The 64,716-nt window shown below is 43.5% G+C and overlaps 2 protein-coding genes across 4 annotated transcripts; one reads left to right on the forward strand and one right to left on the reverse strand.

Moving 5' to 3' along the window:
* Positions 1 to 27,906: 27,906 nt before the first annotated feature.
* LOC138358021 (integumentary mucin C.1-like) lies at positions 27,907 to 28,764 on the reverse strand. Its single transcript, XM_069315491.1, has one exon. It carries the CDS (start codon positions 28,762 to 28,764, stop codon positions 27,907 to 27,909), a length of 858 nt encoding a protein of 285 aa, XP_069171592.1.
* A 2,011-nt stretch (positions 28,765 to 30,775) lies between these two features.
* LOC138357384 (sulfotransferase 1A1-like) lies at positions 30,776 to 55,266 on the forward strand. 3 transcript variants are annotated; one of them, XM_069314104.1, is made up of 8 exons: positions 30,776 to 30,900; positions 32,408 to 32,595; positions 32,757 to 32,903; positions 35,095 to 35,302; positions 41,410 to 41,536; positions 44,890 to 45,056; positions 49,016 to 49,121; positions 54,571 to 55,266. In XM_069314104.1, the coding sequence occupies exons 2-8, from the start codon at positions 32,570 to 32,572 to the stop codon at positions 54,666 to 54,668; spliced, it is 879 nt and encodes a 292-aa protein (XP_069170205.1). In that variant the 5' UTR covers positions 30,776 to 30,900; positions 32,408 to 32,569; the 3' UTR covers positions 54,669 to 55,266. The 3 variants fall into 3 exon arrangements, with proteins under 3 accessions (XP_069170205.1, XP_069170216.1, XP_069170208.1); XM_069314107.1 differs by having other exon boundaries at positions 30,788 to 30,900; positions 32,418 to 32,595; XM_069314115.1 differs by lacking the exon at positions 49,016 to 49,121.
* Positions 55,267 to 64,716: the final 9,450 nt, after the last annotated feature.

Genomic DNA, 64,716 nt, shown 5'->3' on the forward strand with positions numbered 1-64,716 from the left:
TTTATGGAGTAGATTTGAGCAGAGGTTCAGTGATGGACAGTTGGAGATGTGCTGTAATGTCATCAGAGTCGTGAGTAAACATGAATTCATAAATGGTTTGGCTGTTGGATTAAGAAGCATTTGACCTTTGATGACAACGCCAGTGTGATAAATAGGAGAAAATGGAATTCTGTTAGTTTGAACGCTGTTCAAACGGAACCCTTTTTCTTCAAATGCTCGAAACGTGCAGCTATTAATGCCTTTCCGTGTATTAATAAAAGCCTGAACGCCTAATTTACCATTTACCAAACTATACACAATCCCAATAAAATGAAACTTTGAATGAATAGTATAAAATTGATCGATGCATCTTGGAGTTTGCTGCAGCTTGAGAGTAATGCTGGTGGATGGTTGGCCCCGTGTTGCTACTTGCTTAGACTCGCAGGCTGGCTTGTGGCGACCATGACTTGTGGCCCCCCTCCCCTGATTACCTATAGATTATTGAGGTTTAACGGCCCTGTCTCTCACAAGACATCATGGTTGTCGGTCTGGTCAACCAGGCTGTTTGATGAGGCTGCTTGTAACCTGGCTGATCAGGTATACTTTGCAAGAGTTTCAAAAGTTTACTTTTCAGCGCACTATGGGGAAGTTTACCTCCTACATGTTCCCCTAAATTACTTTCCAGTAAAATGAATTCTATCGGCTTAGTGAATGTATAAAATTATGCGAAATTAACCGAAATATTTATTTAAATAGACTGCAAATTAGAAGATTACTTAGGACGACCAACAAAAATTCACAACAGACCAATTAGTGCACACTTAAGTCATTTGCCGCTTGGGAGGGGTCACCTGGAAGGTCAATTGGCTGAGCTTGTCTACCTGCCGAGAGGTCCACATCTATAATTTATAGTAAATTGAGGAATGTAATTATAACAGTGAAATCACTAGTTTGTATCAGCGCATGAATCTCTGAATCTCAAGATCAGAGAATTAGCGTAATCTAATAAATCTAATATTATAAATTTAATGCATCTCACTACAGTAATTGTTCCACTTATTTATATGAATAGAAATCACTGTTCAGGATAAATTTACTTACTTGCTTTGGTGTAAGACCCCACTTAGTAACCAGGCTCTGGAATTAACATTTAATCACAATACTTGGTACATTTTTTTTGCAGGGATATTCCTGCGCAGGCCCTAAGCCTACTTGGTACAGGATCCCAGGTGCTCATGTCAGGGTCTTTTGTCGACCTTATATCTTCTGGTTGGCTGTTGCATGTGGCATTCACCTAGTTAGTACCGTTTACAGTAATGTTTGTGTGTAGAGTGGTTCTAGCACTTTGTTCGGTTATAAATTCTCTCTTGAACTGAATAAAGATTTTCATATTGAATGAATAACACCTGAAAATTAAGGCACATGGTATTAAAACTGGGAGGTAGGCTCGTGGTGCATCTTGTTGCAGGTTCCCCCTCCATATCTACCCCATTGTTACTGTGAGGGGGTTTGGTGGGCCGCTACCGGACGGACTGAAGCTCCATGGGACAATCCTCTGTCCTTTTGTAGCTTTATGCTCCTTCTGCTGTCTTCTCGAATTGTACCGGATCACTTTCCTTTTCCTTATGTTTCGTTTTTCTTCCCCCCCTCTTCTCCATTCTCATTGTCGTTTCCCGCTGACCTTTTGCCAGGCTTTTGGCATTCTTCTGTTTTGACGCCCGGGTGTTTGAGGTGGCATACACTCTCACCCATAGAACTGTGGTACCCGACGTCGCAAGCGAACGGACGCTTTTTATTGTCAATCCTTCTTTCATTACTGAACCCGATCTCGACGGACTGACGGTTCTTAAGGTAGCGTTTGTGGGGAGTATACTCACGACACACCCCTGGGGGGGCCCCCATCAACACTGGCAACATGTCTCTTGTTGGGTGTCCTATCCTCTAATTGTGGCTCCGTGATGAATGTGGTACACTTTAGTGAATGAAAGGCTTTCCTCTCGTTTTTTTGTTGACTAATGTTCCTTTTGTACCTTCTCGAGCTTGTGGGGTAGGCAACCAAACCCCTGAGTTAGACTGTGTTGGAAGACTGGACTCTGTATCTCCTGCTACATTGAGCCCAGACCTTGCTCCTCCTTTGACCCTCCTGACTACTCCCCTCGGCTTCTCTCCCACCTCTGTGGTTGGGTTGAGCCACAAGCCTCCAGTGGTGACTACCTCGACCCCTGGCCCGGCTCAGTATCTCATTGTGACTATTGAGCTTTTTAACCTCTCTCTCTGGGGGTTCTCTACGCCGTCCCCACCACGGCCACATTCACACGATCCCTTCCCATACTAATGTGTACCATGCCTTGTTGGTTCCTGCTTTGTGGGCTAAATACTTGGATCTCCTCCCTCTGGATTCTACACCTCCTGACGATTTCTCCCTCCATAGGCACATTGTTGATTCTGTAATGCCTCTGTTACTTTCAACCCCACCAGTCTCGGTACACATGCCGTAGCAGCTGCTTCTCAGGATACAGCCACCCACTTGGCCACTTTATCCTGCCCTAGCAAGACCCGTGTTCGGGTTTCCAAGAAAGCTCGGATAAATGCCAGTGTTGGCACTGTTGTCCCACAACATGTTGCAACCGGTTTTAGGAATCTACAGGACTGCCACAAAGATATTCAGCATATCCTCGAAGCCCAGGGCCATTCTGTCCTCCAGGTGGACACGTTTACTCGTCTCCCTCGTGGTCGTCGCCGTCAGCCCCTTTGGGTTGTGAAGATTACCTTTGATGGTAGGACCCTTCCGCCCTCTGTCATTCTTGGTGGTGCCAGGTGCTCTGTCCAGAAGTACATTCCCTCTCCTCTGCTCTGTAATAAGTGCTGGAAATTTGGGCATGGTGCCCTCCGATGCTCCAGTACTGTCTCTCTATGCCCCATGTGGGGGGGGGGGCGATGACCACTCTAAGACAGATTGCTCATCTCCCCAGGCTCCCTGCCTCAATTGTTACAGGGAGCCACAATTGAGGCAGGGAGCCCACCCTACCTTCTCCCACACGTGTATCGATTACAAGCTTGAGGAAGCAGTCCTCAACTTGAAACATCGGGATCGTTTGGCTTTTCTTGAAACGAGACGCCAATTCCGCTGTCTCCATCCTTTCACTGGCGTATCTTATGCACGCGTGTTGCGTTCTACCTCTCCTCGTCCTTCCCTCCTTCCTCAGTCCCACAACCGTTTCCAGGCCTTGGACCAGGACTTGCCCACTGCCTCCTCCCCTGTTCCCTTACGTTCTCTCCTGGAAGATCTTCCTTCTGATTTTCCTTCTGGAATTTTCCCCCTTCCTACCCTGTCTGCCATGTCTCCTGTGTCTTCTTTTCGTTCTCCCCCAATCCTTCTTCCCGACCCACCCCTACAATCTCTTGGCCCTCCACGCCGCCTGTCTGTCCAGGCTGATGTCCATCATCCTCCCAGCAATCTTCATGTTGTTCACTCCCGTTCTTCTTCTCCTGCAGAGACCATTGAGTCTGTCGCCCAGTACGTTGTTGCTGGAACACCTGTCTTTTTGAGTCAGAAACGTCAGCATGGCTCCTCTCCGTCCTTCTCCCCAGTGGGTAAGAAGGCTTCGCTTTCTTCCTCGCCCTCCACCTCTCACTCTATCGCTACATTCCCTCCCATTTCGCCGGTCTGACCCCCCTGTCCCAGCCATGGAGATTTCTTTCGCCCCCGATTCCCTCTTGGTTGCTGCCATTGCTGAGGTGCGCTTCCCGGTTTCTGCCCCACCCGTGTTGGAAATAATCAACAATTTTCATACATCCTTTGTATTTTATACAACATCTTTGCATTAACCACAGACAGTTACTAAAATTACTAACTTGTAGAATTAACCAGAATAATAGTTCATGCTACGCAGTATTCTAATCTACCCTAGTCTCAATGATGCCGTGATGGCACCAGCCAGCCACAGGAAAGATCTCCACATATGTTGAATCTAAACAGAGTCCAGTCAATTATTTTCCTTTACTAAGGATAATCGCTTATTAATAAGTTTATTTACATAACACGTTACTGCTTACTGGAACTCGCTTATTTAGTTAAAATTCATCTCTCCAGTCGAAATTATTAAAAGGTAAAATAATTCCATTTTATATTCCTTTCATTTATTTAAGAAGCGTTAATAAAACAACTTACGCTGCGAGAGGTTATATTATAACTTGATACATTTAATTGTGACACAGATATATGTCACAATCTCTTCCTTCCCAAACTAACCTCGAAATACATAAATTCATTTACGCTCGAGGTACCTACCGAAAGTCGCGCATGCGCAATCGGGGGAACGAGGAGGGAGAGAGACACCATTAACAGCATGGTCGCCAAGAGAAGAGCGTGGGCATCCATCCTGCCTGAGTTACTGTGTTGCAGAGCTCCCACTTAACGACTCATAGTTACGTCATCCTTGCAACAGCGGGTGCAAGAGTTCATTGAAGTCTACATCTGCATTCAACACAAGTTCCGGCGAGCATAATTCCTTTGGTTTCCTACTGATATTTGTTAAAAAGTGCACTTATTTAAAAATTTTGTGCAGATTGCTCGTCATCACGCTGCAAGACAACATCATAACTCATGTAAGTTTCAATTAAGTCTAGGCTCCCACTTTTCTTCAGAAATAGTGGTACATTAATTCTAGTCTAGTACAGCTAACATTCGAACAGCTAAGCTAACTTCATGTTACTAGTAGTGTAGTATTAGAGATATACTAACATTTAGTCACATGAACGATTTTTATCAAAATTGCCATTTTCTTATGAGTGATATCCATTATTTACTAACTCCATTTTATATTTGATTCTATGTGTATGAACTATAACATGAATTTGCATTTACATTTCCTTCCAACGGATGAACCAGCGTTAGACTATTGGTGCTAGGACAATCGTTTGGCGTTAGTACCCCCCAATTTGTGAAAGTTAATTTGACTCCTATTTCACTATAAAATACAGTCCCATTAAGATCCATAGAACACTAGTTCTCTGTATCAATAATAATCCACTTGCTCATCCTTTGTTTTCCACTTTTTCTCAAAAAGTGGTGGTCTTTCCACCACTATTGAAAACTATTGAAGTTTTCATTAATTAATTTAAATATTGGAGTCAGATTTTCCCACACAAATTTTGGTCCTTCGAATCTAGATAGCTGAGAATTAAGCTATCCTTCACGTTAACATAATTAATCATCTACTAACACTAATTATCCTCTGTTACCATTATTAGGCTATACATATATTTCATTTATGGCTGTCAGCAGACTAGCTCATTTTATAGCCTAATCCACATTAAATTCTATGATTACTGATTCACCTAAGTCAGTAAATTCATTAACATTTAAAGACCAGCATATTAACCCAAATTGCTGCTCCTATATAATTAATAAACACCAACTATTGAGTGATATTATTATTAGGCTATACACCAGTATATTTCATTATTTGCGGCTGTCAGCAGACTGCCCATATTACAGCCTAAAACTCATTAATTATTATCAACATTTCTGCTAATTCTTCATGTATAAAGTAGCATTAGTGGGACATAGCCAATTGCCCACAACCCTTAGCCATATACCTCACACCGAGGTGAGAATTTTTAGGTCACCAGGAGCGACTGCTCACAATTTTTATAACAATCCAGCATTAACACTTGCATTAGACTGGCCTCACCATCTAACCATTATTAATTTAGGTGGTAACGATATACATCCTACTCGCCAACCAGCTGAAATAATTAATCACTGAAAACTATTAGCAGTTCATTCAAACTAATTAGCAACTCTGTAGTATTCACATTGGTGGAACCTCATCATCTAAAAAGTGATAACCGATGAGGAGTGAGTCCCGAATATTGCCAGCGTTCTGCTAAATACATAAACTTTTGGCTGAGAAAGAGTGAGATTGGAAGCCACTTATATTCATTTTACAGCCAAACCACATCAACAGAGCTTGGCCTCAAATGGTGTGCATCTGTCAGGAGAGTCCATGACCCATGTGGTCAATATATTAGTCAATACTACCAACCATCATAAACTGTTGTGGCTAGCAAGTCAAACTTAGTGTATATACTTATAATTTTTCACTTGTGTTTTTAAGTGCACATATTATATATCACTTATATATCAAAAACAAATCCCAAAAATATAGCACTATATATCCATATTGCTACACTATTGCTTACATATGCCAACTTCTAAAAGGGGTAGGATATTTTTAGACTGTAATTGTACTGAAGTATGTACAAGTGCAGCCTAATCTATCTTCTCTTTTCCTAGGTAGGAATTACTTAATGAGTACTGTACTAGACAGTGCTGATACATATATACTTTATTCAAATTTGTGCTGACCCAACAGTGGGATCCATAAACATTTATTGTGTATTTACCATATTAATTCGTGTATTTTTTAGTGCTACTGAATGTTCACTATCCCATCGAATGGTGATATTGAAGAGCTAACCAAACGGATTCCAATAGTGACATTCAAGTACTACTCAAATATTAGCTATTCATTGTTAGGTAGGTAAAACAATATCCAAATGAGGTAGTGTAGCCTAGACAATATATTACACTATTATATTGATATTGAGCTCCATCAAATGAGCCAATATCCCAATTACATTATAACAACTATTTACTATCAGATCAGCCTTTAACCACCTAGATGGAAGCGGCTGTCAAAATCGGTCACAACAGTCACCTGTTGACTATATTGAGCTAGAAAGCTACCTTCAAGTTGCCGAAAGTAAATTCGAGCATATTAAGCAACATATGAATCTATACTTGTCAGAACTTTACAAAACCTCAATAGGTGAAACTGAACTTGATGATATTGCAAATAATTTAACCCAGTAAAAGGATGATGTAAAAATTAAACCTCAGTGTTAAAATCAGAATTCAGGAGCTGAATGCTAAGCTTGCAATTAGGGTAGCTAGAGATCCCCATTACAATGATATTGCTAAGAAAAAACTGAGCTCTGTGCTTCTTTCAGGGGAAAACAGGAGAAGCAAAAAATGGCATCACAGATAAGTCTGCTACCTTGAAGAGCTTCACCTGCTTGAGCAAGCCTGTGAGCTCCTGCCTGTAGAGAGGTTACCTCCCTGGGAGGATGACTCATGCAAGATCATCATCAATGTAATGGCAATGAAAAAATCCAACATGTTACCACAAGAAATGAGGCACAAGTATCTCGAGGAAATTTATAAAGAAGCCGGAGATGAACTAGATGAAATCTACACTGACGGGTCATCTAAGCCTGTCAATGGCAGGGCTGGTGTAGCATACACGGTAATCAAGGATAATACTTTCCAATGCAGAAATGAATGAAAAAGCACGTATTGAGAACTATGCCTCTTCAACGCAAGCAGAGCTAACTGCCATTGTTATGGCGTTAAGGTTTCTTGAACGGAACACTAATGGTGCAGTGATTTGCACCGATTCAAAAGCAGCACTGCAAAGCCTAAATAAAAATAGGGCAGAAAATCTTGCAATAGTCGCTGAAATTAAGAGAGCTGTGAGAGTACTTATCAATCAGGGAAGAGTCATAAAGTTTCTGTGGATCCCCTCCCATGTTGGAATATGTGGGGATGAACGAGCAGATGTGCTGGCTGCTGAAGGCGCTGAAGGAGACCATATTGAATACTTCATACCCAAGACTCTACTACAAATTAGAGGTATTGTCAGGCAACATCACCATGACAAGGTAACTGAGGAAAGGAGGATAGAAGCACAAACCAGTGAATCTATACGATGGTACAACATGGTTCCAGCTGGCAATCCCAATCATTATGGCCGAAGAGGAGGAGGACAAGGGAGAGAATCAGTAATAGCGAGAATCCGTCTTGGATACAAATATCCATGGAGATATGGAATGGAAACAACAGTTGATCAGCGAAGTTGCAGAATCTGTGGTGAGAGTGATGGACACCGCCTTGACCACTATCTACGTGAATGTGAACACCAGAAAGAAATCAGAAGTATGTGTAAAATAATAAACTCCACATTGTTTGAGTTAGGAAACACTATTGGTCAAATATTGATACTGTTCTTAAAGGATTTCCCCATTTTGCACCCGCAAGATAACGTAAGCTTTTAAGGGTTGATAGATGTTAATCTTCTTGTTTGAGGAGCTGTTCACTTGAGACAGTCGAGCAAGTCCCAGCTGTGTCTGGGTACAAGTGACAGGATGAACAACCTACCGGGTTTTCTTCCTATTGGAGAGTGTTGTACATGCTGCTATGGCGGTGTGTCCACTCACAAGATGAGTGGCGCTGCCCAATAAACTCGCCCCTCGTGGCAAAATTTAATAATTTAAAATTAAACCTCAACCCTTTAAGAAACTAAGTGCAAAAAATAATTAACCACAGCTTCTTCAGCATTTCCAGAGCCTGAAGTCAAATTACCCCATATAAGTCTACCTGCATTCTCTGGTAGTGAGAATGAAAGTTGGGATGACTTCTGGAAGAAATTTCTGGATGCAGTAGACTCCAAAACTAACATTCCTAAAACAACCAAGTTCACTTATTTGCAAGGTTTATTATGAGATGAAGCTTTGAAAGTAATATCAAACATAACCCTGACTAGTGATGGTTACGACCTAGCTGTTCAATTGCTTTAGAGGAACTTTGGTAACAAAGAAAGGACTATTACTATTTTAATCCAAAATTTACTGGATCTACCAGCTGCTAACAACTCTACAGATTCTCTTCAATCCTTCAGACTAGAACTACAGTCTCTACTCAAGGCATTAAGCCTCAAAGTACAAATTTAAACAGCTGAATGGATGACAGGAGTAGTTATAAGGCATAAATTACCAAGGGAAACCTTAGACAAATTGTGTACTTTGTACAATAAAGCCTTTTTGACCATGAACGAGATCACAGAAGGTTTACGCTCCCTAGTCGAAAGACAAAGAGCCAATCAAGATGGGCAACTACTGCAGTAAAACCAAATTCCAACAAACCTCCTAAATGGAAATCTGGAAATGTAGGTATATACACCGTGAACCCATCAACCCAGTAGTGAGTGCCACTCTTACCACTTCTCTTGCAATGAATAAGTGTTTGTCCTGCATTAATGAACATTTTACTTACAAGTGTAGTATTTACCCAGACTGTAATTCCAGTGCGCATCGTTTGCAAGAATTACACCGATGCACAAAGTGCATGGCTCCTCATGACCCTAATAGCTATACTATCTCCTTACGTATGTGTAACAAGTGCAACATGGGTAGACACCATTACTCCATGTGTGGTAATGATCAATCAAGATCAACTAATCCTCATAAGAACCCTAGAAAATTTACATCTGTACAGTATTGCAAGGTACATCAAGACATAAGTGTACTTGCAACAGAGTCATGTAACACAACTACATTACCAACTGCTCAATTAAAACTAATCACCAAAGGATCTAGGATTTCCACTCGTGGAAATCGACTTGAGAATGGTCCAGGACGAACCGAAACGTCGTCGTCCCTTCACTTTCTAGTGTGTGGTCTTGTCAACATGGTCAACTCATGGTCTCTTTGACCAAGGTTCATAGAAAACCTTTATTTCTCAACAGTTAGTTGATCAGTTGAAACTGAAGCCTACTATTCAAGTGAATATAAATATTTCTGGATTACTAACCAACAGTGGACCTCGTAACTACCAAGTTGTTAAAGTGTTGGTACGTTTAAGAGGCTGCACCAGCTCAATACAAGCCATAGTCGTCGTTGACAAGATTCCCTCTGATCTACATTTTACCGATCTTGCTCACATAGTCAAATTTCTTAAATGCAGCGGTAGAGGCTAGCTGACCTTAAAATAAATACAGACTGCCTCAACAACGTAGGTATAATTATTGAAGCTGACTACTTCTGTAGATTTATTAATGGATGTACCAGGCAACGAGGTGTAAACTTGTTGCCGTCAGCTGGGGGTAAACTACTCACAGGACTGGTGTTGATCCAACAAAAATCTAAATCTATTAATAATCAACAAAATAATTCAATAGTAGCATGACTAGGCCTAGAGCAGTCAACACTACACGTCAGCGACGAAACTGAGGATGATGAGTCTAATTCCCCTGTATATAAATTATGGGATTTGAACACCTTGGGCATAGTCCCAGATCAACCTAGTCCAGATGACTTATGGACTGGCCAACAATATCTTAATACTGTTATTTTCAAGATAATCAATATTGGATGAGAGACCCGTGGAAGCTGAACCACCCACAGCTTCCAGTAAATTATTTCATGGCCTCAAACCAATTAAATTCATAGTTAACTAGGCTATGGAAACAACCAGATAAATTAAGCTGTATCATGACATAATACAGCAACAACTTACTAATAAGTTTATAGAAGTTGTTGAACAAGACAACAATAAATCAGGCCATTACTTGCCACATCATGCTGTCATGAAAGTTTCAGTTATGACACCAATCAGGATTGTATTCAACTGCAGTGCCAAATTAAAGGCAGACAGCATGTCATTAAATGATTGTCTACAAACTAGCCCTAGTCTAACTCAATTACTACAGGATGTCTTGTTATGATTTCGTTCCGGCATATTTCGCCTATACGGCCGACATTGGTAAGGCCTTTTTAAGTGTAGGCTTGCAAGAGATGGATCGTGATTTTACTAAATTTCTATGGGTGAAAGATCCACACGATTTCAATATCAACGTCATTACTTATAGGTTTGCCTCAGTACTGTTCGGAGCAACATCTTCACTAATCTTACTCCAGGCTACTCTGGATACACATCTTAAGAAGTCTAATAGCTCTTATAGGGCTGAGATTAGCAACAATTTATATGTCGACAATTTTCAAGGAGCCACTAATGTTGAAAATAAACTAGTGGAAATTTGTGGGATATCTGGGGCTTGACTCAATTATTTAATTATTTAATTAATCAAATTAATAACGAAGGACCACCCACTTTTGAGAAAAGAGGGAAACTAATAAAAAGTGATCATTAGAAACTCAAGGAAGAACCAGTGTCTATGGATAAATATTAGAAAGAATAATCACTTAAATAAATAATGGACTGTATGGTTAATTAACTAAAATCAGAACCTCAAACACCTACATTGGGGGGTTATTGCCAGAACTTCATATACGTCTAGGAACTAGTGTGGTTCGTGCACCAGTTCATTGTTGAATAAAGAATATTGTGACCAAAATATTATAGAATCAATAGGTAAATACAAATAGAGAATATTAATGATTATTAGAATTAGAGAGCAATCATCTAAATAAACACATTTTATCTCCAGTTCACATGACAAGCATTCAATATGATAATATCAGGTACATGTAGAATAAATCGGAGTAATTAAATGTGTACAAAAGGTCTTAGCGTCAAGACGATTTCTATGACATCGTTCGCGCCTCGTCCTCGTGATCTCAGGATCTCCACATAGAAGCCCTTAGAGGTGAATAACACGAATGTAGTTAACGGCTCGTTGACTCCTCACATACGAGCTGTAATTTAAAGGATATTACGTAGCATTGAACTAGGCTACTTAAATCTCAATATTCATGAAATAGAAAATAAAGATTAGTGCGGTACTAACGTTGGATTTTTAGTCGTCATTCGATGTAACGACAGACTGCCCACGAAATATACAATCTCTAATGATGCATTAAGAAAGAGATATATACTTATCGACGAGTGCAATGTATGCTGAAGTCTGCCGGTATCGCGTCTCAGTCTCAAACTTCCACAATGTTGTACACGTGGTTGAGAGTTTGGCTTGAATATCGACGCGTTATTATTTGATCGAGCGCTGTTGGTCACGTAGAAGAATAATTATACATTCTATGTTAAGTACCAGTGTAATTCTTGCTGATAATCCCAACGTCACGTGTCTCAGACTCTGACGCCACGACTTCCCGTTGCTCACTCCGTAACACGAGCTCGCCACACCCCACACACAATGGCGTCTCTCCTCCCTCAACCCGCGTCCCCGCATTCACCACCGAAATTATTTATCACGAATAATACTATTTCGCGCAATTGGGGTTGAAATACTTTAATAAAGACTGGGTTATGATTCTAGGGATTTAAATATTATTGCTCTCTCGTCTTACGGTGGTAACCGAGAAATGGAGATTTTAGTTTTCTCCATGGCATTCACGCGTGACAGAAAAACTATTACTTGATAACAATTGTAACTAAAAACTCTCGGTTTAGAATTATTTGGGAGTTATGTTATCCATAAATAATTATCACATGGAATACTGATGATTTTAGAGAATCACATTCAATTCTCTAGCACACTGGTTATAAATGTGTTTAACTAGATATAATCTGACGCAATACTGGTGCTTGGTTTCGTAAGAATTCCAGCATCCTTATGCAGATATAATGGTTAGTTTATGTGAACACTACTGTTAGTAAGTTTTAGTGACTACTGTAGTTAGTATCTAATAATACTGATTTATTATAATACAATAGTATTGTATTATTGTTGAAAATTTCCAACATAACTCCGGGGGGAGATTTCTCGGGTCGCAGTGCAATGTTGAGTACTGACATACCTATCCTGAAGTTAGTATTAATGTTAATATGTTAGTATGTTAGTACACACATAACGGATGTCCCGTAATAGTCAAGGACATACAAGAAATTTAAGTCTTGCAAAGAATTTCATGTTAAATGGAACATGTTATTGTGAATCATCTAAAGTTAATGACTAATAAAGCCTACAATAAAGTCTGGGACTGGTGTCGCTATGACATGTAATGTTTACGTTACTAAGTCTTAAAGTCTTGTAAACTTTCAGATACTCTAGATGAAATAATGTTATTATTAATAGCCTATACAACAAATTAAGAATTAATTCATAAAATTTAAAGTAACTAAGAATCCACTGTGATGAGAATGTTCTGGGTCATTGTGACTTGTAACGATTTGTTACTTGACATCACAGCACAGTATCATTATGATTACTCAAATTGGATGGGAAATTATTTGCTCTTGGTCAGAGCTATAATAGGCTTGTAGTTTCCGTTTGTATTGTTGAGCAACTGCTCTAGTGGAAACATGTATTAAATATTGAAATATTAAATGATTAAGTTATCTGCAATCAGGAACCCTCTAAAGCTTACAATAAACTCAACAACTAGGGTCGCAGTGACATGTAATGGTGTATTACGTAGTTGCTGAATTGTAGGTAAACCCAGAAAAAGTTCCTAAGAACTGATAACATTATTGTAAAAATTGTATTCTACATTATTATACAGTAAATTATTATTGGGTCATTCAAGATCAAGGAGACCTTGACACTACAGTAAGGTCGCTGTGACTTGTAACTATTGAGTTACTAGACAATAACATCACGCAGCATCATGATCACCCAAAATCAAATGAGGAAATATAATTTAATGTGCACTGCCGTGCAGTAGTCATTCTGACTGATGGTACAACTAATTTGCTAACTAGCTAAAATAGTGGAAAATTAGAGAACTGAAAAGGTTTGTTCATTAAAATCAAGGAAGATTCTGAGTCGACAGTGAGATTAGCAGCCTAGTCATTCTGACTTATGAGCTAATTGAATTGCATCTCATAGGCTTGACACTGTAAACTCATTAATACATCCTCAACTTTTAAATGAAAATTGAGTTTATTAAATCAGTCTCTATAAGTATAGTCAACTGTAATTAATGGTGAGTACAGACTAGGCCAGTACTCAGTTGACACTAACTAAAGTCCCTAAACCTACCTAAATAAATGGTTTAAATTTCTAACCTACGTAAGTAAGGGACTAAGCTAATTGTGAGCAAAAATGTACTCAAATTAACATTGGGAGCTGTATTGAGCTCGTGAACAGGTTGAGCTATATTGAGCTCATTAACAGTTAACAGAGTGAGCTATATTTAGCTCGTTAACAGGGCGAGCTATATTGAGCTCGTGAGCATGGTGAGCTATATTGAGCTCGTTAACAGAGTTAACAGGGTGAGCTATATTAAGCTCGTTAACATGGGGAGCTATATTGATCTCATTAAGCATGTTAACAGGATGAGTTATATTGAACTCATTAACAGAGTTAACAGGGTGAGCTATATTGAGCTCGTTAACATGGGGAGCTATATTGAGCTCATTAAGCATGTTAACAGGATGAGTTATATTGAACTCGTTAACAGAGTTAACAGGGTGATCTATATTGAGCTCGTTAACATGGGGAGCTATATTGAGCTCATTAAGCATGTTAACAGGGTGAGTTATATTGAACTCGAATTAACTGAGGTGGAGCATAGTATCGTTCAATTATCATGGCGAGCAGTGCTCGTATTAGCATGGGGAACATTAAAGCGCTCAATTGTTACGTTAACTCAGGGTGAGTTATATTGAACTCGAATTAACGAGGTGGAGCATTAGAGCGTTCAATTATCATGGCGAGCAATATTGAGCTCGTATTCGCATGGGGAACAATAAGCACTCAATTATTACGTTAATTCAAAGGTGAGCTATATTGAGCTCATTAAGCATGTTAATTAACAATGCTGATGTTTAATGATAATGCATTAAACAAAGGGAAACCTAAGATTGCTGGAAATTAAATTACTGCTACAATTAATCCTATTCAAGATAATTTGTAACATTTTCCCAACCTAAACATTTCACGGGTTATTAGTTCTCTAGACTCACTTACGTATTGGTAAGTTTGCAAGTTTGTTCGTGCTGTGCTCCTACAATAATTAAGCAGAAACAAAAGAAAACAACTCAAACAAAAATTGATGCAAGTATTTTCACTAACTCTTAGTGCAGAAAACATTGTATTAATAAGGTTTTCTTGGCAAACCTTAAGCGCAAGTATTTTGGACTTTGGTCCCAATGAATTTATAATTATAGAAGTTGCTTGATGACTTCATAGTATTGCTAAATTCAGGAAATGCTAGATGCATTGAGTGCTAGATTCTCTAGCCTAATATTATTAATTACTTAGGGAGTGCTAGATTCTCTAGCCTAATATTATCAATTACCTTGGGAGACTGAGTGTGGTCAATTATTACTTGTCGAGAATAATTCTACCTCTGTAGTGGATTCAATGGCTTGGTCACTGTGACTTGTATTTGTTTAGGTACGGACCACTGGTTTTCCACTGAGAGCTATGAAACATCTCGACGAATACTAATTGCACTACATTCAATCTGAGTTTATTACTCAGCTGTGTTTCTCATTTTAGCTTGCTGCTGGAGAATTGATTTACTGCTGACTAATTTATTATTGTTGGCAGGCTTAGGCTTGTTCACATTCAGAACTTTACCAGTAAGTAGCCACCTGCTGATCAGAGCATATTCATGCCCAATCGTTTAACATATCCAGTTATAAACTGGTAATAGTAGTCTGCTCCTACTAATACATTTACATTGTTAAGGCGGTCAGACGTTAACTTGTTGTCAGCCAAATTGATTTCACGTTCCTGCAGGAAGTGGGCTGTGTACCCCAGATCCATAATATTTAGGTCAAAAGGTATTTGATCTACAACAATGGCTTGGACAGCCTTGGTATGACTACGTAGTCGTACAAGCGGTTGAAATACTGAGTATTCATGGGTTCCTCGATTTATCATGAACCCTGACAGGTTTAATTTTACCTGTCTGATTGGTTGTAAATTGAGTGCCTCTGCCGCTTTCTGAGTTATGAAAGTTCTCTGGGAACCTTGATCAAATAGTCCACGAGTGGTGATCTTGGCTCCTTTGTTCTTTACTTGAAGTTGGGCAGTGGGCAAAGCAGCATCCACTTGAGATGCTTGTGAAATTACGCTGTACACATCTCGCACCTTGCAGCACTGTACTGGTGTAGATTCTCTACCTCCTATTCTAGGATTGACATAATTTGTCCTAATTTGCACAGTGCAGCATGATGCTTGCCCCTTCTACACCTATTGCAGGTGTTCAGTGGGGTGTTACAGCTATTAACATTATGTGATTTGAGACACCTAGTACATTTGTGTAACTGTTTGAGTCGTCTGACTCTTGTGTCTCTATTAGGGTAATTGGTGTATTTGTACAGAGAATGTTTTTGATTGCAAAACAAGCATATTCCCCATCCTACAGCTCGTTTAGGGGTTACCGGTTTAGGTAAAACAGTAACTGTAGGTTGTGATGGTTTTGCTGCTTGCGTTTGCTTGTTATTGATTCTCTTGTGAGTACTTGGTGTACTCTGGGGAGCCATTACTGGGCTCTAGGGAGTGCTCTTTGGACTATTAGGTCTCTTAGGAACACCTGTGGGGCTCTTGGGCCTTACTGATGAATCAGTGTTTGACTTATTGTTATTACATTGATTATTAGTACCCTTATTACCTGGTGACAGTGTCACTTTAGGAGGTTCAGGTAAGGAAATTGATGTGGGTACAGTTTCGGTGCATTCAGAAGAGGCATTAAGTGCCTGGTTTGCTGTATGATTGCTCATATTGCGCAAACCTGTAAATATATCCTGCCTTGACAGGACATTACCATTCTGGTATACATATAATTGATTGAGTGTGTCACCAGACAATTTTCTTTGGATGATAATTTTAGTCATCCACTCCGCAGTTGGGTGATCCACCTCTTTACTGAAGGAATTTAACAGTGACTCAAGCTGAAAACTAAAGGTTTGTAAAGAGTCAACTGATTGTTCTGGTGGAGATAAATCTAGTAATTGGTGTACAAGGTTTATAACAGTCTTCTCATTGTTAGCACTTACTCTAGAAGGCTGGTGTGAGTAATTGTGACCATTACTTGTATTGCTTAAGGCTTCTTGCTTAGTTTCAGCTTTAATTACAGCTTCGGCTGCTGCTGCAGCTTTAGCTTTATCATTTTCTGGTTCAGATTCACTGATTATTGCAGCTCCACTAAGAGTTTCATCTGCAGCTTCACTTGTTTCTCTGGGTTCCTGTGAGAAGCTAGTTAATTCAGTAGCCTCATGCATTGAATTTATAGAATCCAGGGAACATTGAGAAGAGCTGTCTGAAAATTGATCAGACTCTGTAAATAAATCATTACGTGAAGTTGTATTAGATGAGATGTTAGAAAATGAAGGTTGTACTTCAGTTGTTGATCCTGTGCAGTGATCAGTATTGATTAGAGGATTCTCCTCATTTTGAGGTAGCTCGTGTATTTCATCTAAGCTGGGTGCTTGCTCGGGTGTAGGTCTACTACAAAAATGTTCTATCCACTCAGGAACATTTTGTGTCGCAAGCACTTTGTTATACTGATCTAACTTGTTTTGAATTGTAATTTCATAGTTGGCAAGATCAGATTCTATCAGACGTAATTCGTTTGGATCAGTATTAATGCTAAGGAGTATGTTCCTATAAGACTCGATTGTATCCTTCACCTGGACATATTTCTGGCTAGCCACCTTAGTGGAAATATTTAGGTCGAAGAAGTCAACTGAGTTGGTTTCTAAACAGTTGTCACATTTGTCAAGTAGTCTTGATAGGTGATTTTGAAGACCTCTCAGGATAATACAGACTCTCCCTAATATTGCAGGAGTAGCCATTCTGGCTGTAAATTTGAGCCTTATAGGGCTCATATAGCTACTCGTACAGCTATGGTACTTGCTCCTTTATGTAGAGCAGGTATAATTATTGACAGCTTGATATTTTCTTGAACCTGATTGTAATTTACCTCATTTAGAGGTTAGTTACCTACCTAATAATACGCAACTAAGATTTGAGTGGTACCTTGGTCTCACTACAGGTGTTCCTCAGCTTAGCTCTTCAAAATCAGCCTTGGATGGGTAGTGAACTTACAGTAACACTCAAAGATGTACATAGAAATATGCAATAAAATATAATTACACAATAAATGGTTAATCCCACCCATTTGGGTCAGAACTAGAATAAATAATATATGTACTACTAACTAGCTCAAGCCTCGTCGTGAGAATTTCTACCTAAGAAACTACAAATTTATTTAGTCTGTGTTTGTGCCAATTTCAGCACAATCACAGCCTAAATTCCTACCTAATAAAGGTTGGCAAAGATTTTATTGTGGTGCAGTAATGTGAAAATTTAGTTGTGCTGTATTTTTGGGTTTTTTGGATTTTATAATTTTATATAATATATACACTGGTAGAAATTATGTGTATAAGAAATTAAATGAACACAAGAGAATTAATTGTGTTTGGCAAGTATTCTACAGCCGTAAATAATATTTAACTCCTGAATGTATATCCTAATTGTGGAATAAAATGTTATCAGGGTTAGTAATGATTAATTAGTATGGGATCAGCAATTTGTATTAGTATACTGGATCCTAAAATGTTAATGAATCCACTGACTTGAGTGAATCAGTAATTATGGATTGAATTTAGGCTATAATGGACAGTCTGCTGACAGCCATAAATTGAAATATTTGTATAGCCCAAATGGTTAACACATAATTGGTGTTAGTGAGGAATTATTATAGAAGTTATGAGCTGTTGCTCCTGGTGACCTAAAGATTCTTACTTCAGTATGAGGTATAGGTCTAAGTGTTGTGGGTAATTGACTGTGTCCCACGAATGCTACCTTATACATGAGGTATAAGTAGCAATGAATTGGTGTGAATTAGGCTAACCTATGTGTTATGCTGCCGGTAGACACAATTAACAGATGTGGTTAGTCTAAACTACTTCACACGGTGATTAGTTATTACTAATTAGTATGTTTATATTTATATTTATCCGGTTTGAAGGACCATAATGTGGGATATCCGGGGCTTGACTCAATTATTTAATTAATCAAATTAATAACGAAGGACCACCCACTTTTGAGAAAAGAGGGAAACTAATAAAAAGTGATCATTAGAAACACAAGGAAAAACCAGTGTCTATGGATAAATATTAGAAAGAATAATCACTTAAATAAATAATGGACTGTATGGTTAATTAACTGAAGTCAGAGCCTCAAACACCTACATTGGGGGGTTATTGCTAGAACTTCATATACGTCTAGGAACTAGTGTGGTTCGTGCACCAGTTGATTGTTGAATAAAGAATATTGTGACCAAAATATTATAGAATCAATAGGTAAATACAAATAGAGAATATTAATGATTATTAGAATTAGAGAGCAATCATCTAAATAAACACATTCTATCTCCAGTTCACATGACAAGCATACAATATGATAATATCAGGAACATGTAGAATAAATCGGAGTAATTAAATGAGTACAAAAGGTCTTAGCTTTAAGACGATTTCTATGACATCGTTCGCGCCTCGTCCTCGTGATCTCAGGATATTCACATAGAAGCCCTTAGAGGTGAATAACACGAATGTAGTTAACGGCTCGTTGACTCCTCACATACGAGCTGTAATTTAAAGGATATTACGTAGCATTGAACTAAGCTACTTAAATCTCAATATTCATGAAATAGAAAATAAAGATTAGTGCGGTACTAACGTTGGATTTTTAGTCGTCATTCGATGTAACGACAGACTGCCCACGAAATATACAATCTCTAATGATGCATCAAGAAAGAGATATATACTTATCGACGGGTGCAATGTATGCTGAAGTCTGCCGGTATCGCGTCTCAGTCTCAAACTTCTACAATGTGGTACACGTGGTTGAGAGTTTGGCTTGAATATCGACGCGTTATTATTTGACCGAGCGCTGTAGGTCACGTAGAAGAAGAATTATTCATTCTATGTTGAGTACCAGTGTAATTCTTGCTGATAATCCCAACGTCACGTGTCTCAGACTCTGACGCCACGACTTCCCTGTTGCTCACTCCGTAACACGAGCTCGCCACACCCCACACACAATGGCGTCTCTCCTCCCTCAACCCGCGTCCCCGCATTCACCACCGAAATTATTTATCACGAATAATACTATTTCGCGCAATTGGGGTTGAAATACTTTAATAATGACTGGGTTGTGATTCTAGGGATTTAAATATTATTGCTTGCTCGTCTTATGGTGGTAAACGAGAAATGGAGAAGATTTTAGTTTTCTCCATGGCATTCACGCGTGACAGAAAAACTATTACTTGATAACAATTGTAACTAAAAACTCTCGGTTTAGAATTATTTGGGAGTTATGTTATCCATAAATAATTATCACACGGAATACTGATGATTTTAGAGAATCACATTCAATTCTCTAGCACACTGGTTATACATGTGTTTGACTAGATATAATCTGACGCAATACTGGTGCTTGGTTTCGTAAGAATTCCAGCATCCTTATGCAGATATAATGGTTAGTTTATGTGAACACTACTGTTAGTAAGTTTTAGTGACTACTGTAGTTAGTATCTAATAATACTGACTTATTATAATACAATAGTATTGTATAAGTGTTGGAAATTTTCAACAGATATTTACCATGAGGCTAGCCGTGAACTGTTAGGAGCTTATATGCCCTTACAGTTGTAGGCCTCAAGTAACAAACTGAACTAGATAATCGAGGAAGAATTCTCTGATTATAAGGTGCCTCACAAATTGAAAGTATTAGGCTTGGAGTAGAATACTTCCACAGACAAATTAAATGTCAAGTCGGTGGAAATCAACAATTCACCCCAAACTATGAGAAAACTTCTTTTCCTTGTCAGCAAACCATTTGACCTTCTAGGCCTACTCAGTCCTATTCTAATTAAGGGAAAACACCTCATGTAGGAGTGCTGGCAAAATAATATGGGGTGGGATGAAACGTTGCTGGAGGATCTCCAAGAAAAATGGCAACAGTTAATTCCAGGTTACAGAAAACTTAGTATTCTACAGTTTCCTCGAAATGCCTTAGGACTGAATTTACCCACAAATTTACATGTGTTTTGCGATGCTTCATGCAAAGCGTATGGCTCAGTAGCCTATCTGGTTAACACCCAACAATCATTTTTGCTTACATCTAAGGCAAGGGTAGCCCCGATTAAAAAGAGGTCATTACTCCAAATGGAATTAACTGCCTTATGGTAGGTGTAAGACTGGCTCATTGCCTGATCAAAACACTCAGTAATATTCACTTTGGTGAAATAGTTGTGTGGTCAGACAATGAAGCAGTATTACAGTGGGTAAGAAACGACAACAACAAAACTCCCCACGTCAGCAATCAAGTAAAGGAAATTCGAGAACTGTCTGCTAGTTACAAATGGAGACATGTCCCAATCAAGGACTATTTATCTAGAGGTTTAACTTTAAAACAATTAGTTAAATCCGAGATATGGTTTACTGGACCCCAATGGCTAGTTAGTGGTCAGCGGCCTAAACAAGAGCCACAAGTCACTGTGACCAATATCACTACCCTTGTTGTAGATCCAGAACCCCCTCGAACTTTAGCTATCAATCCTCATCATTTTTCCAATTTAGGTAAACTGTTACCGAAATGGTATTTGACTTCCTCAACAAGGCAAGGATCAAATATCGATTTCCTAGTCCAATCAAATATTGGGTCAACAAGCTCAACAAGAGACTTATGGGAAGGAATATGAACACCTTCCAGATAAATTAAGTACGTCACTGGGCATTTGGTTTGATTCAGTTAATTATAAAATTTTGAGATGCGGTGGACGTCTGCTTTAAGCAGAAATAAATTTGGATACAAAGAATCCTATACTTCTACCACGTCACCACATCATCACTAAACTCATAGTTATACATTACCATGAACATGGTACATTGCATGGTGGAGTATTAGATACTATCACTGATCTTAGACAGAAATTCTGTCTTCCTCCAAGGTCGCTAAACTGTCAGATCCTTAATTAAATCTTGTGTAATCTGAAGGAGATATGATGCTCGAGTGTGTCCTTATCCAGGACCTCCACCCCTACCTAAGGAGCGAGTTGTCCACCTTCGTCCTTCTGAGACCACAGGTATTGATTACACAGGAGCATTAATTATAACAGGCATTCCAGATAAAATTCTGGTGAAAGCCTACATTTGTCTCTTCACGTGTGCTACCACACGAGGCATACACTTGGAAGTAACTTCTGACATGAGTGCAGAAGCCTTTCACAGGTTTGCTGCACGCAGATATTGCCCAAAATGAATAATTTCAGACAATGAATCTAACTTCGTGGCAGGAGAAGCTTGCTTACAAGAAATATGGAACTATCCAGAAATGCACTCTGTGCTCAAACAGAGACAGTGCCACTGGAAATTTATTCCTCCACGAGTCCCAAGGCAAGGTGGCTTTTATGAACGCATGGTAGGCACTGTCAACAAATGCTTGAGAATGGCACTTCACAGACAGAAAATTAGCCTCACCGAATTGCAAATCCTTGTCACTGAAATCGAGGCGCGAGTCAATAACAGGCCATTAACCTATCTATTAGACGATTTCTCCCAAAGAGAATCCCTGAGAACCCTCTTATTTGATTCATGGTGGTCTTCTGAACCCTCTAATATCTCTAGGAGACGAGGATCTAGCTGACCCTTCATGTGTCAAGGCGAGTGACTTGGTGGAGCGTTATAAACATCTTTCAAGAGTGATAGAGAAATGGAATGAGGTCTGGACACATCTCACCGCTCCAAAAGAATACCACTATGGAGCTGCAAGCCCATACAACAAAGTTCAACTCAATCCAGGAGATCTTGTCCTAAGTAGACAGTGATGGACCCAGGTCAGATTGGCCTATAGGCAAAATTGTTGAGGTCCATCCTGACTGCCATGGTATTTTACAAATTGTTAAGGTTCAGTGTCGAGGCACTACTACCTTACAAACGCTAGAGATATTAGTACCTTTAGAGTTAGTAGAACATGAATGCTCTACTAAAGTACCTATAACCCAAGTTTCAGAGGACAGTGATTCTGCCCAGCAGAGCACAAGACCATCTACCATCTAGAGTCGATGCTCAGAAATGTAAACTGAAACATAAACAACATTTTGATTCTGCTTAGGTGTAGATAACTCATTATTTAAACTTGAGGTGACCATGCTGATGCAGTGTTGGGTTAATGTCCAGTAACTCGACAGTTACAAGTCACAGTGACCCTGGAAAGTGACCTCATTGTATTGGCGATGTCTCCTTGATCTTAAATGATCTAATTATACATATTTCATTTTGATATTATCATTCTGTTTCTTACTGATAATTACTCAATATTTTCAATATTTAATTATGTTCCTATGTTGACTTAGTCATATCTATCACAGATTTGGGACATTCGTTAGGTGCGTACTAACATACTAATCTGCTAACCCATGAATATAACTTCAGGATAGAGAAACAGGTGTTCGTTAGTATTAAGAAGTGAACTACGACCCGAGTTCTCTCCTCGCGGAGTTATGTTGGAAATAACAAACAGTTTTCATACATCCTTTGTATTATATTTTGTCCAACACTGGGGTGTAGTGTTGGGCATCACAGGGGGGAGGAAGACTGACGATCTGGTGTCTACACGGAAGCTTCATCACTATTGTATATTGTGTGAGTACTGGTCCCTTATGTTCTAACATCACAAGTGTTGTTAATTCTATTGCCTTGAGAGGGAAGATAGATTAGGATTTTTATATTGAACATAATAAAATAAATATATATTACAAAATTGTCCATCTGTTGTATCCATTCGTTTCTGTTAGTCATTCATATAGAGTTGCCAGTAAATAGTGGAAATCGGCCGTTCTCTCCCCCCACCCCATCCCCCTGTCTGTGATATTCTTAACTCACTCCTCTTACTCTCCTGTGACCGGTACCCTTCACCGTCGGTCACTGTGAAGTACCAATGTTCACCAAAAGCAAAGGTGGTGGCGGCATTAAGTAGTTTTAAATAACTTTAAGTTTTAGTCATAATTAGTAACAACTTGCTTAGTGGCTTGTATCAGTGGTGATACATCATAACTACGTTATACCAGGGTAAGGTGCCGACCACAGAATGTCTACCACATTCCAGGGTAAGGTGCCGACCTCTGACTGTTTGTTCCACATCCCAGAGTAAGGTGACGATCTATGACTGTACCACATTCCAGGGTTAAAAGAAGTTCCAGGGTTAAAAGAAGACCTCTGAATGCTTGTCCCACATCCCAGGGTAAGGTGTCGATCACTGACTGCATGACAGACATCCCAGGGTAAGGTGTTGATCACTGACTGCTTGCCCCACATCCCAGGGTAAGGTGTTGATCACTGACTGCTTGCTCCACATCCCTGGGTAAAGTGTCGATCACTGACTGCATGATCCACATCCCAGGGTAAGGTGTCGATCACTGACTGCATGCTCCGCATCCCTCGGTAAGGTGTCGATCACTAACTGCTTGCCCCGCATCCCAGGGTAAGGTGTCGATCACTGAGTGCTTGGACCGCATCCCTGGGTAAGGTGTCGATCACTGACTGCATGCCTCACATCCCATGGTCAGGTGTCGACCTATGACAAACACTTGCCGACTTGTGCAAACACTCCATGCAAATAAAAGGGCCCAGTGTTTGGAACTCAGTCCCTGATGAATTAAAAAACTATCCAACCTATGCCCTGTTCAAAAGTAAATCCAAAAGGACCTAATTTTTTCCTCATAGTTTCCTGCCTTTTACTTCAAACTCACACTGTATCTTGTACTACCCACTTCCACAATATTAGGCTTTGAGATACATATCCTTACCAGTGTAATCACCTCTGTCAACTTATGTTGTAGTTATTTGTTGATATAAAACCTTGCTACATTGCATCTTTTCATCTTTCCTGATACGGTAAATTAAAGACCTTCCTGAAACGTTATGCGTGTTAGTAGCTCTACATGGATGTACCCAGCTTATGTAATCTCACTAACCCCTTGTACCTTCTTACAAATAAATTATTATTATTATTATTATTATTATTATTATTATTATTATTATTATCATTATTATTATTATTATTATTATTATTATTATTATTATTATTATTATTATTATTATTATGACTGCCTGCACCAAATCCCAGGGTTAGGTGCCAAACTGTGACTGTCTGTACCACATACCAGGGTAAGTTGCCGACTAATTACTACCTGTACCACACCCCAGGGTAAGGTGCCGACCAATGGCTGTCTGTGATGTAATGGGGAGTGCTCGTCTGGCTCTGGGCGGAGGCGGACGTGTCGCCTGTGGGCTCCTGATTGATGGCTGGTGGTAGTTCGTGTTTGTGAGCAGACCTTTGGGACCGTGGCGGCTGGAGGGATTGCTGCCTCCTCCGCCCTGTGAAGCGGAGGGATACCATTGGCCTAGAACTTACTGGCCCAGCGTCTTACCCTGCAGTTGAAGTGATCATGATTGATGTGTTGCAGGTGGATGTGGCGTCTGTGTGTGGAGTTCAACTTGTATCCGGGAATTAAGCTGTTGAAAAATTCTGCTCCACGACTGTGTATCGTGACTTTATGGACCGTTATGACGGGAGGACATTTACTCTGCCTGAGGGTGGTGGTTTGGTGGAAGTGTTGGACAGGTGCAGTGAGACTACCTATGTGGTGGCTCATGGTACTCCCTTTGAGTTCCCAGACTCTCTTCTCCAGCGTCACTTTACCCGGTATGGGCGGGTCTTGAGTGTCCGGATGAATGCAGTGTCCTCCGGGCAGTGGAAGGGTATCCCGAATGGGACCCCGCACTGTGGCGCTGCTCTTGAAGGACCCCATCCCTTCATCTCTCCTACTTCTGGGCTTCAAGGTACACGTCTTCTATAGGGGTCAGCCCCGGACTAGTTTCTGGTGCGGACTCTCAGGCCATCAGGTTGCGGGTTGTGATGCGAGCTGGGTCAGGCCTGTGAACCCCTTCAGGAAGGAGGATTTTCCCCGTTCGCGGTCCCGGACCTGTCAGAAGGTGCTGCTCTGGTGTGTGATACTTCCCCAGTCATCTGGTACCCCGTTGTCGGTCATCGATGTGGCTGTGGGTGTCGGGGTGGTAGTGCATCCCCGACTCCCGCACTTCAGCTACCCCTGCCTGCCTTGTCTCCAGTCAAGTCTCCAGTTGTGTCTCCTGTGGTGTGTAGTCTCGTGCTCCCGGACGTCGAGGCTGTGCCCCGGCCTGTACTGTGTCCGACAGCTGTGTCTTCGGCCTGTGTCGACGTGCACGCTGTAATGTCTCCTGCGGTGTATGGTCCTGTTCCCCGGGTTGATGAGGCTGTGATATTGAGTGTACACTGCGTGGAGTTGCACGGTCAACCAAAGGTTCTGCTACAGTGCCTCCTGGCGGGGGTGATAGTTCTGACAACCTGCGACCTCTGTCCAAGCGTTTGCAGCGAGCTTCGAGTCTGTCTCCGCCTCATGGTGAGGCCTGGGCTGACGTCTGGGATTTTGGCGACTCCGGGAGTTCGTCTTATGTGGATGATAACGTGGGTGACGATGTTGGAGTGCCTGCGGCTCCTGTGGGCCGTGTTGTATGGGTGATGGGGTTGTCGCCTGGCCCTGGTCCTGTATCTTCTCCGGCTGCCTCTGCATCCCCGGTTTCTGGTTCACCGAGTTAAGAGGTTGTGGCACCGGCCGAGGTTGCAGGAGAGGGTGGGGACTTCGTGCTGGTTCTTAAGAAAGATTCAGTTCCGGCAGCCCCGGTGCCTCTGGCGTCCATGTCTGTTCCTTCTGCGCATGTGCCCTTGGTGATGCCGACCACTGCGCGGCTGCCGTCTACTCAGCCGTCCTTTGTTACTCCGCCCCCTGTGGTGTCGGCCCCTGCACGATCGCTCTCTGTGATTGTGTCCCCTGCGACTGCTCGCTATGTTGGCGCCCGGCTCCTGTGCTTCAGCCCCATGTGGTTCCACCTTCTGTACCGAAGAGCTCTGTGCGGCCTCTTCCAGTGCCTTCCGCCCCCGTGCTGGAGGGCGCCAAGCTGGATGTTCCTGACTTCATGCATCGACTGCAAGGATCACGTAGTCAACGTTAACACGTGTGTGGAATTGTGGGCTCGGTGGGATGCCTATAGGAAGAAGTACCTGCAGCGTCTATTTCCGGATAAATATGAGGATGATTAACTGTGTGTGGTTCTTGTTTTGTGTTGCTTTATTTCTTTATTTGTTTTGATGTGCTGTGAGCTAGGAGTTAATTTTTCACGTGTTTCTTGTGCCTGGTTCTTGTTGGGCTATAGTGCTCTGGTGTTTTTTCTTTTCTGACTATTTCATTGTTACCTATGTTTTTGTTACTATTTTGTGTTTTGTACGACTTTTGTTTGTGTGTTTTCTTGTTCTAACGTTTGTTCTTGTGTTTCTTGCCTTGACAATGTTATTGATTATGATGTTTTTCTATTGTTGTATTTGGGTTTTTCCAAATAAAAAGAAAAAAATTACTTTCTGTACCACATCCCAGAGTAAGGTGCCGGCCAATGACTACCACACTCCAGGGGTAAAGTGCCAACCAATGACTGTCAGTAGGCTGTTAACCGAGGTGTTTGCCTAGCTCTGGGCGGAGGTGGACGTGTCGCCTGTGAGCTCGTGGTTTGCTGACCCGTGGTAGTTTGTGTGTGTGAGCGGACCCTTGGGACCGTGGCGGCTGGAGGGATGGTGGCCCCCCTCCCCCCTGTGAAACAGAGGGATACCATTGGCCTGGAATTTACTGGCCCAGCGTCTTACCCGGCAGTTGAGGTGGTGATGATTGACATGTTGCGGGTGGATGTGGTGTCTGTGTGCGGCGTTCAACTTGTATCCGAGCATCGAACTGTTGTGAAATTCTGCTCTACGGCTGTGTATCATGACATGGTGGAACGCTATGACGGGAGGACATTTACTCTGCCTGAGGGTGGTGGTTTGGCGAAAGTGTTGGACAGGTGCAGTGAGACTACCTATGTGGTGGTTCATTGTACTCCCTTTGAGTTCCCAGACTCTCTTCTCCTGCGTCACTTTACCCGGTATGGGCGGGTCTTGAGTGTCTGGATGAATGCAGTGTCCTCCGGGCAGTGGAAGGGTATCCCGAATGGGACCCGCACTGTGGTGCTGCGCTTGAAGGACTCCATCCCTTCGTCTCTCCAGCTTCTGGGCTTCATGGTACGTGTGTTCTATGGGGGGGTCAGCCCCGGACGTGTTTCCAGTGTGGACTCTCGGGCCATCAGGCTGCGGGATGTGATGCGAGCCGGGTCGGGCCTGTGAACCTCTTCGGGGAGGAGGACTTTCTTCCGTTGGCAGTCCCGGACCTGTCGGACGGTGCTGCAGTGGAAAGTGTTACTTCCCGGTCTTCTGGTGCCCCGTTGCCGGTCTCTGATGCCAGCCTCGATGTGGCTGTGGGTGTCGGAGTGGAAGGAAGTGCATCCCGGCTCCAGCACCTCAGCCTCCCCCTGCCTGCCTCGTCTCCAGTTGTGTCTCCTGTGGTGTGTGGTCTCGTGACTCTGGACGTCGAGGCTGCGCCTCGGCCTGTACTGTTTCCGGCAGCTGTGTCTTCGACCTGTGTCGACGTGCACACTGTGATGTCTCCTGCGGTGGGTGGTCCTGTTCCCCGGGTTGTTGAGGCTGCAATGTTGAGTGATCGTGCACTGCGGGGACTTGCACAGGCAACCAGCGGTTCTGCTACGGTGCTTCCTAGCGGAGGTGATAGTTCCGACGATCTGCGACCTGTGTCCAAGCGTTCGCGGCAAGCTTTGATTCTGTCTCCGCCTCGTAATGTGGCCTGGGCCGACGTCGGGGAATTTGAGGACTCCGGGAGTTCGTCTTCTGGGGATGGTGATTTGTGCGACGCTGTTGGAGTGCCTGCGGCTCCTGTGGGTCGTGTTGCAACGGTGATGGGTCCTGTGGTGGGATTGTAGCCTGGCCCTGGTCCGGTGTCTTCTCCGGCTGCCTGCGCATCACGGGTTGCTGGTTCCCCGGGTTGGGAGGTTGTGGCACCGGCCGAGATTGCGAGAGAGGGTAGGGGCTTGGTGCCGGTTCTTACAAATGCTTCTGTTCCGGCGGCCTCCGTGCCTCTGGCGTCCATGTCTGTGCCTTCCACGCCTTTGCCCTCTGCTCAGTCATCCTTTGTTACTCCGTCCCTTGTGGTGTCGGCCCCTGCACCATCGCCCTCTGTGATTGCGTCCCCTGCGACTCCGCCCGCTAAGTTGCCGGCCTGTGTCCGGCCGACTCCTGTGCTTCAGTCCCGTGTGGTTCCACCGGCTGTATCAAAGCCCTCTGTGCGGCCTCTTCCCGTGCCTACCGCCTCCGTGGTGGAGGGCGCCGAGCTGGATGTTCCTGACTTCATGCATCGACTGCGAGGGTTACGTAGTCACGTTAACGAGCTTATGGAATTGTGGGCACAGTGGGATGCCTACAAGAAGAAGTACCCTCGTCGTTTCTATCCGGATAAATATGAAGATGATTGACTGTGTGTGTGGTTCTTGCTTTGTGTTGCTTTATTTCTTTCATTGTTTTGTTGAGCAATGTGATACAGGTTCCTTTTTTTTCCTGTTTTCTTACCGAGCTGGGTTATAATGCTCTAGTGTTTTTTCTTTTTTGCCTGTATTTCATTGTTACCTATGTGTAAGATTCCATTTTTGTTTATGCTTATTTACGATTTGTTCTATTATGTGTCCTATTTACTGTATTCTATGTTCCAATGTTGGTTTGTGTTATACCGATTCTTTATTTCTCATTTTTTAATTTGATATTTTACTTTGTAATGCAAATGTGTTCTGTTTCCTTTGATCTATGTATTGTGTTGTGTATTGCTTTGTTGTATTCCCTTGTTATTTTCCTGCATTTTGTTTACTATGTTGTATTTCTAGTGTTATATTACCATGTTCTGTTATTGTGTTCTCGATTCTGTGGTGTGTTGTCTGCTGTTGTGTGGTGTGGCGCATGGTGGGTGTGTTTTGTGTTTGTGTTAGTTTGTGTTATTGTGTATATGTGTATTCCTTGTATATATTTTACCCTTGGTTTTATGGTGCTCTCTGTGCGCTTTTGTCACTACAGACGCTTTTGGCACGCCCCATCTGGGTAGTGCTGCTTTTGCTTGTGTGTGTGTGTTCTTATGAGTTTTATGTTATTCTTTGTTTTCACTTTTGTGTTATGTTGATCTGTGTTACGTGTTATGTGTTGTTGTTATTCTGAGTTCTTTGTTCTTCTGCGCTTTCCTGTTATATGGTTACTGTACGCAGTAATTGCTCTGTTTAAAAAAAAAAGAAAGAAAAAAAAATGACTGTCAGTACCTCATCCCAGGGTAAGGTGCCGACCAATGACTGTACCACACCCCAGGATAAGGTGCGGACCTGTGACTGTGTGTACCACACCCCAGGGGTAAGGTGCCGACCAATGATTGTACCACATCCCAGGGTAAGATGCCGACTATAATTAAGTAACCATGTTGATGGTAGTGGGTGTTGTCTATCAGTCTAGATAGCACTGCTTAGTGTTCTCTGCTGACGCTAGAAAAATCTGTGGTTGATGTTCGTTTGTCTAACTTAGAAAACCTTCACTCTGCGACCTTACCTATTGATGCTGATGCTGTTAAAGATGAGAAAATCTACACATTACCACACTTGTATTCTCAATAAAGCATGTTAATGTTTACGCTTCCTTACATAGTGCACATGTAAAGATTCATTAATTGTTAGGTCCGGTTTTGGTGAGATCGCTGTACACTTCCCTCGTTCTCACACGTAATGACCAGTGACCCGCACACTATAGATACCAGCCACTAAAATGCGTCCTCCAATTACAGGTCATTGTCCTCTAGAGTTAAGGTTTTTACACTTATTGTGGAGTAAACCCCTTTAATTTAGACTTTTTTCAAGCCTGAAAAACAGCGAGATTTTGGGAAACAACCGGAATTAATGTTAATAGTTATTTAGACGAAGCATTCTACTGTTCTTCCTTAACATAACTTTTGTGCCTCATTTTTCTCTATGTCATCTTACAGCTGTTTTTTATTATCTGTAAAAGATAGACTAAGGTTAATTAGTACACTAAATTGGAATCACTAGATGGATGAGAGCACTTCATTAGCAGAGTTGGTAACACTGGGGTGTTGACTTGGGTGGAGCCTCAGCCAATGACAGTTCATATGTGTTGCTTGTGTTGGTGTGAGCTGTTGTGCTCCTCCTCCTCCCTCCATCAGTGTTACCTTCAGTGTCAGAAGGTGAGCTGTAGTGTATAGACGTATTTAAATTATTTTTCCGCAGGGAAGACTATAGTTAAAATGTGAAAAAAATTTAGGGACTGTATAACTGTTTTAGTAACTTCGTATAACTACAGTCTATTTGCCAAATGCAGTAGTTTTGTTGAAAGAGTGAGCAGAGTGTATTTGCACTGTATTTGTGAAAGATGCTGTGATTGGTGTAATTGTGCAATATGAGTAGATAAATTCACAAATGTTTGTAGTTATTGCCGACGTTGTCAGGAGGGAATATAATGTTGGAGGGACTGTGAGACGAGCAGCTCTTACTTCTCACCGCAAATATGGTTCCTGCACGCTATAAATACTACCTTCCTTGCCATGTTATATTCTGCTCTTTGTAGAGCAACTCGTTGGTGTTTGGTGTCGTGCAGGAATAGCATAACAATACAGTGGATAGCACATATAACTTGGAGAGAATGCAATATTGATCCATCTCCATTATGGTTTAAATTGGCTTCTGTGCTGACTTCCAATAACGGTGCGTTGAATTGGCATATTTTTAAGAAATTGCTGGTAACACGCCCCGCCATTGGCAGGGAGTTTGTATTACAGTATTTAAAACATTCCAGATATCTGGATTTATTGCAGACATTAGGACTCTTCTTAATGTGATTTGTGTATTTAAAATGTATACCACCTCCTTCTTAGTCCGTCGGCTTGTGATTGAAGGTGGACTTTTAAGTTTTGTGAAGGTAATATAGTAACTGTGTAGTTGTAAGTAGGCTAAGATTTTACCACCAGGTTATGGCAGTCTTAGTGAGGTTATATTTACATCTAATGCATGTTGCATAGTCGACCGTTGTAACATATATTGAATATATAATTACTAGGTTTAAAGATTAAAAATTATTAAAGTGCGGCATTTGTGTGATCAGGATAAGATATTCCTTAAAAGTATTTCGGATTAAAGTGTAAACTTGTATGGCATTATTCAGGATTATACTGTGCTTTTTGAGTCTTAAACAGGCAGGTGTTGCATGGTTCAGTATGTGGTGTGGTAGGTCTGGTGACTTTAGTTTTCTCTTCCCAAACATCCCCACCCCAAGGAGTGGCGACTGGTGGCGCTGGTTACGCTAGATTCCCTATTCTAAAATAATTTTTGTTTTGAAGTGACAATTTTTTGTCGAGTAGTTCTATTTACATAATTTGAATTGGAAAGTGCAGGAACCGGTGAAGCTTTGACACCTCCCTGACCCACAGTCTACACATCTTCCATAATATTCCCCACCTAATACCCTTGCCAAGTAAAATTGTTCATACCCCCCCCCCCTTTCCCGGGGTCACAAACACAGGTCATCGACCGACACAGCCCTGACCACCAGTCGTGTCACCCATGCCCAACCCTTCATCATCCTCGCCATCAGTTTGTAAAAATGTTTACTAAAGTATCTAATTTTTACCTCACTGTTGTAATGCCTGACATAGACAAGGTATTTTAAAGAGTTGACTGCCATAACGACCCCTGTAGTTGTACCTAGGAAGATGACTACGAAGCTGGCTAGTGGTCACCGGGTGGAGGCCATGAGCGAGGAGTGGCTGGCCAGGATGGAGGAGGAACAGACGCTCTACAACCATGGTATGATCCGCCTCAGGCCCGGAGGCTATCTCTACCCGACACTCTTCACCAAATATGCTGACACCATCTACAACTTCAAGGTGTGGTGTCAGTTACTCTGACCCTTGAATATTGGTTATATACTTGGTCCGAGGGGGAGGGGGGGACTGTACTTGGATCCCTAGCCCCTGGTATATATGTGGGTAACAATTGTATACACTTGTGTTCTCTCTAATGTATACTACAATAAGTTTCTCTTCAGTTCACTGAAGGTGACGTACTTGTGGCTGGGAATGCCCAGGTCTGGGACGACCTGGATGTTGGAGTTGGTGTGGACGATGCTTCACAACCCCGACCTCAACAACCAGAGGGCCGACCTGCCCATCTTCATCAGAGCACCGCATATAGAGTATGACATTCTTATTAGTTTATCAGTGTGATTGTCTGCGTAACGCCTGGGATCAGTGGTATAATAACTATTGTAGTCTGATTGCGCCTAGTAAATCGGTAGGATTTTTTTATTTTTAATTAGTGCTTAGCTCATTAAAGTTCTCAGAGCCCCGATTTAGATAGCTTTTCTGTAGAAACTACTTTATTGTAATGATAGTTCAGCAAGTGGCAGTAAATTTGCAAATTTGTGGACGTACCTTAGACAAAATTCTGGTAATTTTGAAGAGCAGATATTAGCGAAGATCTTACGAATGTTCTTAAATATTTCTCGTAAATAATTTAACTATTTTATATCTCTACAAAACAGACTATTTTTGTATTTTTTGGATGAAATTTCATAACGATTACACTGCTGCTTAACATTGCACCGGATGTGGATAAAATGATGTTGGCAGATATTTTAATCAGACTGGGTGCCGGTATATCTTTTGGCATTTCCTGTGTTAGTACTTTACGTTCTTAGACTAGACCTAAAATGGTTTGTTAAAGGGTTGTTCAGATTAGTGCGTCAATTTATTTGGGGAGGGGAATTATCTTGAGAAATAATGGTTATTACGACTATATATAACTTGGGAGGGGTCAAGACATTTTGCGAGCGTTTTTACTTTTCTGTAATTAATACGGCCTCACCCCAGCTTGACTGTAAAATTAGGTAATGCATTAGGCTCAAATACCGTTTACCTTCTACCTCGTCTTGTTTCACTGCATCATTTCTTCCGCCTCTAGAGTTTTGTGAACATTGCAACTAATTTTCATTAGTGGGGAGGAAAAAAGGGGGTTGGGGATTGTAAATTCATTAAAAGATTAATATTGTTTAAGGCGGTGCTGGGCGAGAGATTTTTTATAAAATGTTTGGTGGACACAGAGGTCCTGGCGGACTAAATACTAGTGTTGCCAAAAATAAATTTAACCTATAAATAACTTGCTGTCATAAATTTCTTCATACGTTACTACTGGTTGGGATGCTTACCCTGGCTACACTGTTAAATGCATTTATAAAGTCACTTGAGCCTATTATCTTAAGCTTTAGCGACTAACTAAATTGTACCAATGTTGGTATATATACCAAATGGGTATTTGTACCAGTTATCTTAATGATTGATCCAAATACTTTGGCTCCATACTGTAATTACATAAATTCAGGTCTTGCGTGTGAAACATTCGCTTCGGATGTCTTGTGTAAATATTTCTCTTAACAATGTGTGTGTGTGTGAGCAAAATTGGTGACTCGGGTGATTGTGACTCTTAGTTATTGGTTGTTGAAAATTAGTGACACTTAATCATTGTTGGATAATCCATTTTACCATTGATGCCAAACTGTCCTAAATTTACTTTTCACTCGCACACTACATTGTTTACAGTAAATGGTACTTTTGACAAACCCATCCCTCCCTGTATTGGGAGTACTTACAGGAAGGATGAGGACAATTGCACATACAGATGTACAACTTGATTCAATTAAGTAGGAATCTATGCTATTGAATTTAGAGAAACAAATTTTCTACTGTAGTTGCTAAGACGACTAACCTTTCCTAGATCTATTACAGGCAACATATGTTTAATTAAGTAAATGTGCTATACTAGGCATTGGAATATTTTTAAATATTTTCGGACTAAAAAGTGACTAGTGGAAAAAATCTACCTAATTGCTTAGAACGTCAATCTTTGTAATATGGTGCACATGGTTTTTGTACGTATCTTAATAGGAGAATGGGTTAGACACAATAAGTAGTATAAGGTCTGATATTCTGTGGCAGAATATAGGGCATGGGTATAGGTCATATTAGTTGTAAAGTGAAGCCTAATATTGTTTTAAGATGGTGATAGTTTTGTGACAATTAACTTTTGGTATAAATGTCTAGGTTACGTAGTTGGCGCACGTGATGTTAAGGCGTGCTTGAATGTGAATTTGTTGCACTAAACAGTTAAGTTTAAAAAATCATGTGATTAGTTAAGAACCATTCGGGTATCGGTTGCAATGTATGAAGGATCCTATATTTGTGCTGCTGGATGGGTTTATATAAAGAAATGTTACCAGAACTTATCGCATAACTGATGAATGGTTTAAGAAACGACTGAAATGTATTGATTCTGAAGCTATAAAATTTCAGTTCTGGTAAAGTTTAGTAATTGTAGTAATAACATTCCAGCTTTGACATGATGCTTGACAGCAAGACCATAAGAAGCACTGTTGAGAATCCTCAGCCGATGACAGAAATGTTTCATCAAATGTGTCCAGGGAAGAAGGTAGAAGACGGAGTGTTTCTGCAGATTAGCGAGTCTTTACCTGCTCCTAGAGTGATGAAGACCCACCTGCCCAACACCCTCCTGCCGCTTACCCTTCCTCTAACCACGAAGGTCAGAGTTGGCTACTGTAATCTAATGGTTTTATGGGAATAAAATGGTTTGATTTGCCATCACTGCTTCATGGAGCATAAAAGAAAATCTGAGACTGTTTGTAATCAAACGATTAAGGCGTTAGTTAAATTAGGTACAAAAGATAAAATGTTCAGTAAAATGTCGTCTAATCCAGCAGTTCCTAATGCTTCATTTAAAGTTTAATATGAATGGTTTCAATCTAAATATTGGAAAGACTGTTTCCTTAAATAACTTGATCAAATTTTAAATGTGGGAGCTGTGTAGTGGACATGAATTGACCTTCCTTACCCTCCTTGAGCCCCTACTACCTTTGGTTTACCTGTTGACAGGTTTTTTCCAATAACCCCCCCCCCTCCCCCACCATCCCTGTCTGGTCCATTGTTTCCGTGAGGGGGAGTTTGGTGGCCGGCTGCCGCCGGAGTGTAATACTCATTGGGACAGTCCTCTGTCCTTTTGTGGCCTTGTGCTCCTGCTGTTATCCTCACGAATTTTGCAGGGCGACTTTTCATTTTCCTAATGTTTCATTTTTCTCCCTCTTCTCCTTTCCAATTATTTGCTGCCGACTTTTTGCCTGTTTTGACTATTCTTTTTGGCCTTCTTTTGATTTGTCGCCCGGGTGTTTGAGGAGGCTTACTCTTGCACCCGTTGAATTGTGGTAGCCACGTCGCGAGCGAGGGTATGCTTTCATTGTCAATCCTTCTTTCGTCGCTGAACCTGATCTTGACAGACTGATCGTTCTTAAGGTGGCATTTGTTAAGTGTATACTCGTGACGCACCCCTAGGGGAGCCCCCGGCAAGATCGGCAACATGTCTCTTGTTGGGTGTCCTGCCTCTAATTGTGGGTGTTGGGGAACATACGTGAATGAGTCTTTACTCTAGCTTTGTCAAATTCAGCTTCTCTTCTACCTTCTCAAGTTCGTGGGAATGGGCGACCAAGCCCCCGACTCCGACTATTGGAAGACCGGGCTTTATAGGCTCCAGCTGCATTGTGCCCCGACCTTGCTCCTCCTTTGACCCTCCTTACTACTCCTTTTGACTCTCCTTCCTTCCTTCCTTCCTTCCTCTGTAGTTGGGTCGGGCCACAAGCCTACAGTGGGGACCGCCCCATCCCCTGGCATGTCTCGCTCTCATTGATTACTGTGCCTTTAACCCCTCCCCCCCCCCCTCTTTCTTTCTCTCTTTCTCTCTCTAGGTTCTCAACGCAATCCACGGCACGGCCGCACTCTCTCGATCCCTTCCTGTATTAGTGCATACCAATCTTTGTTTGGTCCTGCTTCGTGGGCCAAATGCTTTGATTTCCCTCCGGATGCTATACCTGATTTCTCCCTCCATAGGCATCATACTGATTCAGTAGATTCCTGTTACTTTCAACCCCACCCATCTCGGTACACGTGTCTGTTGCTGCTTCTCGGGATGCAGCCACCCAATTGGCCGCTTTATTCCGCATTGGCGAAACTCCTGTTCGGGTCTCAAAGAACACTGTTGAATAAGTGTTGGCACTGTTCTCCTCCCACCCAATGATGCAACCGGCATTGGGAATCTACAGGACTGCCACGAAGATATTCGGCATATCCTCGAAGCCCAAGCCATTCTGTCCGCCAGGTAGACACGCTTACTTTTCCCCCTTCGTGGTCATCGCCAAAGTTATCAGCCCCTTCAGGTTGTAAAGATTACCTCAGATGGTAGGGCCCTTCCATCCTGTCATTTTTGCTGGTTGCAGGTTCTCTGTCCAAGAGTACATTCCCTCTCCTTGGCTCTGTAATAAGTGCTGGAGGTTTGGGCATGGTACCCTCAGATGTTCCAGTATCTCTCTTGTGTGTGGGGACGAAGGGCACTAAGTCGGAGTGCACTTCTCCCAGGAAGGGAGAAGCGCAATTGAGGCTCGCTGCCTCAATTGCGGAGAAACCACCCTACCCTACCTTACCTTCTCCCGCGTGTGTGTACATTACAAACTTGAGGCAGCCGTCCTCACCTTGAAGCATCGGGAACGTTTGTTTTTTTCCTGAGGCGAGGCGCAAAGTTCGTAGTTTATCCCCTTTTGCTGGTGTCTCTTATGCTTGTGTTGTGCTCTTCCTCCTCGTCCATTCCACATTCCTCACTCTCGATCGTTTCCAGGCCTTAGACCCAGACACGCCCACCGCCGCCGCCTCTGTTCGTTTGTTCCGTCCCGCAGGGTCCACGTCATAGTTCTTTCTGGGTTTCCCCTTCTTCCTACCCCAGTCTGTCTTATCTCCTGTGTCTTGTTCCTCGTCTCCCTCCTTCCCATCCTTCTTCGTCTTTTGGCTCTTCATGCCGCCCGCCTGTTTGTGCAGGCTGATGTTTATCACTCTCCCTGCGGCCATCGTGTTTGCCCTCGTTCAGCTTATCTTAGAGACTTGAATCTATTGCCCAGTACGTTGTTGTTGGGACGCCTGACTCTTTGCATCAGAAACGAATGGCTGGCTCTTCTTCCTCTTCCCCGGCGAGTAAGAAGGCTTCGCTTTCTTCCTCGGGAGTCGTCGCCAGTCCCCGACGACTGGCTCGATGCTGGTGTCCTCCCAGTACCAGAGTCTTGGGACATCCTCTAAGGACTTCGCCCTATTGCCCTCACGAGTAGTCTGCAAACTCTTTGAATGCATGGTTAACGTTCGTCTGATGTGGTTCTCGGAAAACTATCACCACCTTCACCCTCTTCTCAATTGGGTTTTCGCAAGTGCCGCAGCACAACAGATGTCCTGGTGAACTTGGCCTATATTCGTACTGTTATAGCTGCGAAGACCTCCGTTGTTGCCGTCCTTTATGACCTGGAAAAGGCTTATGACACCACTTCGCGATATCATATTCTGTCCCAACTTCATTCTTTTGGCGTAAGTGGAAATCTACCTCTTTCTCCAAAGCTTCCGCTCGTCGTTCCTTTTGAGTGAGGCTTGGTACATTCTGTATTTTCAGCATCACGATGGTGGTGCCCCAAGGTAGTGTTCTGAGCACTACTTTTTCTGGTTGCCCTCGATGGTCTTTCCTCTTCCTTCTGGCGTCTTCTCCACCCTCAATATCGACGATTTTACCCTTTGCTGTCGGGGTGGTGATTAGCATCTCCTTCAACGGCGGCTTCAACTTGCAATTGATGCCTTGTCGTGTTTGGCCACCTATCATGGCATGGTTCCCTTCGACTAAGACCTGTGCAATGACTTACTCGGAAGAGTGTCGTTCTTCGTCCCGCTTTGTCGCTTGGTCACCCCCTTGTGTACAATGATTCCGTTAGGCTTTAAAGGTTAATCTTTGACACTAGTTTCTCTTGGTCGCACCATATCTCTTACTTCAGAGTTGAATATTCTAAGGCCCTTAGCCTCCTTCAGGTATTGTTCCATACTTCTTATAGTGGATAGGTGTGCACTCTGCGTTTTACATTCCTCTCTCGTCCTGTCTAAACTCTATTATGGTTCCCCTGCTTGCTCGTCTGTTTCTTACTCTTTGCCGTCTTGATGCTTTGCACAATACTGAGTTGTGCCTCAGCTCGGGTGCCTTTCGTTAGACTCCTGCCCTCGGCTTGTATGTTGACACTGGCTTCTTACCTTTCCAGGACTGCTGTTACGGTTTTCACTATCTTGCGCAGTCCTAGCAACATCCTTACTCTCGCCTCTGTTGTGCTTTAACTTGTACCAATCCTGTGGTTCCCGTTCATCTTCCCCCACATCTTTTTGGCTGGTTGTCTCGCTTACAGGATTCTTTCAGTTTGTATTTCTAATATTTATCCTATTGTTTCTTCCTTGGCCCCCCATGGAGTCCCCCTTCCGAAGTTTTGTACATCCTTGACATCACGGAAGCTTTTACCCCTTCCTACGGTTCTGAAACTACTTTCCCTTGAACACTTTTCACTCACTCCATTTCCATCTTCACCGATGGGTCTAAGTCTGCGGATGGTGTAGGCTAATGGTTTTTCCTGACAGCACTTGGGTGTCGCCTATCTCTGGAGACTAGCATCTTCAGAAATTCAGCGTTGGCCGTTTATTTCCAGTTAATTTAAGTCAGTTGAGTTCTGCTGGATTCCCTTCCATATTGGTGTCAACCTAAATGAGCATGCAGATGCTGCCACTAGAGAAGCTGTCTGCTCTTGTTCAGTCTCCCATAAAGGTATTTCTTATTCAGACTTTTATCCAGTTATTCATTCCTCCATCCTTACCTGTTACCAGGATTGGTCTTGTTACTGGTAACAAACTGCATACTCCTAAGAGTTGTTCCCTCACGGTTGTCCTCCCACCACCGTAACTGGCGATGGGAAACGGCTCTGGCGAGGTCGCATAATGGCCATACACACTTAACTCATGGTCACTTAATGGAGCACCGCCCTGTTCTTTGTCTAAATGGCGTTGTCCCTCTTACGGTCGTGGATGTCCTTGTTGAATGTCCTGACTTTCAGGACAAGCGTATGTCTCGCTTTCCCACCGTCCATCTCGGTCACATGTACCTCACTAGAATTCTTGGTGAATCGGATACTTTTGAAGTCGTTCGCCTTTTGTGCTTCTATTCTCATATTGGCATTCTTGGTGATATTTAGTGCCCTCTGATTCTGCACATTTGATGGTGATGCATAGCCTTCCTGGTTTAGTGCCTTCTTTTGATAATTATTTTAACAAAAACCCTATTCAACCGAGAGCCTTTTTTTATTTCCACGAGGGTGGCTTCAGTGCGGTTATTGCAAGATTCAGGGACCCTTAAAGCTATTCAGAGGCTTCACTTTCCAGGAGATAGTGAAGTAGTGGCTCTTCTGTTATTGGCAGAAGATTGACTGCTTTAGGGTTCACCGATCTCCCACTTGCATCTGTAACCTAGACGCAGTCTATATAACAGAACTGCTATATCCTCTGTGGATTCCTTTTGGGATATTTAACCTTTCAAAACTTTATAGCCTGAAGATACCATATGACGGAGGGCGAACCTTCTGCTACTCTGGTGTAGATAGGATTTGTTGCGGTAATTTTTTTTTTTAATGAGAATTTTTTAGTGAGGTAATGATTTTTCTTTTCTTTTTCTCTCTCTCTCTCTCTCTCTCTCTCTGTCTGTCTCTGTCTGTCTGTCTGTCATCTAGGCTGTGTTGGATTATGTTAACACTGGATGACGCGTTGCCAATTTTTGGTCCAACAGAGCAGGTTACCTTTGACCTCTTTGCTGATGAGGCTGTGGAAAATAGCTGGGGTGCTAGCCAGTTCAAAAGCTTTCTAGAGGTCCAGGAATATCGGCATTCCTAGTCTCATTAAAGTGGGCTAACAGTTACAATACATTCCACTGTGCCAACCCCCCTTCTACAGGCATACAGATCATGGTGCAGTTTAGGCCTTTTCCACTGAAATCTGTTGAATGTCATTTTGTCGGGTTACTTGGCTGCACAGCTTTGGAGAGATGGGCCTGGGATTAGCCAACTCGTTCTCGCACTTGCTTATAGAAAATATCTTGCTTATGAATAAGTGCATTTACCACGGCATCAACCATGGTGATGTCCACTGTACGTCTATTCATGTTAACACTTGTATAGTGCATACATGGTCCAGAAGCTATCATTTTCAAAGGGAAGTTGCAGGGGGAGGGCTGATAGTACTTACAATCGTGTATTGCATATATGGATATCTATAGAGCTATTGTGTATATAATGTAAAAATATATTTATTACACAATTGAACACAAATACATGTTTGATAAGATTAGATTTGAGACAAGTGGGAATACTTGTGTTACTTTTTCTTAAAGCAACATAAAAATTGATTGTTTCATCGTTTAAAGCTTGCTAAATGTAACTAGACCCATGAGAGCTTTTATTTGTATAAACCTAATTAAGGTTTAGTTATGACTGTTCTTTCGCTGGCCTTCATAAGAGATGGCTCCAGCTGAACTTCCAGTCGCCCTACATTGGACATTAGAGCTATGACCAGATTTTACTTTTGGGCTCTGAAGGGCGCCAGTGTTCAATAGTAGTTACCTTTAATAACTCCTATTAAACCATGGTGTAGTAAAGTCTTGGTTGAATATATATTTTTAAATTTTTCAACAAATAATTTAATATTTAACCCTAAATTTCAATCATGGTGCTTAATGGTTATTTGATGGTTTTTCAGGTGGTGTACATTGCTAGAGATCCCAAGGACGTGGTTGTATCGCTATTCTATCACTTCTGTAACGTAAAGTTCCACAACTATACTGGCACCTTCGACAACTTCGTCAAACATTTCATGAACAATGATTGTAAGTAAATCAGTTGTGGTGTTTGAGAAGCCTCGACAAGGTGGCACCAATTAAATGCTCTGATAAAGCTAACACGATCAGAACGTAATATTTAAGGTGTAAAAAAATACTATTCAAGCGACTTGTTATATCATTGCCAACACATTAGTACAGATTTAACAAAGTGTAGCACCACATGAGGACAATTGGTATGCTAAAAGTTCCCCCCACACGGTCATTTAGTATCCACGACTCCACAACTTGTGTATTTGGCAGCTGCCAGTTAACTATAGGTGCAAGTTATAATTTGTTTCCATCCAGGGCATAACTTCGTAAATTATTACTGTTGTTAGTGCTTGTATTTGGTAGTTTTAAATATTGATCTTTCCGTTCTCCTGCTGAATGGTAACTTTAGTGTTGAAGAGGCTTCTATACTGGGCTATAGGTCTGGGGGGTTACTAGACATTTGGTAGTCTGTTTGGACAAATTGGCAGATGGATTAGAACCTGACCTTGTAGTCTATTGCCTGGTACCACCAATGTATATGCGGGTTTACTTCTGGTTTACAACTTTGGTGTTGTAGTACAATGGCAGTTTAATTGCTGCTCCTACTTGATTTACTGGTATACTTGGACTTGTGGTTAAGCAGGCATAACATCGGCACACATGGAATCTGGTGACATCTACTTAGTTACTGACCTGACCTGTTATCTTACTTAGACGTTTTCTGCATCAGGCCATGTACCCCCATGGTGGACCCCATGGTGGACCCCATGGTGGACCTTACCAGCTATACAGCAAAACTTGGAGTTTTGGACTCATAATTTTCCTAAAATCGCAAACCGGGGCCTTTTTTAACACTTGAGAAACCCCTTCCCAATCCTACTTTCTGCCAAAGGTGTTGATCAAAATCATTTTGGTCACATTACCGATGACCTCAGATGTGAGCCACATCTGATACACAACGAGGTTGCCTCTTCCAAACATGTGTTCCTTAGTGTCTTTTCTCACTCAAATTTCTTGGTAATCAGCCTACGATCACGTAAATTGGAGACAGGCACGACCCTCGATAGCAGGGTCACTGTGGTGATGAGGAAATAGTGATAACACCACGATAACAGGGGTGGTGGCGACAGAGGCACGGCTGCCACCACCAAACACGTCTTGCTCTCACATCGCCGGTACTAGACTGCCTTTTGGCGTCCTAGGGAACTCGCAAGGCCCCCCCCACCTTGCCATGACCAATTAGAGCAAAGCAGGCGAGCCTACGATGCCACTTCCAAACACGGACGTTCCCGCCCAAAAGTCAAGAGGCTGACATGCCTCGACGAATGAAGTCCTTGGCCTTGTGGCATCTCGTGACGTCACACAGGGTGGGGGGAGGCCTAGGAGGAGGATGACTTCACACCGCACAGGATGGGGGGGGGGAGGCGACGCTCGCCCCTCTGCCCCCCCCCCCCCCCCCCACCCCGCTGAAACCGTTGGCTGCTAGTTTAAAATCTCCCTCTACACATTTCTCGGTTAAACCTGTTAAATCCTGTAACTCTTTCCACAGAGCAGTTGGACTTCCTTGTAGTCTAAATACAGCCCTTACTTTCTGGTTTGTGCAGGCCTTCACATATGGGCATGTAGTGTGAGAACTTTTCTCTAGAGTGCAGCACACTCTGGTCTAATATAGAAAAACTAGCAGAGGAAATTCAGTCCCTCACACTGGGTAGTGTTGGCGAGGAAGTGTGATGTTCATAGTATTCTCTACTGAAAGCTCTTGGCTGACAAAGTAAAGATGTGTTGATGGGTTGGGCGTTTGATTAGGACTTCAAATGGTGGCAGAATCTTGCCAGTCTGTTAAATATTGTCCTCGGACATGTTCTGTTCTGTATTCGGTATTTCCTTCTTTATTGGAAGGAAAGCGTGTAAATGTTGTAAGTAGGCGAATCCAGCTCTGTGTGTGTGTACGTGTGTGTACGTGTGTGTACGTGTGTGTGTGTGTGTACTCGCCTAATTGTACTCGCCTAATTGTGCTTGCGGGGGTTGAGCTCTGGCTCTTTGGTCCCGCCTCTCAACCGTCAATCAACTGGTGTACAGATTCCTGAGCCTATTGGGCTCTATCATATCTACATTTGAAACTGTGTATGGAGTCAGCCTCCACCACATCACTTCCTAATGCATTCCATTTACTAACTACTGACACTGAAAAAGTTCTTTCTAACGTCTGTGGCTCATTTGGGTACTCAGCTTCCACCTGTGTCCCCTTGTTCGCGTCCCACCAGTGTTGAATAGTTCATCCTTGTTTACCCGGTCGATTCCCCTGAGGATTTTGTAGGTTGTGACCATGTCCCCCCTTACTCTTGTCTTCCAGTGTCGTGAGGTGCATTTCCCGCAGCCTTCCCTCGTAACTCATGCCTCTTAGTTCTGGGACTAGTCTAGTAGAAGGAAGGAACGCGTGTGTACGTGTGTACGTACGTGTACGTACGTGTACGTACTCGACTAGTTGTTTTTGCGGGGGTTGAGCTTTGGCTCTTTAGTCCCACCTCTCTACAGTCGATCTACTCTTGAACAGATTCCTGAGCTTCTGAAGCGCCCTCACGTCTACATTTGAGGTTGTATATGGAGTCGGCCTCCACCACATTCTAGTGCATTCCCTTTACCAACTACTGATACTGAAAGTTCTTTCTCAGTCTGTGGCTCATTTGGTTACTTGGCTTCCACCTGTCCCCCTTGTGAGTGTACCACCATTTTTTAAAAAATATATCCTTGTCTACCATGTAAATTCCCTCGAATTTTGTATGTACTAATCACGTGTCCCAGAGCTCTTTAGTCTTCCATCTACGTGAAGTGCAGTTCCTTCGCCCTTTCCTCGTAACTTGTGCCTCTTGGTTCTGGGACTAACCTAGTGGCATACATCAACTTTTTCCATCTTCGTCTTGTGCTTGACAAGGCACGGGCTTCATGGTGGAACAGCATACTGTGTTCAGGTTTGAGTGTTGTGCAGTGTTGTAGGTAGGTACCTTCTGTGTTTGGACAAATGGGATCAGGCTGCTCTAGCCAGTTAGTGTAGGTGGTTAGTATTGGCCACAAGTGCAAGTACTTTGTTTTTTCTTGACAGTTTAGTTGCAGTTCTCCTCGGTAGTAGTGTAATAGTGTACGATACTGAGGTCTGCAATACCTGTGTCGTCTTGAAGTTTTAACTTCTAAATAATTATAAAATATTAATGTGTTCTTTAGCTAATTGCTTCAGTATCGGTAATAACTGCGTTTCATATAGCTTATTATACAAATATATTTTGGAGATAACTATATATTGCGAAATTTAAAGGCTTAACCTTTTATTTACCCATGTAAAACATTGAGTTAAATGTAGTTCGTATCTACAGTGTTGTACTGTCCCTACTGGCCCAACCTGATGATGGCCTGGGGGCAAAAGGATGAGACCTTTTTGCACTTTGTGTTTTATGAAGACTTTAAAGTTGACATAAAGAAGGAACTTGGAAAACTGAATGAGTTCTTGGGCACCAACCTCTCCCAACAGCAGCTTGATAATGTAAGTGTCATGATTACTCCTTTTAATGATTTCACATCTCGAAGTTAACTCACGGTTTTAGGGGGTAGCTCACGGTATAAGGGATGCTGGCCTAAGTTGACTCTCAGAACTAGTCTGGAGTAAATATTTTACCCCACTTACTGAGTGGTGGGAGGGGGAGGGAGGTGTTGCCCCAGGGCTGTTCTGGGACCTATTTAGCAATATTACATTTTTTATGGCGACATTGATACATCATTATTTGCTAATGTTCAAACTATAAAAATCTGGCAGAACATGAATTGTGAACACAAAGGACAAAAGACTACCTAAGGTTTAAAAATCTATGGAAGATTGCCAGAGGAGTTTATACATTGAAGAAAAAACAAATGGAGGGTTGGAGTGATAAATACTAATTGCTCATTGGAGCTTTGAAAGTGTATTGACGATTAAACTAACTACATCTTTAGTTACAGAATAAAGTGATGTGATGTAAGTATGTGAATGGTGGAATGGGAGTAGAGTAATAAACTGCGTATGAATGTAAAGTACAGTATACTGCACATTACTCTTTGGTTTAGCTTATAATCGGGAGAGACCTGGGTAAGACGCGACGCGGACTGTGTGCCTCGGTGTCCACTCGTCTAGTTGTCTGCAGGATCGAGCATTGACTCTTGGATCCCGCCTTTCGAGCATCGGTTGTTTACAGCAATGACTCCTGTCCCATTTCCCTATCATACCTGGTTTTAAAATTATGAATAGTATATGCTTCCACAACCTGTTCCTGAAGTGCATTCAATTTTCCCCACTACTCTCACGCTAAAAAAAAACTTCCTAACATCTCTGACTCATCTGAGTTAAAAGCTTCCATTCATGTTCCCTCGTTCTGTTACTATTCCGTGTGAACATTTCGTCTATGTCCACTCTGTCAATCCCTCAAAGTATTTTATACGTTCCTATCATGTCCCCCCCCCCTCTCCCTTCTTTCTAGTGTCGTAAGGCACAGTTCCCTCAGGCGCTCCTCATACCCCATCCCTCGTTGCTCTGGGACGAGTCTCGTTGCAAACCTCTGACCCTTTTCCAGTTTCATTATATGCTTCTTCAGATGGGGACTCCATGATGAGGCAGCATACTCTAAGACTGGCCTCACGTAGGCAGTGTAAAGTGCCCTAAATGCCTCCTTACTTAGGTTTCTGAATGATGTTCTAACTTTTGTCAGTGTAGAGTACGCTGCTGTCGTTATCCTATTTATGTGCCTCAGGAGATTAGGTGTATGTCCACACCCAGGTCTCTTTTGCGCGTCGTCACAGTTAGGCTGTTCCCCTTCATTGTGTAATGTCCCTTTGGTCTCCTATCTCCTAGTCCCATTTCCATAACTTTACATTTGCTCGTGTTGAATTCCAGTAGCCATTTCTCTGACCATCTCTGCAACCTGTTCAGGTCCTCTTGGAGGATCCTGCAATCCTCACCTGTCACAACTCTTCTCATCAACTTTGCGTCATCCGCAAACATCGACATGTAGGACTCTACGCCTGTAAACATGTCGTTAACATATACAAGAAATAGAATTGGTCCCAGCACCGATCCTTGTGGTACTCCACTTTTTGCTGTTCGCCAGACCGACTTCTCGCCCCTTACCGTAACTCTTTGGTTCCTTCCTGTTAGGTAGTTCTTTATCCATGCTAGGACCCTTCCCCCCCCACCCCAGCCTGCCTCTCGTGCTTGAACAGCAGTCTCATGTGCAGTACTGTATCAAAGGCTTTTTGGCAGTCCGGAAATATGCAGTCTGCCCAACCATCTGTCCTGTCTTATCCTCTTTACTTTATCATAGAATTCCAGAAGGTTTGTTAGGCACGATTTCCCTGTCCAGAACCCATGTTGATGTTCACAAACCTAATGTTCTCCAGGTGTGCAACCAGTCATAGCCTAATTATTATTAACAGTATTTTACAGGGGAGGCTTGTCAGTGATACAGGTCTATAGTTAAGTGCCTCCTCCCAATCGCATTTCTTGAAGATCGGCACGACATTTGCTTTCTTCCAGCAACTGGGCAATTCTCCCGACATAAGTGACTCGTTAAAGATCATTGCCAGAGGCACGCCGAGAGCCTGCGCTGCTTCTTTTAGTATCCACGGTGATATTTTGTCTGGTTCAACTGCTTTATTTGCATCTAGAGTTGTCAACTGTTTCATTACCTCCTCTGTTGTCACCTCCTATATCTGATCGTCTTTCATCTAGGGTAACCCCTTCCAACAATGGGAGCTGCTCAGGCACGGTAGTGAACACTCCATGGAAACTGGCATTCAGTGCCTCGCAGATTTCCTTGTCACTTTCAGTATATGCCCCCTCTGTCTTCCTTAGTCTTGTCACTTGGTCGGTCAGACAGTTCTTCTTATGACTGTGTAGTAACTTAGGTTGTTTTTTCGCTTTGATTGCAATATCGTTCTCATAGTCCCTTTCCGATGTTCTTCTTACATTAATGTAATCGTTCCTAGCTCTGCATCTGATCCTGTTGTCCTCTGTCCTTTGTCTTCTGTACTTCCTCCACTCCCACCTGCTGGCCATTTTTGCTTCCTGACAGTCTATTAAACCATGGGTTATTATATTCCTTCTTATTTTTTACCTTTACTCTTGGTATAAATCTCTCTTCGGCCTCCTGTCCTTTCTGTATGACTAGGTCCATCATATCTTGGACTGTTTTTCCTCAAATTTCTTCCTCCCACTGCACTTCACCCAGATAGTCCCTTATCCTCTTAGTCCCCTTTCCTGTAGTCAGCTCTCCTTTCCCAGATCTCTTGTCCCATGGTCATCAGTTTGAATTCCATCATGTAGTCAAAGACTAGGACACAATGGTCACTGGCCCCTAGAGGTATATCATGCTCTAAATTCTCCCTCTAATACGTTCTGGGTGAAAATCAGGTCTAATAGGCTCGGTGCATCTCCTCCTTTCCCTTGTCTTCCTTCACATGTTGTTAGGAAATTCCTGTCTATAACATCTACTAATTTTGCTCCCCACGTTCTGTCCCCTCGATGGGGATTCCTTGATTCCCAATTTATCTGATTTAGGTCCCCCATGATCAGCAGCTTCGCTCTCATTCTGTGGGCTAGTGTTGCTGCCTTCTGCAGTCCATCTATACATTCATACGTGTGTTGTGTGTGTTTATTTTTTTTTGTCGGTTGCAGCAGTTAACCTAGCAGTAAATAGTACCTGGGAGTTAAACAGGGCATGAGGGAGAAAAACTCTGCCCATTTGTTTTTGCCATCGCCGGGGATCAATCCCAGTTCCCTAAGATAATCCCAAGTGCTGTCCACTTGGTGTCTTGCCCCATGGGGAAAGGGGGACGGGGTTGTCATTATGTATTCACCTAGTTGTATTCACCTACTTGTGCTTGGGAGCGGGGGGGGGGGGGGTTCAGCCCTCCTTAAGAGCCCTGCTCTTTTGGCCCCTCCTTTCAACTGTCACAAATAAACTTGTTTTTTTTTTTTTTTTTTCTCACACCACACACAGAGGAAGCACCTCGTAGCACCTGTCTAACTCCCAGGTACCTATTTACTGCTAGATAACATGAGCATTGGGGTGAAGGCTCGATCATTGGGGCTGGGCTCGATCACGCATCCAGCCTGCTGTCCAGTCAGCCACTGACCCCACACATCATTTTGTGTGTAGGGAGGGGGGGATGTCTAGGAATTCACCTAGTTGTGCTTGCAGGGGTTAAGCTCTGCTCTTTCGGCCTGCCTCTCAACTGTCGATAAACTGTTTCTGCTACTATTATTTTTTTTCCACACACCACCAGGAAGCGGCCAGTGACAGCTAACTAACTCCCAGGTACCTATTTACTGTTTGGTAACGGGCATAGGGTGGAAAAACTCTGCCCCTAGTTTCTCTCGCGCGCACACACACACACACACACACACACACGTGTGTGTGTGTGTGTGTGTGTGTTTGAACCTGTTGTGGTCATAATATTGGTTCCTTTCGCCAGGTTGCCGAACACTGTTCTTTCTCCTCGATGAAAGCTCGAAGTGAAAAAGATGCTGCAAATTATCACCAAGGTGCCCAGAAGAACGAAGGAGACTTCTTCAGGAAAGGTGTGTGGAAATAGTTAAGATTCTAATTGGCAAGTCATCTGTAATACTGAAGTATTGTTGCTGGAGCTTTTGAATTCTGTGAACGTTTTGGCTTGTCCGGGTCAAGTGCAGTTCTCTTCCTTAAAGAACCATATTAAGAAATAATCCAAGTGACTGGATGTTTTAGTTTTTTCGCACTTTAATCAGTGAGAACTGACAGCCATCAGGATATTTCTAATGCTTCATGTGATAATACCATGACTAATTCCACCAGTGAGTGAGTGACATTTCTTTCTCGAGGAAAGAACGCAAATTAACTTAAAATGTTTTAGGCTCTGCTCTGTACCCTGGTGAACCTCAACCTTTATAACTACTAGTTAAGTGAGAGCAACAGGTACTGTTGTAGAGGTTTTTGCTATTGGCAACTGATTGAGCGTTTCAGCGGAGCTGTGGTTAAGATGACCTACGTGAGGAATATTTGGTAGTTATAATTTCATTGCGTAACACTAGGCTATGCTAGTCAGTCTGTCGGTGCGGGCTGATGTCCATCGCTCTCCTAACGGCCGGCATGTGTGCTCTCGTTCAGTTTGTTGAGATGCTGGAATCAGTTGCCCAGTACGTAGTTGCTGGGACACCGGTCTCTCTCTCAGAAGCGTAAGCCTGGCTCCTCCTCCCCTGCGCGTAAGAAGGCTTTGATTTCTTCCTCGGCCCCTACTTCTTACTCTATCGCTCCTTCCCCTGCTATGGAGGTTTCTTTGGCCCCCGCTTCCCTCTCGGTTGCTGCCCTTGCTGAGGTGCGCTCCCCTCTTTCTACTCCCCATTTGACTGCTCCTGTCGGTTACATCCTCCTTCCTCTTTCTCCTCCTCAGGATCCCACCCTTACACCTCTGATCTGTTATCTCGCTTCCTTCCCTCCGTCTTTGCTCAATTTATCCATGCCCCCTAACCCTGATTTTGCTGACCCTGATCCTGATCTTTAATGTGATGTGTTCCTCTTTCACCGTTTTCTTGTTCTGTTGTTGCCCTTTCTCTTCTCGTCAATGTTTATTCTTCAATGGAATGTTCGGGGTTAATACGCCAATTTCCTTTAACTTTAAATTCTGATTTCGCGGTTTTCGCTTGTCAGTCTCCAGGAGCTGATGCTTGGTGCTCGTCCTGGTTGCTTTCGTGGCTATTCCTTTATCTCCCCTTCCCCCCCCCCCCCCAGTTGCTGGGACTCCTAACTCTTCTGCTCTTGATTCGTTCTGATGTTCCCTTTGTCCCCTTACTTTTTCCTTTGCCTCTCTATTGTTCTGCTGCTCGTATCTTTGTGGGGAAATGGTGCACCGTTTGTTACATTTATCTCCCCCCCCCCCCACCCCAGAGTGTCCCGTTTTTATTTCCTGATCTGTACCTACAGAACTCCTTGTTGGAGTGATTTCCTGCTGGGTGATTTCAATTATCATTCCCTTTGGGGTGATGTTCTTTCGAACACCCGAGGTCGCCTTCTTGAGCAGTTTATCCTCTCTTCTTCCCTGTCTCTTCTGAATTCTGGTGAGCCCACGCATTTTAACTCTGACTCGCACCCTTTCCTGTCTTTATCTTTCTTTTTGCTCTTCTCTTTACTTAGATTTCATGTGGCAGGTTCTTGAAGACCTCCATGGCAGTGACCATTTCACCATCCTTGTTACCTTTTCACCCTCTCCTTCCATAGGTGGCAGTTTGTTAAAGTGGACTGGAACCTTTTTACCCTCGGTGCTACTCTCTCTAACATCTCCCTTCTGCCTCTCCCTCACTCTCTACTCTTTTTTCATGACGCTGTCTTTAACGCTGCCCTCAGCTCTTCCTCTCGGGTCAACGGAAGTGCATTCCCTGGTGGAATGCAGACTATTCGGGCTGTCCGCTGTTAGCGTGCAGCCTGAAAGAGACCCCGCTGTCGGCAGACAGTCTATTCTTTTTTTTGCTTTAGAAAGGTGTGTGGTGACCCGTAGGGCCATCCATACGGCTAAACGTGAATGTTGGGGCATCTTATGTCTCTACCGTTAAGTCCGAAACTCCCCTACCACAGATGCTTCGCCATCTCCCTCCGTGCACATTGTGGTATGTACAGAGTCTGTATAATCGGATCTGGGAGTCATGGTCAGTCCCCGAGGACTGGCTCGATGCCGTTGTCCTCCCTGTTCGAAAACCAGGATCTCTGGGAACATCCCCTAAGGACTTTCGCCCTATTGTCCTCACAAGTTGTCTGCAAACTTTGAACGTATGGTTAACGTTCGTCTGATGTGGTTCCTGGAACACAATTGCCGCCGCCTCCTTCTCAATTTGATTTCCGCAAGTGCCGGAGCACAACAGATGTCCTGATGAACTTGGTCTGTATTCGTACTGATTTTGCTGCGAAGAACTCCGTTGTTGCCGTCCTTTTTTACCTGGAAAAGGCTTACGACACCACTTAGCGGTATCATATTCTGTCCCAGCCTCATTCTTTTGGCCTTCGTGGTGATCTCCCTCTTTCTCTGCAGCTTCCTCTCTCGTAGTTCTTTTCGGGTGAGGCTTGGTATCACTCTTTCTGCCTCTTTTCAGCAATACAAAGGTGTGAAGTGTTTTGAGCACTACTTTCTGGTTGCCCTCAATGGTCCTTCCTCTCTTCCTTCAGGTGTCTTCTCCGCTCTGTCGATGATTTTACCCTTTGTCAGGGTGATTCGCCTCTCCTTCAACGCCGACTTCAACTTGAGATTGATGCCGTGTCGTCTTGGGCCACCGATTATTGCTTAAAGTTCTCTACTACTAAGACTTGTGCCATGACTTTTACTCGGAAACAGATCTTTCTTCGTCCCTCTTGTCACTTTATGGTCATCCCCTCGAGTACAAAGATTCTGCAAAGCTTTTGAGGTTATTCCTTGACACTCGTTTGTCTTGGTCTCCCCATATCTCTTACCTCCGTGTTGAGTGCTCTAAGGCCCTTACCCTCCTTCGGGTCTTGTCCCATACTTCTTGGGGGAGTGGATAGGCGCGCACTCCTTGCTTTACATTCCTCTCTCGTCCTGTCTAAGCTCGATTATGGTTACCTTGCTTACTCGTCTGCTTCTCCTTCTACTCTTTGCCGTCTTGATGCTTTGCACCATACTGGGTTGCACCTCAGTTCTGTTCCCTTCCGTTAGACTCCTATCCTCAGCTTGTATGTTGGCACTGGCTTCCTATTTCTCCAGGACCGCCGTGATCGCAACTGTCTTCGCTATCTTGCGGGTCCTTGCAACATCCTTCCTCTCGTCTCTGTCGTGCTTTAGCTTTTACCCCTCCTGCGGTTCTTATTCCTCTTAAACACCTTCCTCGTTCTCTGGTAATCTCGCTTACAGAATTCTTTCCCTGTTCCTATTTCTAATATTTCTCGTGTTCCTTCTTTGGCCCCCGTGGAGAGTCCCCCTTCCGCAGTTTTGTACATCGTTGACACGCATCACTAAAGATCTTGCCCCTCCTACGGTTCTAAAAAGCCTTTTCCTTGAGCACTTTTCTTCTCACTAGCACTGTTTCAGTCTTCACCGATGGGTCTAAGTCTGAGGACGGTTTTGGCTACTGTTGTTTTTCCTGATCACACTTGTGTCGCTTACCTCCGGAGACTAGCATCTTCACAGCGGAGCTTTATGCTATGCTCTTCGTCTCCTTCTCTCTCGATGATAATCTTCCTTTGTAGTTGACTCTCGTAGTGCCCTCATGGCTCTCGGGTCTTTTAATCCGGTTCATGCAGTGGTTGTCGATATCCAGCATTGGCTGTTTCTTGTCCACGGTAAATTTAAGTCAGTTGAGTTTTGTTGGGTTCCCAGCCATATTGGTGTCTTTCAATGTGTGCGGATGCTGCCTTCAGGCTAGATGTCTGCTAGTGTGCCATCTCTCGTAAAGGTATTCCTTATTCTGATTTTTACATGGTTATCCATTCCTCCATCCTTGCCCGTTGGCAGGCTTGTTGGTCGTATGTTACTGGTAACAAACTACGTTCTCTTGAAAGTAGTCTTCGTGGCCGTCCTCTTACCACCGTAATGGGGAAACAGCTCTGAAGTTGCGTATTGGTCATACTTGCTTAACTCGTGGTCACTTGGAGCACCGCCCTGCTCCTTACTGTCCTAATTGGAATGTGTCTTATGGTCGTGCATATCTTTGAATGTCCTGACTTCCGGGACGAGCGTGTCTTGTTTCCCGAAAGTCTTCCCCCCACCCCCCCCCCCCGCCCCAATCCCTCCCTTCCCACGGTCGCTTCTCTCGATCGTATTCTTGGTGACTTGGATACTTTTGATATCGGTCGCCTTGTGTGTTTCTCCTGTTGGCATCCTTGGCGATATTTAGTGCCCCCTGATTATCCCGCTTATTTGATGGTGCTACATAGCCTTCCTGGCTTGGTGCCTTCTTTTTGATAATTGCTTGCTTGCTTCGTTGTAGCTGTGATACCCCGTATTCCCAACCCTACTTGCTAGTTCTCTATTGTTTTTTTTTCCTCGGCCCTTTCTCTCTCGAAGAGTGTGTCAAACTTGCTTGGCGTTAGTCTTCCAACCGATCATAGCGACTATGTTCGGAAAGTTTGATTGGCCACCTTACTGGGTACAATAAGGCAGCTTTCAGTGTAGCAATTGTATACAAAGGTAGTTGTGTGGCGTTTTGATGCCTCTGGCGAGATGTTATTCAATATTTCAGATGTGTGGCTTTGTAAATAGTTCAATTCGTGTCGAGCACTTTAACTTCTGTCGGGTGGTTTGGTTAAGATAGCCGAATGCGTGTCCTATAAATGTAAACAAGCTTTGTATTAATGCCGACTTTGCTAATATGTTGATAATATTTGGGCTTGGTCTTAAGATCCTATGTGTTTGGTCTTTGATGTTTTAAACGTTTTCAGTCTCGGCTGGCACCTTTTCAATCGGGAACTCCTCCCTTGAGTCCTGGGTTTACAGCATCTTGTCTCGCAGGTCTCGATCTTCACCCCCTTCCCTTTCGACGGTTTCATTTAGCCAAAAGACTGGTTCATATCATGAGTGCTGTTGTGAGTATACAGTGGAACTAGAGCCCACCCAGACTTTGATAATATAAACATCGTTTTTCAAGGTTGCCTTGGAATCTTCCCTCATCCGGAGTTACAATTGTTAAATACGGTGTCATGTCGATTGTGACAGTGACTCGTCGCCTGCTTATGGTGTCATTGGGGGCGGCCTGTGAGAAGGTGCGCTTTTCCAACAGCATGTGGTTTGTTGACGGGATCCAAACAGCTGCTTTTGTTAGTCTTTTCTCGATATTAAAGGTACTTGGCTTTGCTTCACAAATGGTTTTATCGCCTTGGATTTAGAATGCTTTGCAAGCTTTAGCACACAAAGGGACAGTTTGGTAGGTGTGGTCAGAGCCCATGCATGGGAACAACTTGGTCAATCGAGGAATGGTTAGTAAAATGCTTGACAAGTTGGAAAAAGCAAATTGTGCATAATTCACTCTTTTTCTCTGAATTATGTTTTCCCAGGTGAAATTGGAGACTGGAAGAACCACTTTTCGCCAGAGCTCGAGCAAGAGATGAATCAGTGGATCGAGAAGAATTGTGGAAACAGAATTTTCAAATGATACTCTGCACATGGCACCGAAAAACTTGTTAACGATGTAGTTTTAATGGCTGATAATTTGTTTATAGGCAAATGTTTTGAAATAATTTCTAATGCCTTCAATAACTTTAATATACTCGTGGGTGTAATAAGTTTTGTACAGTAAACATAATTTATTGAAATTCACCAACTGAACTTTGCTCTTAAAATTCGGTTCAGTAATACTTTCATCATAATTCCATTGCTCTAACATGCGGTTGAATAATTGAATTGGATTCAACAGAGCAAGCATACTTCTAAAGTAGTTTTCAAATAAGTGTTGGGCATTAAACTACTTTAATAGCAAAGTTTTTAAATATAGTCGGATTAATTTCAAGTTTAAGAAAATCCGTTTTGCTATGTTTTCTGCCTTGGCTGAGGCCGTGACTCCTGCCCACACCCAGAAGGTTACACATGAAGGCAATACAAACGACCATGTATAATGTAGTTACTAGTGCCTTTCGTTATTCGGGTACGGATTGTGCAAAATTCCCCCTGGCGGGTAAATAGTTATGCAATGAATAACTTCATTATCCATTTGTATGTTAAATTTGTTTAGTAGAAATTAAAAAAAAATCTTATTCCTGTTTTTCTTACCTCTATACATAGCCTTCCCGGTTTGGTGCCTTTTGATAATTACTCACTTTCTTACCTCTACTAGATTTATTATTGCTTAAGGTTTTGACCCAATTTTTTTATAAGGCTGCCAAAATGTGGTGTAATGAAGAGTAAGAGGTGGAACTGTGTATGGCTGTTGCTCAGGATTGTAAAGTTTAATGTTGATTTGTCCTTGACTGCTCCTCTCCGTTGTCTCCTCCTCTTCCTCCTCCTCCTCCGGACCCCGCCCGCCCACCTCTGATCTGTTCTCCCGTTTCCTTCCCTCCGTCTTTGCTCAGTTTACCCATGCCCCCTAACCCTGACTTTGCTGACCCTGATCCCGACCCTGATATTCTTTAACGTGCTCTGTTGCTCTTTCGCCTTGGTTTCTTCCTTGTTCTCTGTTTTTGGCCTTTCTCTTCTCGTCGTTGTCCATTCTTCAATGGAACGTTCGAGGTTATTACGCCAATTTCCTCGAACTCCAACTTCTAATTTCGCGGTTTTCGCCCCTTTGTGTCTGTCTCCAGGAGCCAATGCTTGGTGCTCGTCCTGGTCGTTTTCGTGGCTATTCCTTTCTCTCTCCCCCCCCCCTCCCCAGCCATTGCTGGGGCTTCTAATTCTTCTGCTCTCTTGATTCGTGCTGATGTTCCCTTTGTTCCTTTACTTTTTCCTTCGCCTCTCCATTGTTCTGCTGCTCGTATCTTTGTGGGGAAATGGTACAGTTTGTTCCATTTATCTCCCCCCGAGTGTCCCGCTGTCTTCCTGATTTGAAACGCCACCTTGACTCCATGCCGGAGCCTGTGCTCCTGCTGGGTGACTTCAATTGTCGTCATTCGATTTGGGGTGACGTTCTGATGAATACCCGGGGTCGCCTCCTTGAGCCGTTTCTCCTCTCTTCCTCCCTGTCTCTTCTGAATTCTGGTGAGCCCACTCATTTGGACTCGCGGACTCGCACCCTTTCTTGTCTTGATCTTTCTCTCTGCTCTTCTTCTCTTTACTTAGATTTCATGTGGCAGGTTCTTGATGACCTCCATGGAATTGATCATTTCCCCATCCTTGTTTCCTTTTCCTCTTTTCGCCCTTCCCTCTCTTTCCCTAGGTGGCAGTTTGCTAAGGCAGACTGGACCCTATTTACCCTCAGTGCTGCTCTCTCTGACCTCTCCCTTCTGCCTCTCTCTCACGCTCTCCTCCTTTTTCATGACACTGTCTTCAACGCTGCCCTCCGCTCTATTCCTCGCTCTTCCTCTCGGGGTCCGCGGAAGTGCCCTCCCTGGTGGAATGCGGACTGTGCTCGGGCTGTCCGCTGTAAGCGTGCAGCCTGGAAGAGGCACCGCCGTAGGCAGACGACCGATTCTTTTCTTTTCTTTCGGAAAGCGAGTGCTGTGGTCCGTAGGGCCATCCGTACGGCTAAACGTGAATGTTGGGCATTTTATGTCTCGACAATTACGTACGACACCCCTCTGGCCCAGATCTGTAAGTGTATCCGCAAGATAGCGGGTAAGTTCGTTCCCGATGTTTCACCGGTCCTTCACCTCCATGATACTCTTGTGGCGGACCCGTTGCCGGTCGCTTCCGAACTGGGTTCCCACTTTTCTTCTGTTAGCTCTGGTCATCATCTTCCCCAATCTTTCCTTCTTCGTAAACCTGTCCTCGAGTCTCGTCCTTTAGATTTCTGCACTCATCTTCAGCTTCCCTATAATGATCCCTTCTCTCTCACTGAACTTCGTTCTGCCCTGGCCCTCTGCGGTTCTACGGCGGCGGGCTCCGATGGTATTCATTATGAGATGCTTCGCCATCTCCCTCCGAGCTGGGAGTCGTCGTCAGTCCCCGAGGACTGGCTCGATGCCGTTGTCCTCCCCGTTCGCAAACCGGGGTCTCTGGGTACTTCCCCTAAGGACTTTCGCCCTATTGCTCTCACAAGTTGTCTGCAAACTCTTTGAACGTATGGTTAACGTTCGTCTGATGTGGTTCCTGGAACACCATCACCTCTCCTTCTCAATTTGGTTTCCGCAAGTGCCGCAGCACGACAGATGTCCTGGTGAACTTGGAGGTCTATATTCGTACTGCTTTTGCTGCGAAGACCTCCGTTGTTGCCGTCCTTTTTGACCTGGAAAAGGCTTACGACACCACTTGGCGTTATCATATCCTATCTCAACTTCATTCTTTTGGCCTTCGTGGTCATCTCCCTCTCTTTCTCCGCAGCTTCCTCTCTCGTCGTTCCTTTCGGGTGCGCCTTGGTACCGCTCTCTCCCTCTTTTCAGCAATACGGTGGTGAACGCCAGGGTAATGTTCTAAGCACTACTCTTTTTCTGGTTGCCCTCAATGGTCTTCTTTCCTCTCTTCCTTCTGGTGTCTTCTCCGCTCTCTGTCGATGATCTTACCCTTTGTTGTCAGGGTGATGATTCGCCTCTCCTTTAACGCCGGCTTCAACTTGCAATTGATGCCGTGTCGTCTTGGGCCACAGATCATGGCTTCAAGTTCTCTACTTCGAAGACTTGTGCCATAACTTTTACGCGGAAACGGGTTGTTCTTCGTCTGTCACTTTATGGTCATCCCCTTGAATACAAAGATTCCGCGAAGCTTTTGGGGTTATTCCTTGACACTCGTTTGTCTTGGTCTCCCCATATCTCTTACCTCCGTGTTGAGTGCTCCAAGGCCCTTACCCTCCTTCGAGTCTTGTCCCATACTTCTTGGGGGGCAGATAGGCGCGCACTCCTTGCTTTACATTCCTCTCTTGTCCTGTCTGAGCTCGATTATGGTTGCCCTGCTTACTCGTGTGCTTCTCCTCCTACTCTTCGCCGTCTTGATGCTTTGCACCATACTGGGTTGCGTCTCGGTTCTGGTGCCTTTCGTTCGACTCCCGTCCTTAGCTTGTATGTTGACATTGGCTTCCTGTCTCTCCAGGACCGCTGTGATCGCTACTGTCTTCGCTATCTTGCGCAATCCTTACAACATCCTTCCTCTCGCCTCTGTCGTGCTTTAACTTTTACCCTCCTGCGGTTCCTGTTCCTCTTTACCACCTCCCTCTTTCTGTCCGGTTATCTTGCCTCCAGGATTCTCTTTCCGTTCGGTTTCTAGTGTTTCTCCTCGTGTTGTTCCTTCTTTGCCCCCGTGGAGAGTCCCTCTTCCGCGGTTTTGTACTTCCTTGACCCGTATCACTAAAGCTTTTACCCCTTCTACGGTTCTAAAACGCCTTTTCCTTGAGCACTTTTCTTCTCACTCCCGCTCCGTTTCTGTCTTCGCCGATGGGTCTAAGTCGGCGGACGGTGTTGGCTACTCTGTTGTTTTTCCTGATCGCACTTACATGTGTCGCTTACCTCCGGAGACTAGCATCTTTACAGCAGAACTTTATGCTATTCTCTCTGCTCTTCATCTCCTGCTTTCTCGTTGTCAGTCTTCCTTTGTAGTTATCGTTGACTCTCGAAGTGCTCTCATGGCTCTCGGGTCCTTTAATCCGGTTCATCCAGTAGTTGTCGAGATCCAGCATTGGCTGTTTCTTGTTCACAGTAAATTTAAGTCGGTTGAGTTTTGTTGGGTTCCCAGCCATATTGGTGTGTTTAAATGAGCGTGCGGATGCTGCCGCCAAGGAAGCTGTCCGCTCTTGTCCCATCTCTCGTAAAGGCATTCCGTATTCCGACTTTTACCCGGTTATCCATTCCTCAGTCCTTACCCGTTGGCCTTCTTCTTGGTTGTCTGTTACTGGTAACAAGCTACGTACTCTTAAATGTTGTGTTTCCTCGTCGCTGTCCTCCTTCCACCGTAACCGGCGGTGGGAAACAGCTCTGGCGAGGTTGCGTATTGGCCATACTTGCTTAACCCATGGTCACTTGATGGAGCGTCGCCCTGCTCCTTATTGTCCTAGTTGCATTGTCACTCTTACGGTCGTGCATGTCCTTCTTGAATGTCCTGACTTCCAGGACGAGCGTGTGTCTTGCTTTCCAACCGCCCCTCGCGGTCACCTGTCCCTCAATAGAATTCTTGGTAACTCGGATACTTTTGATATCGTTTGCCTTATGCGTTTTTGTCTCGTATTGGCATCCTTGGTGATATTTAGCGCCCTCTGATTATTTTGCGCATTTGATGGAGCTACATAGCCTTCCCGGTTTGGTGCCTTCTTTTGATAATTACTTACTTACTTGAGGAGGCATACTCTTGCACCCGTAGAACTGTAGTACCCAGCGTCTCGAGCGAGGGGACCATTTTATTGTCAATCCTCCTTTCATCATTGAACCCGCTCTCGACGGACTCACGGTTTTTAATGTGGCATATACTCACGACGCACCCCTAGGGGGCCCTGGTAAGATCGGCGATAGCTTCTTGTTGGGTGTCCTGCCTCTAATTGTGGCTCCATGGTGGGTGTGTGGACACATTCATAAATGAAAGTTTTCCATCGTTTTCATGGCTGATAATGTTTCCCTTGTACTTTCTCAGGCTCGTGGGGTGGGCGACCAAGCCCCCAAGTTGGACTGTGTTGGAAGACCAGGCCCTGTTGCCCGTGCTGCATTGGGCCCCGACGACCTGACTACTCCCCTCAGCTCTCCTCCCTCCTCAGCGGTACAGTAGTCCCCAGTGTTGACCACTTCGTCCCCTGCACGGCTTCGTCTCTCATTGTGACTACTGCGCCTTTTACCCCCCATGAGCTCCGGGGATTCTCAATGCCGTTCCCGCCACGGCCGCACTCGCACCATCCCTTCCCGTAATAGTACTTAAATGCCTTGTTTGATCCCGTTACGTGGGCTAAATACTTTGATCTCCACCATCTGGATTCTACTCATCCTGACGATTTCTCCCTGCATAAACACCTTGTTGATTTAGTAGATGCCTCTGTTACTTTTAACTCCACCAGTTACGGTACGCGTATCGTCGCTGCTCCTTCTCAGGATGCAGCTACTCGCTTAGCCGCTTTGTCCTGCATTGGAGAGACCCCTGTTCGGGTCTCCAAGAATGCTCGGTTAAATGCCAGTGTTGTCACTGTTCTCCTACCACACCATGTTGCAACTGGTGTTCGCCCAGCAAACACAAATCGTATAGAAAACGTTCATCTATCTCTTCCCATAGGTGTAGGAATGACTTGCATTGAGAAACTTTTAATCCAAAAATCCGAACACACAGGATGTATAAATTTTTTTTCCACAACTATTTTGTTCCTAATATATTACAAATAGTTTCTACATGTTTAAATATAAATTTTAGTTTTTTTGTAAAATTCATTAATAAATTATGAATGATATTTAATGGCTGAATGAAACCTTCAAAATATATTTAGTTATTCTATGATCTATGATCAGAAAAAGTAGTTTTCTAAATTTTCTAAAAATCGCTCTTAACACAATTTGACTCCTGATGTATTCCACTAAACACTAATATCATGTTTAAATACAAAGTGTATCTATTATTCCCTAAAATAATTTATATAAATTGTAAATGTTGCTCAATAGCGGTGTGAAAGATTCTGAAGACTTTTTGTTGTCCTACATTCTCAATGTTTACATGTTTACATTCTCTGAAGTATAGTTGTCAAGGCTGTGTCCTTCACTCTCACCACAGATTCTTACTCCTCTGCATGCTCAACTATAATTGTTTCCATTCTGAATCTCCATGGACATTTTGTATCCAAAATGATACAAAATGATCCTTCAGTGCCTTCAGCAGCCAGCACATTTGCTCATTCATTTCCACAGATTCAAGGAGGGGAAGGAGAAAGGAGGATTCAAGAAGGAAGGAGGAAGAGGGTGAGGAAGGAGGAGAAGGAGAGCGAGGAGGAGGAGAAGGAGAGCGAGGAGGAAGGAGGAGTAGGGCGAGGAGGAGGAAATCTAGTAGGAAGGAGGAGGGCGAGGAAGGAGGAGTAGGACGAGGAGGAAGGAGGAAGGAGGAGGGCGAGGAGGAAGGAGGAGGAGGTTGATGAGGAATTAAGGAGGAGGAGGAGGAAGAGGGGGAGGAGGTCGAGGCAGAGGAGGAAGAGGTCGAGGCAGAGGAGGAAGAGGTCGAGGCAGAGGAGGAAGGAGTAGGTCTAGGAGGACGGGGGAGGGGGAAGGAGGACGACGTTGGGTAGGGGGGAACTAAGTGGCTGAGGAGAAGAGGAGGGGAGGGAATAGCAGGGGTAGAAGTAGTAGAGGGAAACGGGAGAGGGCGAAGAGGAGTAGTGAGGGAAGGGGGATGAGAAGGAAGGGGAAGAGAAGGGGTGGTAAGGGAAGTGGGATAAGGAGGGGGAAGGGGGTAAGAGAAGAGGGGATGTGAAGGCAGGGAAAGAGGAGGGGTAAGAGAAAGGGAATGATGGAGGAGGAAGGGGTAAGAAGGGAGGAGGGAAGAGGGGAAGATGGGGAGGGAGTGTAACGGGACCTGTGTGAGGCATACACTATAGGCCTACAGAGTTGCTATGACGTGTTAGGGCGCTGGATTAAACAGGCATGTCTTGGTAGATGACTATGGTGTGTTCATCTTCATCAAATACAGCAAGAAAAATAAAGAATAAGATAATAATGTTTTGCATAACTTTATCTCCGATTTTACTAATGAATTAAATAAATATTATTAAGTGAACACTGCAAGTTGGTGAGGCAGCGACGGTTGTGATGTGGGTCCCACCAGGCGAGGGCCAGTAGTAGCCAGCTGACCATCACCCGGGTGGTCCAGTGTTTATACCCGCGCTTAGTGACCATCACTCCCTCCCCCTGCTCTACCCCTTCCTTCTCTTACCCCTCCCCCTGCTCTACCCCTTCCTTCTCTTATCCCTCCCCTCTTTCCCTTCCTCCTCATCCCCTTCATTTCCCCCCTCCTCTTCTTCCCCCTCCTCCTCATCCCCCTCCTCCTCATCCCCCTTCCCTTACCCCCTCCCCTCCTCTTCCCCGTTCTTCTCATCCCTCCTTCCCTTGCCCCTCCTCTCTTTCTCTTCCTCCTCATCCCCCCTTCTCTTACTCCTCCCCCCGCCTTAACCACCTTCTCTTACCCCTCCCCCTACTCTTCCCCTTCTCTAACCCCTCCTCTCTACCCACTCCTCTTCCCCTTCTCATCCCCCTTCTCTTACTCCTCCTCCTCTTCCCCCTCCCCCTCTTACCTGTACTACTCCTACCCTTGCTGTTCTTCCCCCTCCTTTTCTGCTCCGTTACCTAATTCCCCCCATACGTCCTGCTCCTTTCCTCTCCTCTCCTCCTTCCTCCTTGATCTTCTCCTTCTTCCTCCTCGATCTCCTCCTCCTCCTTCCTCCTCATCATTCTCCTTCCTCCTCGACCTCATCCTTCTACCTGGAATTTTTCCTCCTTCCTCCTTGACCTCTTCCTCCTCGACCTCCTCCTTCCACCTTTCTCTCGACCTCCGTCTCCGCGACCTTCCTCCCTTACCAACTCTTCCTTCCTCTTCGACCTCCTACTCCTCCTTTCTTCTTGCTCTTCTCCTTAACCTCCTCTTTAACATCCTCCTACTTCCTTTCTTCGCCTTCCTCCTCGTCCTCCTTCCTCCTCGTCCTCCTCCTCCTTCCTCCTCGCCCTCCTCCTCCTTCCTCCTCGCTCTCCTCCTTCCTCATCGCCCTCCTCCTCCTACCTCCTCGCTCTCCTCCTCCTTCCTCCTCGCCCGCCTCCTTTCTCCTCGCCCTCCTCCTTTCTCCTCGCCCTCCTCCTTCTTCCTCGCCCTCCTCCTCCTTCCCCCTAGCTCTCCTTCTCCTCCTTCCTCCTCGCCCTCCTACTTCCTCCTAGCTCTCCTTCTCCTTCCTCCACGCCCTCCTCCTCCTCGCTCTCCTTCCTCCTCCTCCTCCTTTCTCCTCGCTCTCCTCCTTCCTCCTCCTCCTCCTTCCTCCTCGCTCTCCTCCTTACCCTCATTCTGTTCCCCTTGATTTGTAGAGTATTTCTAGTTTGATTAAGTTGTACTCTAGGAATATCAAAACTGTGTTTATTTCTGGTGTGGTGCTCATGGGTTCTGTTACAACCTTCTATGAAGCTTTTGAGATCAGGATTGTCATTATAGTTTAGCGTTTTATATATGTATAATACACATGAGAGAATGTGCAGAGACTTAATGTCTAACATATTTACAACCGAATTGTTTAAAAATCACACTATTTTAAATGTATGAGTCACTAGTATGCTCCGATATATGTCTGCAATGAAAATAAAGATTGTTTTGTTGTTAATTACTCCATAAATGTGTAATGTGTTAATTCAATCTAAAAACTTTTTTAACGTTTATATGCGAGATATACGTAGCTGGCAACTACCTAATATTTAAAAATAATAATTACAACATTCTATTAATATATAATGCTGAAATAAATATCACACAAAGTCTGTATATCTGTTTTTAGATGTCTTTTAAATTTTCTTTTAAAATAGTATTAATGATTTTTGTGAATCTTGAGTAAAAATTATGTTAATTATTATTAATCTAATTATTATTATTTTAAGTAAAATAATTGCAAGTATTCGAATAACCACGGGGTCTCTGTTTGTGTATGAATGCACGGATTTGTTTTTGTTATGAGATGGACGCCTTAGAATGCATGGTGTACTCCTGGGCGCATCCGATCCCACGATCGTCGTCACCCCTAAATCAACACAACAACAGGCCACCTGTGTTATCCAGGTATTTAGTATTAACGATTATAATAATATTTCTTTTATAATAATATTGCAGCAGGTGGTGTAGTGGTAGGACACTCGCCTGGCGTTCCGCGAGCGCTATGTCATGGGTTCGTATCCGGGCCGGGGAGGATTTACTGGGCGAAAATCCTTAACTGTAGCCCCTGTTTAACGCAACAGTAAAATGTGTACTTGGATGAAAAAACGATTCTTCGCGGCGGGGATCGTATTCCAGGGACCTGCCCGAAACGCTACGCGTACTAGTGGCTGTACAAGAATGTAACAACTCTTGTATATATCTCAGGTTAGGGGCTAGGCATTTACACTCTTAGGTCAGCAAACTAGCTAGAAGGTTAGACCATTAGACTCCACTGGTCAATCAGGGCTCCTGCATGGCCCAGCTTATCCTAACCTAGCCCAGCTTAAACCATCTTAGCATAGTTCATTCTAGCTGTGCATAGTGCTTGCACAGCCTTGCTTATCCTAGTTAACCTCTTCATAGCCTACCGTAGCCAAGCCTATCCCCAGTATACCCTTACCTAGTCTTTCCTAGCCTAACCCTGCCTTGCTTTTAAACATGACCAGTCCTTCCTACCCCAGCCAAGCCTTGACCAGCTTACCCAAGCCAATCCCTGCCTAGATTTAGCAGAGCCTAGCCTTTTTATTAATATATAGAGGGTACCACCTCTGGTTGAGTTTGTAGGAACCCTCCACATATAGGGTTAAGGGTTCCATATATATATATATATATATATATATATATATATATAAGCCTATACTTGCATAAACCACAAGTGAAGATAAACAATCTTTGGACAACACCCACCAGTGGGACTCGAACCCAGAAAGCACAACTACCTTCCAGTA

This window comes from Procambarus clarkii, chromosome 7, assembly GCF_040958095.1.
Source record: "Procambarus clarkii isolate CNS0578487 chromosome 7, FALCON_Pclarkii_2.0, whole genome shotgun sequence".
Taxonomy (NCBI): Eukaryota; Metazoa; Arthropoda; class Malacostraca; order Decapoda; family Cambaridae; genus Procambarus; species Procambarus clarkii.

Excerpts from the sequence above, each read along its gene's own strand:
- LOC138358021 (XM_069315491.1), bottom strand. The coding sequence starts at position 28,764 with ATGGACGCCAGAGGCACGGAGGCCGCCGGAACAGAAGCATTTGTAAGA.
- LOC138357384 (XM_069314104.1), top strand. The coding sequence starts at position 32,570 with ATGCTGACACCATCTACAACTTCAAG. Across the intron at positions 35,303-41,409 it reads CCCTTCCTCTAACCACGAAG|GTGGTGTACATTGCTAGAGA; the intron begins GTCAGAGTTGGC and ends ATGGTTTTTCAG. Across the intron at positions 41,537-44,889 it reads ACATTTCATGAACAATGATT|TGTTGTACTGTCCCTACTGG; the intron begins GTAAGTAAATCA and ends TCGTATCTACAG.